The sequence below is a fragment of the Diceros bicornis genome, chromosome 5, assembly GCF_020826845.1.
Source record: "Diceros bicornis minor isolate mBicDic1 chromosome 5, mDicBic1.mat.cur, whole genome shotgun sequence".
In the NCBI taxonomy this organism is placed as follows: Eukaryota; Metazoa; Chordata; class Mammalia; order Perissodactyla; family Rhinocerotidae; genus Diceros; species Diceros bicornis.
Window position 1 is genome coordinate 27,717,681 of NC_080744.1, and position 72,089 is coordinate 27,789,769.

Here is a 72,089-nt window from a genome sequence, read left to right on the forward strand (position 1 = left end):
CAAAGAGGGGCAGCTTGCTTGGGTGGGCCACCTCTGGAAGGCTGTGCATCAGGGAAGTGGCATGAAAAAGGCAAGCTAGAGAAGAGAGGCTCCCCACAGATGCCCACCCAAGCTGGCCCAGGACACCGAGGAGAGGAAGAGGGAGGTCACTGAGACACTGAGGAAGAGAGAGGTCACTACTTAACACCCCAATTTTGCCAACCACTACAAAAATTCAGATTGGTGGTAGAGTGAAGTCTGGACCAGGAGTCAGGAGACCTGAGCTCTAGACCCAGGTACTATGCCACTTCTCTGTGAACTTGGGCCAGTTGCTTTACCTCTCTGTGTTTCATTCTCTCTACTTGTAAAATGAAAAAAACTAGATTAGGTAAATTCTCAGGTCCCTTTAAGGGCTAAGATCTTATGACTCTAAATAACATATATGTTTCTTATAAAAAATAGTAAGACTTTGGTCAAAGGTAGGCTAATTTAAAAGAAAATAAAACAACTACTTTTGTTTTACTTGTGGGCCAGTAAGTCAGATAACAGATCTGGACTTTAAAAAGAGCTGAGGACAATCTAGTCAAGAAAGTGATGCTATTAAACCTCGACCTTGACCTCCAGTTTAAGAATGAGCAAGTCTGCCCTCATCCGAGGGGTGGAGGAGAAGCAAACCTCCCTTCATGATCTCCAGATTTTCCAAGGCTTCCAGGGGTTTATGCTGCCTCCTCCAAAGAATTATTCAAAAAAAGACATTGCAGCCACATCACCAGTTGCCCAGCAGCTTGGTGAAAAGCCTCTGCCTTCTGAAAACTAGATTATTAAAATTACAGTCTCAGGGCATCTTGGCAGAGGTAATAGGGGAGCAAGTAGCTTGGGTTAGTGAAAAATGCAGTCAACAGGACAATAAAGAAAACTGTGTTCAGGGCCAGGATTTGTGTGATCTTGGACAAATTACTTATCTGGAGTAAGGAGAATCTCAACTTCCTGTCTTGTAAAAATCTATAACCTAAACCTGAGCAATGCTATCTTACTACAATAAGGGAGAAATACCTTGTTTGGTCCTCCCTATCCAAGGTTGTTTTTTATCTCTCAGTGAATCAAGACTCTCTATTCTACTATTCCAACAGCGTGTGTTTAGCACCTTCTATATGTTCAGCGTGATTTAAGAGGCTGAATGGGGATTTTAAAATAAGATATTTGACCATAAATTCTAGATGGAGACAAAAGTCACAGAAGAAATTAAGTGAGCAAATGATTGATACAGATACTGTTATTTTTTTTTCTAATTCTTGACAGGAGTGTCAAACAGAAAGAATGGAAGAGGCTGGCCTACTCAATCAAACTACTTTAGCGACATATTTTCGGCTTAGAGGTTTATCTGTAAATCAGAAGGTGCAGCTGGCTGCATTTGCCATGTTCCTCATTTTCTATGTCCTGACACTGATTGGGAACATCCTCATTGTCATAACTATTATCTATGACCACCGGCTCCATACCCCTATGTATTTCTTCCTCAGCAACCTGTCCTTTATCGACGTCTGCCACTCCACTGTCACTGTCCCCAAGATGCTGATAGACACCTGGTCAGAGGAGAAGCTCATCTCCTTTGATGTCTGCGTAACTCAGATGTTCTTCCTGCACCTCTTTGCCTGCACAGAGATCTTTCTCCTCACTGTCATGGCCTATGATCGGTATGTGGCCATTTGCAAACCCCTGCAGTATATTACAGTGATGAACTGGAAAGTATGTGTGCTGCTGGCTGTGGCCCTCTGGACAGGGGGGACCATCCACTCCATAGCCTTGACCTCCCTCACCATCAAGCTCCCCTACTGTGGTCATGATGAGATTGACAACTTCTTCTGTGATGTACCTCAGGTAATCAAACTGGCCTGCACTGATACCCACGTCATTGAGATCCTCATTGTCTCCAACAGTGGGCTGATCTCCGTGGTCTGTTTTGTGGTCCTCGTGGTGTCCTACACAGTCATCCTGGTGAGTCTGAGGCAGCAGATCTCCGAAGGCAGAAGGAAGGCCCTATCCACCTGTGCAGCCCACCTCACCGTAGTCACACTCTTCCTGGGACACTGCATCTTCATCTATTCCCGTCCATCCACCAGCATCCCGGAGGACAAGGTAGTGTCTGTATTTTTCACCACTGTCACCCCCCTGCTGAACCCCATCATCTATACCCTTAGGAATGAAGACGTGAAGAATGCTTTGAACAAGTTAATGGGGAGGATGGAGAGGAAAGAAAAACAATGAAAATGTCTAAGCCCTTAAGATGCTTGGTGCTCCAAATCAAAGAAATGCCTTGCAAAGAATAAGTTACATAACATATTTATCAGAATATATGACATAAAATTATCTTCTGGCCCAATATCTGACAATTGTAGCAATAGCTATGATTTTTAATATCTTCCATATGCTGTAATTTGTTCTAGGCATTTTGCATTTACTTGATCCTCACAACAACCTGTGAGGTAGGTATTATGCTTATTTACACAGACGAAACTAAAGCTCAAAGAGAGCAAATAGCATGCCCAAGGTCCCCTAGCTGGGAAATGATGAAGGCAGAGTGTTAAGCCAAGTGTATCAACACAAACTCATGCTATTTTCATTACACCACCTGCCTCTCCCTGCTTTTGTCTTAGGGTGATAACCAAGTTCTAAACAAACCTTCAGATTTCTGGGCAGCATTTGCCTACATCATTCACTCAGATGCTTGCCTAAATAGCTTAGCAGACAATGGTAAAATGGACAAAGTGAATTTGCATATGACTTCGGTGACTTAGAAAGAAGATGTCAAACCCCTGAAGTTATCGATATCCTCAAGTGTCCAGGAAAAATCTGCCATGAGAGCAATGAAATGGAGATGTCTTATTCATTGATTTGACAAATATTTACTGAGCATCTATTATGTGCTAAGTACTGGGTTTACAGGCATAAATAAAACATTCATATAGTCTCCTCTTCAAGTTGTTTAGGGTCTAGTAAAAATAGAAAACAAAAATATAAGAAAATAAATTTTAATTACAGATCATGACAAATGCTGTGAAAGAACACAGTGGGATACTATTAGGGAGTTGTAAAAGAGACTGTCTTTAGACTGGGTGGTCAATGACATTTAAGCTAAGATCAGAAAGATGAAAAGGAGCCAATCATGGGAAAAGAGAGGTGATGAACATTCTAGGCAGAGGAAATGGCAGGTGTAAAGATCTAAGTTGGAAGAGACCTTGTCTTTTTCTGAGAAGTGAAAGACCAATATGGTTACAGCTTAGACTGTGAGGCAGAGAATGGTGAGAGATGATAGTGGAGAGCTAAAAAGAATACTTTCCTGTCCTCTCAAGGAGTTTAGAATCTTTGTCAGTACAATGCGAAGCCACTAGAATGGTTTAAGCACAGAACTGGCACGATATGACTTGTGTTTTAATGAAATTATTCTACTTATTATGTAGAGAATTCACTCAACTAAGCATTCATTACTAAACACTTATAGTCATTCAATATTGTACTAATTGTTGGGAGAAAATACCAATTGAATAAAACGTGGTCTGTAATCCACCATCTTGAACCTAGTCGTGGTGGCACACATTGTAACGTTGTGATAAGTGCTCTAAGAGTGGTGTGTGCTGAATGGACTGGGAAAACAGGGGATATGAAGAGGATATTCCAGGCAACAGTGTCTCACATATCTATATACAAAATCATGGCATATTGGAACCCAACAGTTCACTCTGACTCCACCAGTGAGAAGGGCATGCTTAAATGCAGCTGGGTTCCCAGGCAATCAGGGAGATTGTGATCAATAAACCTGTGGGCCGCAAGACCCATCTCACATTTTTTATGGTATTTTTGCCAGGAAATGTGTTGGGAAGAAAATTCAAGCCATACATGCCATTTCAGTTATACAGAGGCATGGTTATGAAAGTATCCTGTAGGGTTTCTGGGTAGCAAAAGTCAATTTCCAACAGATAAATCTAATAGTTAATAGAGTAGTCTCTTTCTCAAAGATAACACTCTGCATAGTATAAAACTACAGTCATTGGCATTGGTTGGTGGAATAACTGAACTGAATTTAAGAATTATATAATTTGTATAAAATAAATGCTTTTATTATAGGCAATGACCCACAATAAGGAGATCTATCCTATCAAAGAGCCCAAATAGAACCATCTTGAGCAGGAATCAGCCACACAGAGGAACACATGCAATGTGACAGAGAAGACGATGTTTCATACAGTCCTTAAGGTGGTAGCTGGTAAAACTACAATGGAACAACAAAGTCATGTTTGTTTGTTTCATGCTTGCAAGCAAAATTTCTAATACTACCCAATTTACCCAATGTAAAATAAAACATTTGTTCTCTATTTCACAGAAAAAACTTTTCAGACTCAGGGATAAAATAAAATGTGTTTAGTTACTCACTGAATAAATAGAAAAGTAAAGAATAAAATGAAAATATTTTGACTCTTGGTTCTGTGGTTGACTTACTTTAAAGGGGAGAAAGGGATCATTATTTATCCGTATAGAAATTTGTTCAGCAACTTTGTATTCAACACTTGAATTCCTCAGGCTACAACCATCTTCTATGCAATAGAGTAACTAATACTACCATAGTACAAATAAACAAAAAAGGCATTAGGAATTTATTTCTGCATAAAAGGTACTAATAGGTATTAAAATCTGTGCATATAAAAGTCCAGAAAGTACAGGCATAATTAGACCATTTTTCTAAGTTTTTCAAGTGTGTATAGTAGTGATATCTGGGCCTCACTTCATCATAAGTATATAAAACTCTGATTTTGGCTTGGGTTTTACACAAAAATTGTAGGAGATTGATAATATGCTACATTCTTTCTCAATTTGCAAATAATTATGTTTAGATATTTTCATGAGCTTCTCCCAGCTCATCTAATAAACTGCTTCTGATTCTTTGTCCTTTTGAGTACTTTCTGTCATTTCCATTATTTCTTACCTTTTAGCCAGAGTCAGCGAGTCACTAACTCTGTATTGTGTATGTGGATGTCCATATCGTCTGGCACTCAATTCTCTAGAGTACCCGTAAGCATTATTTCCACAAGTTAATAGAACTTGGTAGCCCCAATCAATTCTAAATTCCTTTCAAAATAAGCAAAGAAAGATTAGATATATTTTTACTATTAAGTATACGCTGTTTCATTCCATTAGCTCCATTAAAATTGATATTATAACTATTTCATATGGCAGCTCTCTGACCATTTATAGGGTCCTCTAATCCTATTCCCTTTGGTCACAGTATATCATCATCCTCTTTACCTAAGGAATTTGTCATGGAGTCTTCTCGTTGTGGACTTGCCCATTCCACAATAAACTGATATATTTCAACCCAAAGAGTGATACTAGCTAATTCAGGAAATCAACAACTCTGAAATTATGTAAATCCAAGCACCTTCTTAACTCTTTTCACCTGTTTATTTCTTCAAATAAACTTTAGCATATTATTGGAAAATTTACCCAAAATCCTGTGGTATTTTTATGATAAGAACATTAAATTTATAAATCAATTTAAGAAGTTCCATTATATTAACAATTTTTTAATTCCTGTGCAGGAACATGTAGACATCTCCATCTCTTCAAGTTTTCTCAGCAGAGCTTTGTAGTATTTTTCATAGAGGCACATATGCTTCCTTTATTGGGCAAAAAAAAATTCCACATAAACAAATCTATACTAATTTTCTGTTGCTGCTGTAACAACTTACCACAAACTTAGAAGCTTAAAACAACATGAATTTAATCTTTAACGGCTCTGCAGGTTAGAAGTTCAACATGAATCTCACTGGGCTAAAATCAAGGTGTTAACAGAGTTGCATTCTTTCCTTGTTCTTTTTTCCCCAGCTTATTAAAGTATAATTGACAAAAATTGTATATATTTAAAGTGGACAATGTGATGACTTGATATATGTATATATTATGAAGTGATTACCATAATCAAACTAATTAAAACATCCTTCACCTCATATAGTTAACCTTTTATGTGTATGTGTGATGAAGACACTTAAGATCTACTCTCTTAGCAACTTTCAAGTATAAAATATAGTATTATTAACTATAGTTGCCATGCTGTACACTAGATCCCCAGAAATTATTCATCTTATAGCTGCGAGTTTGGCTGCATTGTTTTCTGAATGCTGTAGGCGAGAATCCACTTTCGTTCTTTTTCCAGCTTCTAGAGGCCACCAAGATTCCTGGGCTAGTGGCTCCCTTCCCCCGTCTTCAAAGCTGGCAATGTTGAATCTCTCTGCTCTCTTCCATAGTCATATATATCTCTCTCTGATTCCCTTCTTCTGCTTCCCTCTTTCACCTTTAAGGACCCTTGTGATTACATTGGGTCCACCTGGATACTCCAGGCTGCTGTCTCGAGGTCAGCTGATTTGCAAACTTGCTTTCACCTGAAACCTTAATTCCCCTTTGCCATGCAACCTAACGTATTGACAGGTTCCAGAGATCAGGATGTAGATATCTTTGGGGGACCATTACTCTACCTACCGCACCATCTGTAGCTCTTTCTTCTTTTCTTTGTCTTGAATTCCAAGAAGCTCAAACTAAATTTAGTTTTTAATTGTAATAACTCGCCCATCACTATCTCCTGGTACATGATTGTTCCAATTCTTATAAGTTCCAATTTCTCTTTTATCTAACACTACTATTTCTTACATTTTGACATTGTAAATTGCCACAAGTCACACTTTTGTAAAATAGAGAAGGAAGATAGAGTGTATTTTTACTCCCATTTGTTTCATTCATCATACTAATAGTAAAAAAACATCTAGAAATCTCAAGAGCATTATGTGCAAGTTTCAGGTTTGGGAGGATAAGAAGAGGCTAGATAGTTATTTTCTAGAGATTTGTACTCAAGCTGTGGTTTCTGGACCAGCAGCATCAGTATCATCTGGAAGCTTGTAATAAATGCAGAATCTCAGACCCGACCCAGACCGACTCAGTCAAAATATGCATTTTTAAAAACTCCCCAGGTGATTTGCATGCACGCTATGTTTGAGCAACACTGTTCTGGACCATTGTGCAATGTGGGATGAAAAGAAGCAATGTTAGAAGATACCGGTAGTAAGAGTGCCACGGGAATCTAGTTAGCCAGACTCAGGGGCTAGAAAGGAAAAAAATGGCCAGAGCCTGGGGTTAGCTGGGTCATTGGTGATTTATACTCTTAGGATATTTCAAGTACCCACAGTTCTTTCTTCTCTAACATGCTGGGGTCCCTATCACTATCTAAGGCACAAAGTTATGAGTCATATCTTATAACATTAATGGAGACATATCTATTTCAAAAAGAAGGTTTTCCCCAATGCTATAGGTACCATGTGTGAGAGAATGCACCCCATTACCTATTAAATGTCTAATTTTCTAATCCAGTCATTAAAAGCACTCCACAATTTTCATTCTCCCTCCCAGGCATGTATCTCTTATCATATCTCTATTCGTCCTATTCTCCAGGCATGATTAATCCATACCCTTTTTCTTTTATGTCTCCACGTCTTTGCTCTCTGAGTCCTTTGGTCTTTCTTGTGTTTCATGCCCAATTTTTACGCTTCTTTTAATTCACTCTTTTTTTTTAATTTAGTTCACTCTTAAAGCCATCTTCCTGAATCCTTCTCTGCTTTGCCCATCTGGAAGTAATTTATGCCACCAGTAGACTCTTTCGGAAATACATCTGTACCTTTCTCACTTTACTTACTTTCTGTCTATATTATAGTTATTTGAATGTATATAACTTTAAGATCTGGGACTAGCTCATATTTTCATTTCTTTAGACTAGAAAAGTCTTTCTTATAAAAGGAGTTCAGGGGCCAGCCCTGCAGTGTAGCAACTAAGTTCGCACACTCCGCTTCGGCGGCCCAGGGTTCACAGGTTCACATACCAGGTGCAGACCTATGCACCGCTTATTAAAGCCATGCTGTGGCAGTGTTCCATATAAAGTAGAGGAAGATGGGCACAGATGTTAGCCCAGGGACAATCTTCCTCAGCAAAAAGAGGAGGATTGGCAACAGATGTTAGCTCAGGGCTAATCTTCCTCACAAAGAAAAAGGAGTTCAATTTATCATTTTAAATGGATAAATTAATGGGTTAATCCACATGTCCATCACCCGTGGACTTGAATCCCATCTCCTATAGTATCTTATTGTTTTGTTTGCCTTTTACTTGATCTCCAATTAAAATTCTAACAGGAAATGAAAGTGATACAATCTTCGCAAAATTCTGACCAGGAACTATCTGGGCTTGTAGACCTATGGATTTCCAGTGATAGAATCTTTAAATAACATTCTCTTCTGTCAATGTAGCCTAAATCAAGAATAACAGTAAATGAATGGGGGTCCATATTCCCACCAGCAGGAAGTAAAAGCTAAAGTGAATTTAAGTTATACAGTCACTGATAATTCTATGTGTGAAAAAACAGAATCTGAGGAGTTATGAAAGAGTAAAAGATGCCTATATCATCCCCCCAAAAATGAATATTTGGCTATAATTGAGATAATCAGATCAATATAGACAGCTAATATAATATATAATACGTTAATTATCGATGACATAACAAACTACCACAAACATCAACATAAACAACACACACTTATTATCTCACAGGTTCTGTGGGTCAGGAATCTGGGCATGGTTTAGATGGGTCTTCTGCTTTGAGTGTCTCACAAGGTTGCAATCAAGTTGTTGGCCAAGCTCAAGTCTCATAGAAGACTCAACTGGTGAAGATTTTCTTTCAAGCTCAAGTGGTTTTTGGCAGAATTGTAGTTCCTCAAGGGCTACTGAACTGAGGGCTTCAGTTCTTATCTGGCCATTGACCAGAGACTATCCTTAGTCCTTGACACATGGGCCTTCTCAACATGGCAACTTGTTTCATCAAAGCAAACAGATAGAGGGTCAGCTAACAAGACAAATGTCACCATGATATGTAACTTAATCATAGAAGTGACATCCCATCATCTTTACCATATTCTATTGGTCAGAAGCAAGTCACAGGTGCTACTCAACCTCAAGCAAAGGGGATTACACGAGGGCATGAATACCAGGAGGTGAGATCATCAGGAACCATCTAAGAAGTTGCCTACCACATATAAATCCCAAATTTACTTTCATTCTTTTACCTTTAAAATGTTCTTAAAGATTTAACTAGTTAACCCATAGATTATTAAACATTTTTAATTGTTTAAAAGTTTAGCCATGATATGGTAAGTAGTACTGGACTAATCCTGCCACCATAAAAAATAGAAAACTGGATAAAATATACAAAACAATGATTTTCAGACACTGGACAACAAGCAACTCAGGACTGTGATTACCAAGGGGAAAGAAATAAGATAAGTCCTGACTTTCTGCCTGGAAGTATATTCCAACCTTGGTTCAGAGATTTACAACTCAAGAAGAGAATGGAAATCTTGCTGAGTTAAGGAGACAGTGATCTGGGAAGCTGAGATGGTTAAAATTTGCTGGGCGGAGTACAGAAAGAAATGAGCTATGGTGAGAAAATGATCCAGAAAACTGCAAAGGGGTTTCCTTGAGTCTTGGCTAAATAGTAAGCTGTGCACACATAGGACTTGAGAACAAATACCAGGGAGCTATAAACCAAAAAACTACCGGAGTTGGCACAGGGCCAGGACAACTTGCATTCCTACCAGCTAGAGTGAACAGATGTCATTGAACATGTAAAGAACTCACTAGAGACCCCAAAAGGCCACATTTTAGGAATGACACTAAAGTCACCCTAGAGTGAAAGAGACTCTACACCCACCCATCCTAATAAAGATTAAAAACAAGCCTCAGGCTGCCCCAGTAGCATAGTGGTTAAGTTCGTGTGCTCCACTTCGGTGGCCCAGGGTTCACAGGTTAGGATCCCAGGTGCAGACCTATGCACTGCTTATCAAGCCATGCAGTGGCAGGCTTCCCACATATAAAGTAGAGGAAGATGGGCATGGATGTTAGCCCAGGGCCAATCTTCCTCAGTAAAAAGAGAAGGATTGGCAACAGGTGTTAGCTCAGGGCTAATCTTCCTCACCAAAAAAAAACAAAAAAGAAACCTCAAATTTTTCCTCAGAAATGAACAGACATTTCTCCAAAGAAGATATACAAATGGCCAATAAGCATATGAAAAGATGTTCAACATCGCTAATCATCAGGGAAATGCAAATCAAAACAACACTAAGATATCACCTCACGCCCGTTAGAATGGCTATAACCACCAAGACAAAAAACAACGAATGTTGGAGAGGATGTGGAGAAACAGGAACCCTCATACACAGCTGGTGGGAATGCAAACTGGTGCAGCCTCTATGGAAAAGGGTATGGAGATTCCTCAAAAAATTAAAAATAGAAATACTCTATGATCCAGCTATCCCACTACAGGGAATCTATCCAACGAACCTGAAATCAACAATCCAAAGAGGCTTATGCACCCCTATGTTTATTACAGCATTATTCACTATAGCCAGGAAATGGAAGCAACCCAAGTGTCCCTCGACTGATGATTAGATCAAGAAAATGTGGTATATGTATACAATGGAATACTACTCAGCCACAAAAAAAGGCAAAATTGTCTCCTTTGCAACAACACAGATGGACCTGGAGGGCATTATGTTAAGTGAAATAAGCCAGAAAGAGAAAGACAGACACCACATGATTTCACTCATATGTGGAATATGAACCAACACACGGTCAGAGAGAACTGTATTGTGGTTGCCAGGGGCAAAGGGGGTGGAGGGTGGACACAAGGGGTGAAGGGAGACATGTATATGGTGATTGAAAAACAAAAATGTACAACTGAAATTTCACACTGTTATAAAATATTAAGACACCAATAAAAAAAAGTTTTGCTCAGGCTTCATTTCTTGGTCTTCTTCTTTATAGGTACTATTTCCCTAATGATCTCATCCAGTCCCATGACTTTAAATAGTCTCCATTATATACCACCCATCCCATAAGTTTATATCTCCAGACATGACCTCTGTCCCAAATTCCAGACTCATATGTCATCTCCACTTGGATATCTAGTAGGAGTCTCAAATGTAGCATGAACAAAACAGCTCTTTTAATTCTCAGCCTTTCCCATTTCAATTAATGGCACCACCATTTATACAACAAAAAAGTTAGTATTACAGACAAATTCCTTGATCAACATAAATTTCCATAACTGACACAAGAAGAAACAGAAAACGTAAATAATCTTGTATTTACTGAAGAAATTTAATTTATAATTTAAAACTTTCCTAGAAAGAAAATTTCAGGCCCAGATGTCTCTGTTCAGGTTACTATTGCTGTGTACTAAACTAACCTTAACTCAGTGGTGTAAAGAACAATTTTTTTATTATACTCAAGTATCAGTAAATCCAGAATTCATATAAGTCAATGAAACAGAATAACAAATCCAAAAATACATTTACGCTTAAAGGGTCAACTGACTTTCAACAAAGGTGCCAAGGAAACTCAATGGGGAAAAAACAATCTTCAAATGGTGCTGGATCAACTAGATAGATGGGGAAAAAAATCTCAACCTTTATCTCACACCATATATCAAAAGTAAACTCAAAATGGATCACAGACCTAAAATTTAAAGCTGAAGCTATAAAATATCTAGAAGAAAACAGGAGACGATCTTTGATATTTTGGGGTAGGCAAATATTTCTTAGGACACAAAAATCATCAAGTCTAAAAGTAAAAAATTGATAAGTTGGACTTAATAAAAATTTAAACTTCTGCTCTTCAAAATATATCATTCAGAAAATAAAACTGAAAACCAGAGGGTGAGAAAAATATTGACAGAACATATATCCACAAAAGCCTTGTATCCAGCATATACAAAGAACTCTTACAACACAGTGACAAGAAGACAAAAAAAATAACAAATGAGCAAAATATTTGAACAGACACATCACAAAGCAAGATATATGAAAGAACAATAATGAAAAAATGCTCAACATCATCAGTCATTAGGGAAATGAAGAATAAAATCACACACTTGCTAGAATGCCTAAAATTAAAGACTGACAATACCAATTGTTGGATGTTAAACTCTCATACTTCTGGTGAGAGTTTAAATCATACAACCACTTTGAAACAGTCTTGCAGTTTCTTACAAAGTTAAACATCCACTAACCACGTGATCCAATAACTCTACTCCTAAGTATTTACCCAAGAGAAATGAAAACACATGTCCAAAATAACCTGTAAATAAATGTGTATAGCTACTTTAGTCATAATTGTCAAAAACAAAACACCCAAATATCCATCAATACACGAATGCATAAACAGCCTTTGGGATACCCATATAACAAAATGTTACTCAACAATAAAAAAGAACTGCTGACACTCACAAAGACATGGATTAATCTCAGAAACAGCATGTGAAGCAAAAGAAGTCAGGCACAGAAGAGTATTATACTGTATGATTCAATTTTTATGACACCCTAGACAAGACAAATCTAATTTATAGTGACAAAAATCAGATCCTTGGATGCTTGGGTGGGGATAAAGGGATTAGCTGGGAAGGAGTTGAAGACACTTTTTGGGGTGATAGAAATGTTCTAAATCTTGATTCGAGAGGTAGTTACATTGGTGTATACATGCCTTTGTCAAAACTTGTCAAACTTTACGATTAAAATGGGTGTCTTTTATGTAACTAAATTTTACCTCAATAAAGTTTATTTTAAAATGTTCCTTACATATCTCCAAAAATTTTGTCAAAATACAAGTCTAGGAAAAGTACAAAATCGATCTAGAAATAATAAGAGAATCACTTTCAAAAGTAAGAAAATTTAATTCAATATAAATAAATTAAAGGTTTAAATAAACACCTTGAAAATATATTTGGAGCAAGACTGAAACCACTGTAATGTATAAAACACAGATGTGATGTATAGCTTCCTAGAGGCCATCACCCACAGAACAGTACAAATCAAGAAAGTAGATTCTCTCACAACTATACCATTCCTGAAAATGAGTTTGTGCCCCAAATTGTGTATTTACTGGGGAAACCAGAAGCCTTCTTTAAACTTTCCCATATTCTTTTTCCACTTACATGTCCACTATGATCTTTCCCTTTATTTAAGTAATAGTTAATAAGACCCTCTCTTTAATGCAAAAGTCTTCCTTGTTGCATACCATTTCATCTAATGATTTTGATGCTTTCCTTTTGCTCTCTCATTAAAGATACGACCATAATTATATCTGCAATCCTAAGCCCATCATGTACACGATTTCATGAAAAACGCTTGTCTCTGTCGGAGCTCCTTCATGGCACTTTTGACCTCCTCATTCCTCAGAGTGTAAATGAGGGGATTCAGCAAAGGCGTGACCACCGTGTAGAAGACAGAGACCACCTTGTCAATGGAGAAGCTGGTGTCTGGCCGAGTGTAGATGAAAATACAAGGTCCAAAGAAAAGGGCAACCACCATGAAGTGGGCTGAGCAGGTAGACAGGGCTTTCCGGCGCCCTTCAGCTGACTGTTTTCTAAGAGAAACCAGGATGACCGTGTAGGAGGTGACCAAAGCCAGGAAGCAGGTGTGGGAGATGGTTCCACTATTGGACACGATCAGCATTCCTGTGAGGTATGTATCTGTGCAGGCCAGTTTGATGACAGGGGGCACATCACAGAAGTAGCTATCAATAATGTTGGGGCCACAGTAAGGTAGACGAATGGTCAGGAAAGTCTGCACCAGTGAGTGAACAGTACCCCCTAACCAGAGAGCAAAAACAAGCTGTACACAGACCCCCATGTTCATCACATTAGGGTAGTGTAACGGGGTGCAGATGGCTACATAACGATCATAGGCCATAATGGTCAGCAGAAAGATCTCAGCACAGGCAAACAGATGTAGGGAGAAGAGCTGTGCAATGCAACTGTCAAAGGAAATGGTCTTTCTCTCTAAAAGGAAACCCTCCAGCATCTTGGGCACAGTGACAGATGAGTGGCAGATGTCAATAAAGGACAGATTGCTCAGGAAGAAATACATGGGGGTATGGAGACGTGGAGTAAAGACTATAGTAACCATGATGAGAAGGTTCCCCAAAAGGGTTAGCAAGTACATGACTGAGAATGCCATGAAAAATAGTATCTCCAGCACCCAGTTATCAGTAAGTCCCAAAAAGACAAATTCAGTTACTCTTGTTTGGTTTAGAGCGTCCATCCAATGAGCTTTCCAAAAGACCTTGGAGAGGAAAAATGAAAGCTACTTTAGCTTTAGAATGGAGCTAATTGAAGTGACTCTGCATTCCTGTCTGAATTGCTTATTTATTACTAGGGTATATAGAATATAAGACCAATTTAATAATAATTGTTACAATAAGCCTACTATGTATCGGGAGTCATGCCAGACACTTTATATACACCATTCTATTTAACCACAACCACACCATGGCATAGCCATTAGTTCCTGTCTTGCAGGTGAGATAAGTGAGGCTTTGCAAGAGTAAATAAGTCGCCCAAAACCCTTAGCCACTAGTTAACTGGCTCTTTTTATTTCAGTCTAATTTGCTGATAACATCAAATTAATATTCCAAAATACAACTCCCAGCTAAAATCGTTCAGTATTTCACTCAATCAAATTAAATATACCTTCAAAGCCTGCAAAAGTCTGCTGTACATTTATTTTTCCAAGATGGCATCCCCTTTTTTCCCTGTGTATTCTTCTCTCCAGCCATGCTACCTCTACCTACTTACTTTCCAAAATCTTTGTCTTTATTTATTCTATCCCCTCTGTTCAGAAAACGTACCTTCTAATCAAGTGTACTCTCTTCACCTCATTGCTGACTATTAAAATATTATGCATCCTCCAAGATTACCTCAAAGGGCAGCACCTTTAAGAACACTTTCCTGATGCAATCAAATCCTATCTTTTCCCTTTCATACTTTATCGTATTTAACTGTAAAAGAAAGTAAAATAAGATATTTGTTTTTGCTCCCCATTACACTGAAATTTTCTTAAAAAGCAATACCACATATGATTTATCCCTTGCAGCACTTAGAGTTGTTTCTTGCACAGAGTAAGCATGCAAAAAATATTTTTATTTGAAATGAACCTAACTTCTCAGGTAACCTGAAAAAGAATCCAACACTTCCTTCGCAACAGAGGTAATAAATGACTTAAGAATCTTAATTTTTTTAAATATGTAATACTATTTGTCCCCTAGGAGATATTACTGTATAAATACTAAAGTCATATTACCCCTAATTTTCTATACTGATTGGCTGGCCAAAAACTATAACAGAGTTTAGGAAATAATTACCACAAATTATAAAAAATATTTATATTCTTGATCTAGTTATTTCACTTGTAGGAATCTCCCATACATCCAAACTATGGAACAAGCCAAACATAAGAAAATATTAATTACAGCATTATTTAAAATAACAGTCATGGGATTTTTTTTTTTGAAGCTTAAATGAATATAGTGGAACTTGAATTGAACTGTATGTAGCAATTAGGAAGGATAGTAACAAAGGATTACCAACGTGAAAAAATATTGAAATATTATGACGAATTAAAAAATGAGATAAAATTTATTTATACATTTAAAATTTTAAATTTAAATTTAAAGTATATTTTAACAATTTAAAATATATGTAGTGCCATATAAATTATCAAAATACAAATAGTAGACTAGAAGAAAATATTGTAACACATATGACTAAAAAAGGATAATATTCCTATTATTTGAAGATCTCTTAAAATTTGACAAGAAAAGACAAATGACACAATCAAAAATGGGCAAAAAAATGAATAGGCAAGTCACAGAAAAAGAATGCAAATGACAAATAAGCATGAAAAAAAGATGCTCAACTTTAGTAGCAGGTGGAAAAAAAAACACTTTTTGTCTCTCCTCAGATTGGCAAAGGTGTAAGGAACTGGGTGCTCTTTGTAGACTGCTACTTAATGTAGGTATTAAGACCTTTTTGGAAAATAATCTGGCAGTACCTATCGAAATTTTAAATGCCCATACCCCAAACCCAGGAATGCCACTTCTAGAACTGTATTTCACAGAAACAAAGGAACCAATAACTTAGAATACATGTTTATTGAAGCATTTTTACCAAACAAGGTACTGAACATAAATTGAATGTTTATCAATAGAGGAATAGGTAAACAAATTTTAGTACAGCCACAATATGGAATATTATGAAGCGTTAATAAGAGTGAGTTGGATCTATGTATATTGACTTAAAGCAGTGGTTCTGAATGTGGCTGCACATTAGAACCATGTAGAGGGTTTTTATAAATTTTGCTGCCCAGGCCTCACCCCAGACAATTAATTCGGAATCTCTGGGGGTTGGACCCATCAGTACTTTTACAGCTCCTTGGTGATTCCAATGTACAGCCAAGATTGCAAACTGTTAACTTGAAGGAATGTTAATAGTATATTTTTAAGCGAAAAGAGCATATTACAAATATATTGTGAACCAAGAAGGAAGGAAGGATAGGAAGGAGAGAGGAAGGGAGAGAAGAAAGAAAGAAGGAACGAACAAACAAGGGAACAAAAGAAGGAAGTAATCAAAAGAGATTTGTATGTGTATATATATATGCATATATATGTATGTTTGAACATATGCATATTCAAACATACGTATACATACTCATGAATTGGGTTTATATGTATTTATCCCTAAAAGGATAGAAGACAGGTTGAAGAATACACACTTATTTTAACACTGGTTACCTGTGGAAGCATAGAATTGAAAGGAATAGTAGGATTTTATTAATTTTTACATTGTACTCTGTTTCAATTTGTGTAATAAGCATGGGTTACTTGTGTTTGAAAAACAAAGTACTATTAAAAACACGCATAGAGGAAAAAAACAGAAAGGAAATGAAAATGCTGACTTCATGGGATTATGAGTACATTTTTTCCCTCTCCGTGTCTAAGAGTTTATAATATGGTTGTATTTCTTATAAAGAAATATTCCTAAAATGGGGAAGATCTTTCCTATAAACTCTTGGTTAGCAATGCATCAGTAGCAGAGAACTAAGAGCTGTTTTGCTTTCAACTAGGAAGGAGAGGGCATAGGCTCTTCATAAGTGAATTCAAATAACTGTGACCTTTGGCCTTCACCTAAGCCTCAGTTTTCTGAGCCATAAAATAGGAACTAGAGGAATCTCTTTTACATGATTAGATGTAGCAGATGTCTAGGTCTCCTGTTAAAAAGATTAAGAAAGAAGCCACAGAATGGGAAGAATCTCTGGCTTTGTAAAGTGTTCCCTGACACAGAAGACCAGCATTAAATTGAAGCTCATAAGCACGTTTTACTTTGTAGAAAAATCTAATGGGAAACACTGAATCTTGGGATGGGCTGGAATTCACAAAGCCAGGATAATTATTTTAACGCCCTTAGGCTGTTTCCAGGGCAGCAGATGGTAGCTGCTGTATCTCCAGCACCAGAGAAATCTATATGGTGTTAGCGAAAAGAGGTTTTGTTCTGGTTTTAAAAAGAGGTGGGTTGAAATTTTGACTCTGAGATTGAGTGACTTGGAAAAATTACTTAACCTCTCTAAGTTTCAGTTTCCTCATCTGCACAAATGGAAATACTAAACCTACTTTACGGACCTGTTACAAAATGATTAACATATTGCCTGGCACTTGAAATGTACAAAAAGTCTGTTCTTTTCATTGATAACTAAGGGATCCCTGTGAAAAAAATGTCCCAAAAAGTCCCCAAGAGAGAAAATGTAGGTCATGTGTTTAGGCAGCCTAAAACCAAGACCATGAAAAAGCAGATGAACGAAAGTGAGGAGTCACTAATCAATCAAACAACATTCAGTGAGTGCCCAGCGGGATCTGTGCCCAAGGAACATTCTTCCCCCAGACCTTCCCACGGCTCCCTCTTTCTCATTTTTAAGGTCTCATCTCAAATACCACCTCCTCATGGAGGGCTTTCTGACCATTATATCTAAAAGAACACTCCCCAGTTACACAATTCATTTTCTTTGTAACACTTATAAACACCTGAGATTATCTGAGTTATTTCATCCATGTTGATTGTCTGCCTTTCCAGATATAAACTCCTTGAGGACAAAGACTACACCCTTGTTTACTGCTACACTCCCCAACACTTGTGCTCAGCAGTAAATGAGACTCCAACTCCCAGCCCACAATATGTTCAGCGGTGAATAAGACTTCCACACTCCAAAACTTACAGAAGCCACTAAAGAAATGTGAGGCAGTTTCTGCCCTACAGAGTCCTTAAAAACAAAAACATACCTGATTGAAACTGATAATAAGCATACAGTGCCTGTTGGAAGTAGGAGATTTAGCACTCTCCTAATTTTTTAAGATTTCATTCTCTTCTTCTGAAAAGACGCAGAGCACCTCCTTCCACCTTCCCATTACATCCTTCTCTACTTCTCTTCAGCCTTGCCCAATCCTTGCCCACCATCGTGCTGATCTATTTTGTCCTATATATTTGCTTCTTTCTTTCCTATCCCTTGAAAGTAAGAAAAAAATATCTAGAGGGTTTAGGAAGCATAATCAAAAATTTGGAGAAGTGAGGAATATTGGAATGGCCCAATAAACCTGTACAAACCAAGAAAAGTACACACAAGTATGTTACTGGTGATGACTGAACAGAGGTATCTTGCTGTAAACACATTGAATTTCGCTCATTCCTTGAGTCATCCAGTGAACTCACAGATAGACTGATCCATTAATAATTTGGCAGATGGAGACTTTCAAGTGTAGAAAAAAAGACTCAGAGCTTGCAAACTAAGGATGTTAAATAGAAAATACTAAATTCAAATCACTGAGGTGAAAAAAAATTAGTTCTAAAATGCCCTTTTTAATGACTTAGTAGTGGGGCTTTTAAAAAAGAAATTTCTTTGGAAAAAAATAGCTTCAATTTTAAACTCACAATCCAAGGTATCAAAATTTAAGCTTCGAATTAAACTTTTATTTGTAATTCAGAGCTTTAATCTTTTAACCTACCAATAGATCAAAAGACTAGTTTCTAAATAAGTGGAGTATTGAGAAAATAATCATAGAGATAACATGGGAGTACAATGCTCACATTCTACTATGAACACTGAAGAAAATTAGAAAAGAAGAATGCCCACTTCCTCTTACATAATAACAAGTTCTTCTTTTGGAAGTACTTGTAGCTCTTTAACAAGTAACTCAGTGGTAGAAATAATTTTTAAGACATCCATTCTGCCCAGGCCCTTCATCAAAACACCCTCACACCCAGGAAGTCATGGTTGTTGTTCTTCTTTGTTAATCCAACAATGATTTGTCATGGAGTCTTTCCTAGGATTGTGAAGGTTTGATAAAATATTAGACAGAGAAGTTGTGGAAACCCACAAAGAAACCAGGAAGACTTAATGCCAGAAAGAACAAAGAGTGAAAAGAACAAAAAAAACTACCAAGTGCCGCAATGCCTGCCAGATGCTGGTTCACACTCCTGCCAGCCACCATCATCACCACCACTTCACAGAGAGCTTGAGACTTGAAGAACTGAAAATCTCCAAGTACATATGTATTAGTAGCATACAAATGCTGATCTTCAAGTCCACCGTGATGCCTTCCTTTCTCAACTCTCCAAGCCTCCATCTCATTCACTTGCCTTTCTAGGTCTCCAATATCTTCCGACCCTGAATCACTGAACCTAGAATTTTGGTCTTTACTTCTCTTAGCTCAACCTATACCTTTGATAACACACTCATCTCGACATCATATTTTTACATATATTCTTATTAGGAAAGCAACATAACTACATAATGGAAAATGGAGTGGGAAGAATACCTGTAATCTCATAACCTAACTTAATTGCTATTATCATATTGCTGCTGTCTTTAATTTGTTCCAATTTTATTACAAATGTATAATTTTACATTCTATTTTTCTCTCAGTATTATAGACATATGACTGAATGACATTTCATCACATATATGTATCAAAATATATGTAAACATTTCACCTTTTGTGGCCATTCATGATGTTTCTAGTTTTGGACTACTAAAAATAATAGTACAGGGGCTGGCCTGGTGGCATAGTGGTTAAGTTCACATGTTCCGCCTGGGTTTCACAGGTTTGGATCCCAGGCATGGACCTACACACCACTCATCAAGCCATGCTTTGGTGGCATCCCACATACAAAATAGAGGAAGATTGGCACAGATGTTAGTTCAGGGCCAATCTTCCTCACAAAAATAAAAAAAAATAATAGTACAATCTATTCTCCACATAGCAATGAGAAATACTATTAAAATATAGGTCAGATCATGTCATCCCATCAATCAAAGACTTCCAATAGTTCCCCATCGCACACATTGTAAAAGTGAAGTCTTTACAGTGGCCTACAAGACTCTAAATGATACAGCTCTCTATTACCTCTCTAACCTTATCTCCTACCACTCTTCCCTTCATTCACTCAGCTCCAATCACATTGCCCTCCTTGCTATCCCTCAAATGATCAGAATGCATTCTCACTTTAAAGCCTTTGCACTGGCTGCTTCTTCTGCTTGGAACCTTTTCCCCCAGATCCTGTAGTCAATTCTCTCACCCCCTTAATGTCTTTGCTCAAATATCACCTTCTCAATGAGGCTTATGCTGATGAACCTGTAGAAAACCACAACTCACCTAGAATCCCCAGCACTCCTGATCCCCTTTACTCTGATTTACTATTTTATTTTTTGAAAGCACTGATCACTTTCTAACATATTATATAATTTACTTATTTAATTAGTCTGTTGCTTGTTATTGTCTGTTTCCTGCTGCTAGAATGTAAACCCCATGAGGGCAGGCATCTTTGTATGTTTTGTTCAACGAAGTATCCAAAGTATCTAGGAAAATATGTAGAACATAGTATTAGCTCAATAAATGTTTTTGAATGATTATAACATCTCCAATATTTTAAATTATTCCTTTAGGAATGGATTATTAGACATGATTTTACTAGCTCAAATGTTATGACTTAAAATACAATGTTGCTAAACTGCTTTCCAAAATGTTTGCAAGGTTAAGGCATTCAGTCATGGTCATTCAGTTAGCAATTGGTTGAAATGGGATTGGAACTTTCCAAAGCCTACACTCTCCACCGCTGTGCCATGCTGCTTAAAAGAGATTGACCAAAAAACAAAACGTGGTCTTTAAGGAGCAAAAAGGTGCAACTATGTACCCCTTGAAGGAAAGGAAATATCTCATTGATTTTTCTATCCATTTTTCTATCTATAGCAAAGTACCTGGCACAAAGGAGGAACTCACTAAATACTCGTTGAATTAATTGAAAAAATATTTCAAAAGTAACATGGCAAGTAAGGGATTTAAAAAGTCCCAAAATTTTGGAAGAAGTTCATCAGTGCATCAAAATAATTGCCCAGATATTTTAGGAAATCAGTAGAAATCTCATCTATAAAGGGACAATCGAACAAAAATGACAAGAAACTCCACTGGACATCAGTACAGCAGTCCCCCCTTATCCACAGGGAATATGTTCCAAGACCCCCAGTGGATGCCTGAGACCATGGATAGTATGGGACCCTATATATATACTGATTTTCCCTATACATATGTACCTATGATAAAGTTTAATTTACAAATTAGGCACAGTAAGAGATTAACAACAGTAACCAATAGTAAAATAGAACAATTATAACAATAGACTATAATGAAAGTTACCATAGATCTTAGCAACCTCAGCATATGGTTTCTTTGTCTTTCTTTATTAAGTGGAGAACTTCCACCTTTTTACTTAAACGAAGCGCTTTACAGCTTCTCTCTGGCATATCCGAATTGCCAACATCACTACTCTTGTGCATTGGAGCCATTTTTAAGTAAAATAAGGGTGACTTGAACACAAGCACCGCGATACTGCGACAGTCAATCTGATAACCGAGTTGGCTACTAAGTGACTAAGGTGAGTGGGTAGCGTACACAGCGTGGATACGCCGGACAAAGAGATGATTCATGTCCCAGGTGGGACGAAGCAGGACTGCATGAGATTTCATCATACTACTCAAGATGGTGCACAATTTAAAACTTACAAATTATTTATTTCTGGAATTTTCCATTTAATACTTTTGGACTGTGGTTGACCACGGGTAACAAACCTCCGAAAGCAGAAGCGCGGATAAGGGGAGACTACTGCATTGTGTATATTGGTATTCTTCACAAAGGACCGGAGGTCAATGAAAATCTGCCCCTTTCTGTCCTTTGCCTACCCTTTTACCTTTCTTCCAGGAGCTCTGCAACTCCCACAGCAGCTCCACAATACAGACAATAGCAACTTTCCCCTTTTTGAAATCACTCTTCAGAAGAGTATAGGGACTTGTCAGGGATGAAACATGGTGAGTGGCAGTCTCCTTTACCTCCTGACTCCCCAGTTTCAGCCTAGTCATCTTTGCTGTTTCCTCAGAGTTACCCCAAACCTTATCTTTCTGTGCCTCTTCCCCCTTTGTTTCCACCTGATCTCTATTTCAGCACTGTAGGCTCAAGCCTTGGCAAAGACACGCTTAGAGAAGGCTCCTTTTGCCCAAAGGAACCTGAGTTTCCATCCTAGTAGACCACAATCATTTTAGCTTCAAATGAATTTGTAAAATTCTGGGCTGCCAAGATCTTGCCTAGAGGGATCTAATCGGAGAGAACTGCCTGACTGTATCTATTGAATGCCAGGGGCTTAAACCCAAAAGAAGAGACAATGTAGAAGCTCACAGGAACACACTAAACTTTGACAGCTTTATTTCTCTAATAAAATGGAATACAGCTAAGGGTCAGTGATATCTCATGGCTTGCCCTGCTTTTGCAGGGCAGAATGGGAACTCTGTCTCAGTTATCCTGTCCTCCTCCCTACCCAGCAGTTGCCTCCAGAGAGCTGAGCTAGATTAACTCCTAAAACTCTTTTAGTATATTGTATTTAGTTTCTTTTTTAAAGATTTTATTCTTCACAGCATATTGTATTGTTTCTTTTTTTAAAGATTTTATTCTTCATAGTATATCATGAGATTATCTACCTGGTTGCCAACCAAAACGGGAAAAGAAACCTCTGAGAAAGAAAGCTGCTCTGAGGCTTTAAAGGTGAGGATTGTTTAAGGTAAGAACCAAATGGTGTCCTCTTCTCTGCATACAAAGAAAGCACTCAACAGCACTCCCCCATACAGTACAGGGATGTAATCATGGTGAGCTATGTCCCAGAGAGTGATAGTGGATAGGGAAGCCCAGGGGAGCGAAGCTATCATGCCTCAGCTATAGTCTTCCACATCTTCTCCAAAACAGCCCAGATCTAATCTGTAGGCTGACCTGAAAGGTCAGGCTTTCTCTGGTGGTAATAAGGACTTCCCTGCTTAAACAAGCAAGCAAAGACTGAATGACCATCTGCCAGTAGAGAGACTCATTCTTTCTTTGGAAGGTTGTATCATTGTCAACATTTATTCTATAAACATTTGTGAGTACCTAGCCAGGCGCTGTGCTAGGGATTCAAATATAAAGAGGCAGAGGGAAGTGATGGTCTTGATCCCTCCCAACCTCAAGCTTCCATAATCCTATGACTTTTTCAATAACTAAGAAAAAGAAACTGGTGCTGCAGCAAAATCTAAAAGGTGACAAGTCATAATCCTAAGCATGTTGAGGAATCCTGGATGGGGTGTGTATTTGGAGGGGGGATGGTGTTTGTGTAGATGCCTTTGTAGAAAGCAACACATTGAAAAAGCATACTGAGTCCTCAGAAGAGAGGTTAAAATAATTCTCATAGGTTAAAAGTCCTTCTATTAAACCTCTAAACACATACTTATGAACGATATCAGACAAGTGATGGAGATGGGGTCTTGCTCAGTACCATGTACACATGTGCATACCCACTAAAAGCATGGCAAGCATGTAATAAAGAGGTGGTAAAACTTACCAATTTTCTCCAGTTATGCAGGGGTGATTCAGCTAACTGTTATAATGTTATAATGTTCTTTCATCCACTTCTTTCATAATTTCTTCTAGAAATGAAACAGAGAGAAAGCAAAATTTTAAAAAACTCTCTCATTGGATATTAGTAACTGGTCTTCTGTTTAAACAGTTTCACCCTTTTAATGTTGATCCCTGGAATTTTTTAATCCTTTTCATTCTCTGCAGAGGTTGCATTTGTCCTTTTTAATACTTTTGCCTTCTTCTGGCCAAGTAAGGTTGAACTAAACCTACTTGCCATTTCCGTTTTAATCAGTAGCTACCAAAGGCACCGCTAGAACTATATTTGAACAGTTACCTATGCCTGTTTCTCAAAGGCCATTCATTCATTCAACAAACATTTATTATAGAAGGAAAGTACTTATTTCTAGTTAATATAAATAAATAGCATACTTAAGGAGGTATGACCTGATAATAACTTTAAGCTTAAAATTTTGTATACAGAGAATATAAAAGTATTTTCATTGTGGTAATCATTTCACAATGTATACATATATCAAAACATCATGTTGTACACCTTAAATATGTGCCATTTTTATTTGTCAGTTACACTTCAATAAAGCTGGGGAAAAAAAAGAAAGTATAAAAGTTTTTAAGGAGTTGTATCAAATTAAAGCCAGTTAGTCTTAGGTTCTTGTTCAGCTGTATTAATAAATATTATTGAGTGAAGACCTATTTTGTGAGTTATCTACCTAAAAATATGGATTCTGCTTCTTTTAACTCCTTTAACCAACTCATCCATCATATCTCTGGGTACACTTGGGCAAGTCACTTGACTTTATTTTTATTACCTGGAAAATAGGTAATAATTTTATCACTTTAATTATTGTGATAGTTAATTTTATATGTCAACTTGGCTAGGCCATGGTACCCAGTTGTGTGGTCAAATACCGACCTAGATGTCGTTGTGAAGGTATTTTTTAGACGTAATTGACATTTTAATTGGTAGACTTTAAGTAAAGCAGATTATCCGCCATAATGTGGGTAGGCCTTATACATTCAGTGGAAGGCCTTAAAAGAAAAGACTGAGATCCCCAGAAGAAGGACTTCTACCTCCAGACTGTCTTCAGACTCAAGACTGCAAGGTTCCTGCCAGAATTTCCAGCCTGCTGGCCTGCCCTGCAGACGTCAGATTTGCCAGCCCTCACAATCTTATAAGGCAATTCCTTAAAATAAATCACTCTTTCTCTGTCTCTCTGTCTCTCTCTCTCTCTCTCTCTCTGTCTCCCTCCATGTATAGGAGATTTATTTATCTCCATATATCTATAGAAATATAGATAGGCAAGTAGGTAGGTAGATAGGTAGATGGATGGATGGATGGATGGATGGATGGATGGATGGATGGATGGACGGACAGACAGACACACAGACAGATAAGGAGAGAGATCCCATCAATTATGTTTCTCTAGAGAACCCTGACTAATACAATTACCTTTCCTGCAATGGTCTTAAAGATGGGAAAGTGGTTTAGGTTTAGGAAAGTTTAGGTATATAGGAACCACTGTTCATTTATCACTCTCAGGAGATAAACTTCCCTTGAAGATCTTCTTATCTCCTCTCTCCTTCCCTCAACATGCACCTTAAATAAGTAACAATAATCATTATCACTTTATATAGGTGAGGCAGAAAGAGGATAGAAAAACTCGGTGTCATCAAATCAAATCTATCAATTCAGTAGCTCTATTAAACTCTGGCTCCCTTTTAAAGGCCAAGGCAATATTCTTCAATGTATAATCAGTAAAACTTGTTTATAGAAAAGAACTATTTATCTTGATTGTTTAAAATAGATTTTCCACTGACATCAAACACTTACCATCTACACTTGTACCTCCTCTACTGATTCAGTTCTCTTCTTATATCCTGTTACAGAAGACTAGGACATAGGATCATAGAGCACAAAATTTTGCACAGGATGGATTTCAGGCTTGGGATTTTTATCTGTCTGACATAGGATTTTGAAGTAATCATTTCATGACTATAATTCAACTTTCCATCAATGAATACTCAGAGGTATTATTAAAAGTTTTCCATTTCAATGAATTTCCTGCTATTAGTCTCATTCATTTAGCAATTTAATAAGTGGACAATAAAACTAGCAGCCTCCAAATATGGAAGAGTTCCAAACCTTTGACAATTAGCAAGACATCAATCTGTTTAGCCACTGTACTAACCACTGCAATACACACCAGGGATTCAAAGTCCACTGACAAGTGAAACCTCACCCATGAACACTAAGTAAATTGGTACCAATCCATGGGCTCCCAAAATGCCCAATAGGCAGCCTGGAACTAACTTAGTTTCAGCAATATCTGACTCAACACCTCCTCATTTGTCTTTTCTACTGCTGAGTAAAAGTTCAAAGCAAAAAATATATAATCAGCACTTTACAGACTGTCTAGGTGAGGTAAGCTTCTTAAATAAGGCAAAAATATTAAGATGTTTTGTAAACAGTTACCAGTTTTTAAATCTTCTTAAAAGAGTTTTGACTACCTAAAGCAAAAATAATAATAATGCACTGTGGAATTTATAACATGCAGGAGTAAAATTTATGAAAAATAATAACAAAAAGGCTGAGAAGAGGAAAACGGAAGCTTGAAAGATTCTTATATTATACAGGCAGTGGTATAATATTATTTGATGGTATACTGCATTAAAGATGTATACCATACATGCTAGAGAAACAGCTAAAATAAAGTGGTATAGCTAATAAGGTAATAATGGAGATGAAATAAAATATTTTTTAAAAACTCAATTAATCCACACAAAAAATAGAAAAATAACATAGAAAAAAATGAGGATAGAAAATGAATAGCAAAATGGTAGATTTAAACCAAACCTCATCAATAATTATATTAAATGTAAATGGTCAAACTTGTATCCAGCATATATATAAAGAACTCTTACAACCCAACAATAAAAAGACGAATAACCCAACTTAAAAATGGGCAAAGAATTTGAATAGATGTTTCCCCAAAGAAGATATACAAATTGCCAAAAAACCCACGAAAAATTTTTCAACATAATTAGCTTTCAGGGAAATGCAAATCAAAACCACAATGAGATACCACTTCACATCCACTAGGATGACTAATCAAAAAGACAGAAAATGACTAATGTCAGAAAGGATGTGGAGAAGTTGGAACCCTCATAGATCACTGGTAGGAATGTCAAATAGTGCAAGCAATTTGGAAAACAATTTGGCAGTTCCTCAAACACAGTTATCATAACCCAGCAAACCCACTCCTATACCCAAGAGAATTGAAAACACGGTTACACAAAAACTTGTACACAAATATTCATTGCAGCATTGTTCCTAATAGCCAAAAAATGGGAACATTGCAGCATTATTCATAATACCCAAAAATAAACAAAAAATGTCTATCAGCTGACAAATGGATAAACAAAATAAAGTATATCCATAAAATGGAATATTATTCGGTAATAAAAAGGCGTGAGATACTGATACATGATACAACATGTATCCACTTTTGCAGTGTAGGAGATGGAGAGACTATGGAATTTGATATTGTTGAGGAGAAAAGGGTATTGAGGCAGCAAATGTTACAGGTCCTGGTGGAGTTCCTGTGCAAAGCAATAAGTATGCAGTAGACCATAACCATTATAGATGCTACCTACATTGTAGAGGTCCTCCATACAATTTCCAGAATTATCAAAACAGTGAGAGTAGGGAAAATAACAAGGGATGGGAGCAAGTTTCCGAAGGCCAGGCCCAACAGTGCTGGCCCTACCTCAGGCCACAATTCTCACCTTACTACTTGCAGAGACCCTATGTGCTTCGATTGCAGTATTCCAACCCTCTGGTGCAGGAAGAAGTGATAGAGGTTGCTGACATCCAGGGTGCACGAGAGCAAGGTAGACCAGTGGGACAGAATATGTATCAGGGTTGTAGACCACAATTTCTCAGGGGCCCTCCTCACCAAGGAAAGCATAGAGAGAGGAGCAATGAATAGGAAGAGGAAAATCAAGGAGATGAAACCCAAGGTCAACAGCCACCTCAACATGGGTACCACTCAACTTCAATGACCTCTACAGATGTCCAGAAAACTCTAAATCACAACATGGCAAAGAGACAAAAGCAGCTGATCCACCAGCTGAAAATTCATCTGTTCTTGTGGCTGAGCAAGGCTGACCTAAGTAAAGGTCAGCTTACCACCTTTACTGTCATCCAGTCTAGTCATCCAACAAGAAGAAATGAACATGAAATTCCAGCAATAAGACATGAACAAAAGATTGGAGCTGAAGACCTTAAATGCTTGGTTTTTGCTCCATTGACCAGATAACTAGAACTATCTGGATTATCTATACAGCTTGGGGTTTTTAATATTTTTACCTCAAGACATCTTTTTTGGGTAATGACAAAAGTGGCTCTTTTTAAGCCTAGTTTTTCTCAATACAACTTTAAAGGTTTTTAAATTGTTTCACATCTGTTCAAGTTGATATTTTTAAGAACTTCATTTTTAACGTGTAATAAAAGTTTATAACTTGATTCTTTTTAAAAAGTTAACTGTGATATTGTGATTTATAAGAAATATATGTTTGGTCTTCATCTCCTTTTCTGGCTTATACTTCCTAAAATCCTTGGAATTTCCTAAGTGATGAGAGTGATAAAAGTGTCTCTTGTTATGTTAGTAAGTGACTCTTGGATAGCCCTAGGTAATCTAAGAATGGGGGCTGGTAACGAGAGAAGCCAATGGTGTGATTAGAGGGTTGGAACTTGCAGTCCCACCCTTCTTGCCTCTAGGGAGGGGAAAGGGCCTGGAGGTTGAATCAATTGCCAGTGGCCAGTGATTTAATCAATCATACCTATGTAATGAAGCCTCCATAAAAACTCAAAAGAATGAGGTTCAGACAGCTTTTGGGTTGGTGAACACATAAATATTTGGGGAGAGTGGCATGGAGGCCCACACCCTTTCCCCATGCCCTGCCCTATGCATCTCTTCCATCTGTCTGTTCTTGAGTTACATCCTTTTAAAATAAACCAATAATTTAGTGAGTAAACTGGTATCCTGAGTCCTGTGAGCTGCTTTAGCAAATTAATCAAGCCCAAGGAGGGGGTCATGGGAACCTCTGATTTGTAGCCAGTCAGCCAGAAGAACAGGTAACAACCTGGACTTGTGATTGGCATCTGAAGTGGAGGGCAGTGTTGTGGAACTGAGCCCTCAACTAGTGGAATTTGATGCTAAAACTGAGAATGAATGAGTTAAAATTTTCCCTGGGTTAGAAGAGAGACAAAAGGAACGAGAAACTGAGAAAAGCTTTGCTATCTGCAGCTGTACATACTCAGCTATAACTAACCAGATCTTTCTGTCTGCTCCCCCTCCCCTGCCTAAAACCCCAAATAGAAAAGTCCCTACCTTTTTCCCTTCCAGGAGGTGGATTTGAGTGTTTCACTCCCATCTCCTCGTCTGGCTGCCTTTTGGTAATAAACCTCTTTCTTTGCTACAAGCCTGCCTTTTTGGTTATTGGCTTTGCTGCATATTGAGTAAATGAACCTGTGTTTGTGTTCAGTTACAATGCTATATCCAGGTAGATAGTGTTGGAAGTGAGTTGAATTGTAGGACACTCAGCTGGTGTCCAAGAATTGCTTGGTGGTGTGGGAAAACCCACACACACATTGGAATTGGTATTGGAATTGTTATCAACAAACTGCAAGCACCTGTTTAAAAGGTCCTAAATAATTAAATTTTTTAAAATCTGATGTGGTTAATATCAGAAAACTAGATTTCAGAGCGAGGATATTACCAGGGATAGAGAGGATCATTTCACGAAGATGGAGTCAGTTCATCAAGAGAAATTATCATAAATGTATATTCACCTTATAAGAGAGATTCAAAGTACGAAGCAAAGACTGATAGAAACACAAGGGAAAAAGCAAATCAGAGTTATCATTGTTAATTTCACCACTGATCTCTTAGTAATTGGTAGAATAATTAAACAGAAAATCAGCAAGGATATAGTAACTTAAACACTGTCAACCAATTTGTTCTAATAGTCATGTATAGAATACTCCATCTAACAACAGTGAATTGCATATACATTGCTGATGGATATGTTAAATGGTACAATCACTGTGGAAGGTAGTTGGCAATTTCTTCTAAAATTAAACATACACTTACCATATGTCCAAACATTTCCACTCTAGGACCTTTACCCAAGAGAAATGAGAATATATGTTCACACAAGACTTGAACACAAATGTCCATTTCAACTTATTCAAAAATGGTCAAAAGCTGGAAGAAAGCCAAATATAATGACCAGATGAATGGATAAACAAACTGTGGTATATGCATACAATGCAATACTACTTAATAAAACTATCAGCCTACAAAACAACATGGATGAATATCAAAAACATTATGCTGAGTGAAAGGATCCAAATGTAGAGGGGTACATATTGTATAATTCCATTTATATGAAATTCTAGAATAGACAATACTATTAGCAAGTAGATCAGTGACTTCCAGGGGCTGAAACTGGGGGTAGAAGGAGTGAGGATGGGATATTAACTGAAAGAGGGACCAAGAAGAGCTTTTGGAGTGATGGAGATATTCTACATTTTTATTGTAGTGGTAGTAATCCAGGTATATTTATTTGCCTAAACACATAGGACTGTACAATTAAAATGATAAATTTCATTTTTAAAACAATACACTGTGTTCAAATTTAAAGGTAAACACCAAAACAAATCTCAACACAGATCCCACAAGCTAAGAGGACGACTATCCAGCTCTTCTAACACATAACTCCTGGAAGCCTGGGTATCCCCCATGTGCTTAAAATCCCTTTCCAGTACTGATCTGAGATTGAAATTTCCTATTTACAGTTTTTTTAAAGCTGGTTAATATTGCATAGAGTACCAGAAACTGCCTTGTTGGAAACAAAAACTCTTTCATTAAATAAAAAACCTGTTTGCAGGTGATCTGCCATGTTTATAAAATGGTACCATACATACTGTGACCAAAATAAAACATGAAAACTGCTCCTAGCACTTGGTATCACAGAGTAAGTGTTTGCTACATGAGAGTGAAGCAGAGGATGAAAAGGAGGAAACTAAAATGAGGAGAAAAACAGATTCTCTTTGTTCATTTCTGGTTTCAGAGCTGATTAGACAGTTAGTGCAGTTGGCAATAGACTGCATCTCCTTTAGCTAGCCTGGAGAAACCAGTTCCTGTGACACAGATAATGCAATCCTAGCTTATCTGTAATTTCGGCAACATTCATGGCATTGGGAAGATCCTGTTTGTTAGCAAACACTAATAAAACAGTATCCCTGAATTCAACTTCTGCTATCCTCATCAAAAGCTCTGTAGGAACTCATTCACACAATCCCTGTTGTCACTGTTGTAGGAGAGGAAGACTATCCTCTACCCACTCTGGGTCCTTTCTGGCTGGGCTACAAATTAAACTGACATAAGAACGAATAGCAGGAGGAAATCAAACAAACTTTACAACAGGTATACATGGGAGAGACCCGGAAAAACTGGGTAACTCGACAAAATGGTGGAGGTTCTCATCTTACATGCTGTCTTCAGCTAAAGACAAAGGAGGATGTTGGGGGTAAGGGGAGTCAGCTATGGGAGGTTATCAGAAAGGCATGATAAACAAGAGTAAGGCTAATATGCAGATTTAAGTCCTTGCCTTCCACACTGATAAAAGTTTCTAGAGATAAGGTCATCCCCTCTTCTTCCTGGTACAAAGAGGGTGATACCTTTACAAATGGAAATTTCCCTTATAAATGTAAATGTCTCTTACAAAGGGTAACTTCTACTTTTACTTGGTTTTCAGAGCTTTGATAAGAATGGGCTTATCAAGGACCCTCCCAGGCTATCCATATCCAGAGTTATCTATGGTGATGGCCTGTCCTGGGGACAGGATTTCTACCTTAAATTCTTTTAGGCAGTTAGTCAAGGGGAGGTCAAAGTTTCTTTCTGAGTCTTCTGAGCCTTTATTGTCTTCAGCTCAAAATAATCTGCATACCAGAGTGGCGCATCTTGGGGCAGCCTGCCCTGAACCCCATCACTGTCAACCACAAGGAGCAAACCATGCATGTTCTGGAAGTTTTAATGCCAGAGGTCAAATCCTGTCCTGGTCACCTGCTACCCACACAGTGATGCTGATATTTTTCTCCTCTACAATTTTCACATTGAAACCTACAGTGGAAGTAGTAGTTACTGCCTCAGCAAGTTTCAATTGTACAAGAGTTGTCTTTTCTCTAGGCCAACCATGAAAGTGTACATGTAGCGTTTGTTTAAAAGACTTTTAAAGAGGTCGGCAAATACATTTTCTATACTTGCAGACTGAGATACTCATCACTGGACAGAGAAACTCTTTAGCAGTAGCAGCTGCTATTCCTGATATTTCTGCTCTGAACCCAGGCATTGGTGTCTAGAATTGCCTCTTATAGTATCTGCTAAGGCACTAGCTTAGGAATGACCTGAGGGATTGGGCTGCTTTTCTTCATGATGGCCATTTTATGATGCTGTATCTTCCACAGGTTAACTATATAGGTCCAGGAATCTACAAGGAATGGAATTAGGAGTGTCTCCTCTCACCATGAATCCTAGTTCCCTAATTAGGTGATTCATTCTTCCTATTCCTGCAGCTTAAGACCTGTCTAAAGGTCCTGGTTTCTAGGAACAGGGGAGGAAAGCGTCTACCAAAGGACACAAAGTTCCTCTGAATCCAAAACTATGGCTGCCTCCTGATCATTTTGGGCTCTTCATGCCAGTAAACCAGCAGGCAAAAAGAAGTGAAACTATACCAAAAAAGGCTTCCTATTCTGCCAAGATTAAGTAGCCCCATTCTCCCTAAATTTTCCTTCTTATAACTAATAAACCCTGGACATAACACTCAAACAAGCATAGGAAGTGTCTGGAAGGTGAAAAGAAGGTGGGCTGCCTAGGGACCTCAGGATTTGGAGAATAACACTGCCAGTGCAATTCCTGGCTTTCCTTACATCCCACTAATCCCAGACAGAACATTTCAGAAGACTTCAACCCAGAGCTAACAACAGGCACAGACGTGAAAAGCTCCAAGCCTGTTCGTTTCAGCCTAAGGACAGGGAAAAGGATAGCGGCCTAACAACGGAAAATATTTGGGGCAGTACCTTCCCTACTCCAGCCAGATACCAATGGACAAACTGTACCCCTGAGTTTCAGCCAATGAGTGGGGAAGTTGATCTTCCACTTTACTTCCCTTCCCTACAAGCAGATGGTGAGCTCCAATTTCCCAACCTGGTAGTGTCAGCAGGCCAAGCAGGAAGCCGATCTTCCATACCCCACCAGCAGAAGCAGGTAGTGCTCTAGTTCTCCGGCAAGGTAGTGTCAGCATGGTCCAGCAATGAGCTGAGCCTCCACCTCCCCTGGCAACAATGAAGTGGAATGAGGTGATGTGAGGTGGATAGTCAACACTCAGCTTCCCCCTTACCCCCGTGTCAGCCGTGCCCAGCGAGGAGCTGAACCTTTGCACCCACCCAGCAGCAGTGTAACTGAACCTGGCAGTGGGAAGCAGGGCTAATCAGCACTCCAGTTCCTACCCTGGTGTCAGTGAGGCCCAACGAGGGGTAAAGCCTTCACTCCCACCCCGCATCAACCAGGTGGAAGCAGGTCTAGGTGGCCCTCTCCTTTTCCCCCTCCCTGTGGCTGCTGGCCTAGTGCATAGCTGATCACCACCACCCAGAGGCAATGAGGGAATGTGACTCAGTGCCCCACTTTTGCTGGTAGTGTTAGTGGGACCTACTGGGAAACTGAATATATCCATTAACTAGCCCTCACACTCAACAGGGGAACTGTCTGCTAAAAAGAAGATAACTAGGATCCCGAGTTTCATAACACAATATCCATAATGTCCAGGCTATAGTCAAAAATCACATTTTATTCAAAGAATTTGGAAAATCACAACAAGAATAAGAAAAGACAATCAACTGATGTCAACCCCAAGATGAATCAGTTGTTGCAATTATTGGGCAAGGATTTTAAAACAGCTATCATAAAAATGTTTCAACCAGCAATTATAAATTCTCTTGAAACAAATAAAAAAATAGAAAATCCCAGCAAAAAATAAATAAAATGATTTTAAAAAACAAGTGAAAATTATAGAACCTAAAATTCAAAAATTTAATAACTGAAATTAAAATCTCTCTAAATGGGTTCATTAGTCAAGTGGAGATGACAGAGGTAAGAATATCTGAACTTGAGAATAGGTAGATAGAATTCATCCAATCCAAACAACAGTGAGAAAATAGATTGGGGAAAAAAAATTAACAGTCTCAGAGACCTATGGGACAATAACAGAACATCAAACATTCATATCATTGGAATCCCAGCAGAAGAGGAGAGAGAGAAAGAAAGGCTGAAAAAAGTATTCAAAGAAATAATGGCTGAAAACTTCCCAAATTTGGCAAAACTATACTGGCAGAGATAATTGACTATTATCACAGAGAAATGCCATATGATCATAGGAGATAAAGTTGCTAGTATATAACGGTGGCAGAGAGAAGTATGAATGGAACTAGAGGATTCACTGGAACACAGCTTGGTATTTCCGTGCCCAGTGATAATAGTGACCAGGCCTGAAAAGGGCCTAGACTTCAGGCTTAGCTAAGGAACTAGACTCCTCAGGGAGGAAGATCTGAGTCACCCACTGAGCAAGAAACCCAGACCAGGAGGAATACTGAATGAGGGTGTGGGGAAATCTAGAATGTGTGATAGAACAGGGAGATATATAACAATTATGGTCTTGGGACCAACCTCAGCAGCAGGGACTGTATTTGTCTTACTAACTCTTCTGCTTTAGGTCTTTTAAAAAAATATATTGTAATCGGTCAACACCTTGAGGAATCAATGACAGGACAGAGTGAATGTCATGTTGGGCATGAGTGTATCAAAGCAGTTCAAGGGGTGACTGAAGCTGTCAATGTCCTCCCCACATAACCCTTTGGCATTTTTCATGTCTTGCCATACCGACCCGACTTCTAGCTGTCAGCACCTGCAGCTCTTTGCCTGAGGGGTCTTTCTGGCAACTGGAGCTTGCTTTGCCCGTGTGCTTAGTAACTCTGAGTACTAGAGAATTAATGGTGAAAACTCTCGAGCAATAACTGACAGGAGTTGGTAAACGGTAGCCAGTCAACAAGATGGCTCCAATGATCTCCACTATCTCTGGTATTCCATAATCTCTGTGATCTCTCGTATTCATGCCTTTGTGTAATCCCTTCTACACTGTATCATGGTGGGTCTGTGTAACCAATGGTATGCCACTTCTGAAGCTGGATCATAAAATACTATGTGTCCTCTCTCTCTTTCTCTTCCCTTTCCCTCTCTTCCCAGATTACTCTCTCTAGAGAAAGCCAGCTACCATGTCATAAAGACACTCTATGGAGAGATCCATGTGGTAAGGAACTGGGGCCTCTTGCCAACATCTATGTGAGTAAGCCATCTGGGAAATGCATCCTCCAGCCCTAGTCAAACCTTTAGATGACTTCATTTGACTAAAACTTCATGAAAGATCCTGAAACAACACTCCCCAGCTAAGCTGCTCCTGAATCCTGAGCCACAGAAACTATGAGATAATAAGTGTTTGTTGGCTAAATAAGTGTTTAGCCACTATGTTTGGGGTAATTTATTATGAAACAATAGACAACTAACATAGTAGATAAATACACCAATTTCCTCACTCTTCTAGCAGGATAACTCTAAACTTGTGTTCCAGTGGCTCCAGAGTTCTCTAGCAGAGTTAAGTTCTAGTTGTCTGCAGGATTAATTTCTTGATAATGTATACTTTAATGGTTTCCTCTCCCTCCCTGTCTCACTTCGTCATTCTCCTACTGGTGTTTCCTGGGATTGCTTCTGCAAATAACCGCTTACACTCAATCACATGCGTATGACAAGTCGTTGTCAATGGGCATTAAGAACAGTAAAAATCTGTAGTCAATTTTAATTTGTTTAATTTTGTGTATATATATATAAATTTATATATACATAAATTTTATATTTTTATACAATTATAAAATTATATATGTATATATACCTCTGTGTGTGTGTGTGTGTGTGTAGAGAGAGAGAGAAAGAGAGAAAATCTATACATAGTAAGACTTTGAGTAAGGGAAGTGCAATGGAGAGGAATTCTTGTGATTCTTTCTCATCTTTTTTCTGTGAATGGAGATTTTTACACAGCTATAATTATTCTGTATATTCAATTATGTACCTTGCTCTTCTTGATTCATTATTATATCATAAGCAGTTCAGAGTTTTTATACAGTCTTTATGAAAGTCTTTTAATGGCTATATGATAGGTAGAATTTCAATAAATGGCCCGAGGATTCCATGCCCTAATCCTCAGAACCTTTTTTTTTTTAATTTATTTATTTATTTTTATTGGTTTATAACATTGTAAAAATTTCAGGTGTACATCATTGTACTTCTATTTCTGCATGGACTACATCATGTTCACCACCAAAATACTAATTACAACCCATCACCACACACATGTACCAAATTATCCCTTTCACCCTCCTCCCTCCCCCCTTCCCCTCTGGTAACCACCAATCCAATCTCTGTCCCTATGTGTTTGTTTATTGTTGTTATTATCTACTACTTAATGAAGGAAATCATACGGTATTTGACCTTCTCCCTCTGACTTATTTCACTTTGTATTATACCCTCAATGTCCATCCATGTTGTCACAAATGCCTGGATTTCATCGTTTCTTATGGCTGAGTAGTATTCCATTGTGTATATATACCACATCTTCTTTATCCATTCGTCCCTTGATGGGCACTTAGGTTGCTCCAAGTCTTGGCTATTGTGAATAATGCTGCAATGAACACAGGGGTGCATGTACCTTTGCAAATTGGTGTTTTCAAGTTCTTTGGATAAATACCCAACAGTGGAATAGCTGGATCATATGGTAGTTCTATCCTTGATTTTTTGAGGAATCTCCATACTGTTTTCCATAGTGGCTGCACCAGTTTGCACTCCCACCAGCAGTGTATGAGAGTTCCCTTTTCTCCACATCCTCTCCAACACATACTGTTTCCTGTCTTGTTAATTATAGCCATTCTGACGGGCGTGAGGTGATATCTCATTGTAGTTTTAATTTGTATTTCACTGATAGTGATTTTGAACATCTTTTCATGTGTCTGTTGGCCATCTGTATATCTTCTTTGGAGAAATGTCTGTTCAGGTCTTTTGCCCATTTTTTAATTGGGTTGGTAGTTTTTTTGTTGTTGAGATGCATGAGTTCTTTATATATTTTGGAGATTAAGCCCTTATCAGATGTATGGTTTGCAAATATCTTCTCTCAATTGTTAGGTTGTCTTTTCGTTTTGTTGATGGTTTCCTTTGCTGTGCAGACGCTTTTTAGTTTGATGTAGTCCCATTTGTTTATTTTTTCTATTGTTTCTCTTGCCCGGTCAGATATGGTGTTTGAAAAGATGTTGCTAAGACCGATGTGGAAGAGCGTACTGCCTATGTTTTCTTCTAGAAGTTTCATAGTTTCAGGTCTTACATTCAAGTCTTTAATCCATTTGGAGTTAATTTTTGTGCATGGTGTAAGGTAAGGGTCTACTTTCATTTTTTTGCATGTGGCTATCCAGTTTTCCCAACACCATTTGTTGAAGAGACTTTCTTTTCCCCATTGTATGTTCTTGGCTCCTTTGTCAAAGATTAGCTGTCCATAGATGTGTGGGTTTATTTCTGGGCTTTTGATTCTATTCCATTGATCTGTGTGTCTGTTTTTGTGCCAGTACCATGCTGTTTTGGTTACTATAGCTTTGTAGTATATTTTGAAATCAGGGAGTGTGATACCTCCAGCTTTGTTCTTTTTTCTCAGGAATCCTTTAGCTATTTGGGGTCTTTTGTTGTTCCATATAAATTTTAGGATTCTTTGTTCTATTTCTGTGAAAAATGTTGTTGGAACTTTGATAGGGATTGCATTGAATCTATAGATGGCTTTAGGAAGTATGGACATCTTAACTATGTTAATTCTTCCAATCCAAGAGCACGGAATATCTTTCCATTTCTTTGTGTCTTCTTCAATTTCTTTCAGAAATGTTTTATAGTTTTCGGTGTACAGATCTTTCACCTCTTTGGTTAAGTTTATTCCTAGGTATTTTATTCTTTTTGTTGCAATTGTAAATGGGATGGTATTCTTAATTTCTCTTTCTGCTACTTCGTTGTTAGTGTACAGAAATGCAACTGATTTTTGTATGTTGATTTTGTATCCTGCAACTTTACCATATTCGTTTATTACTTCTAAAAGTTTTCTGGTGGATTCTTTAGGGTTTTCTATATATAAAATCGTGTCATCTGCAAATAGTGACAGTTTCACTTCTTCCTTTCCAATTTGGATCCCTTTTATTTCTTTCTCTTGCCTGATTGCTCTGGCTAGGACTTCCAATACTATGTTAAATAGGAGTGGTGACAGTGGGCATCCTTGTCTGGTTCCTGTTCGTAGAGGGATAGCTTTCAGTTTTTCACCATTGAGGATGATATTAGCTGTGGGTTTCTCATATATGGTCTTTATTATGTTGAGGTACTTTCCTTCTATACCCATTTTATTCAGAGTTTTTATCATAAATGGATGCTGCATCTTGTCAAATGCTTTCTCTGCATCTATTGAGATGATCATGTGATTTTTGTTCTTCATTTTATTAATGTGGTGTATTACGTTGATTGATTTGCGAATGTTAAACCATCCCTGCATACCTGGAATAAATCCCACTTGAACATGGTGTATCATCTTTTTAACGTATTGTTGTATGCGATTTGCTAGTATTTTGTTGAGGATTTTCGCATCGATGTTCATCAGTGATATTGGCCTGTAATTTTCTTTTTTTTGTGTTGTCCTTGTCTGGTTTTGGTATCAGGGTAATGTCAGCTTCGTAGAATGAGTTAGGGAGCTTCCCCCCCTCCTCAATTTTTTGGAAGAGTTTGAGAAGGATAGGTATTAAGTCTTCTTTGAACGTTTGGTAGAATTCACCAGGGAAGCCGTCTGGTCCTGGACTTTTATTTTTGGGGAGGTTTTTGATTACTGTTTCGATCTCCTTACTGGTGATTGGTTTATTCAAATTCTCTACTTCTTCTTGATCCAGTTTTGGAAGGTTGTATGATTCTAAGAATTTATCCATTTCTTCCAGATTGTCGAATTGGTTGGCATATAGCTTTTCATAGTATTCTCTTATAATCTTTTGTATTTCTGAGGTGTCTGTTGTAACCTCTCCTCTTTCATTTCTGATTTTACTTATTTGTGCCTTCTCTCTTTTTTTCTTGGTGAGTCTAGCTAAAGGTTTGTCTATTTTGTTGATCTTTTCAAAGAACCAGCTCTTGGTTTTATTAATTTTTTCTGTTGTTTTTTTAGTCTCTATTTCATTTATTTCTGCTCTGATTTTTATTATTTCCCTTCTTCTACTGATTTTGGGCTTTGTTTGTTCTTCTTTTTCCAGTTCCTTTAGGTGCATTGTTAGATTGTTTATTTGAGATTTTTCTTGTTTGTTGAGATAGGCCTGTATCGCTATAAACTTCCCTCTTAGAACCGCTTTTGCTGTATCCCATAAATTCTGGCATGTCGTATTTTCATTTTCATTTGTCTCCAGGTATTTTTTGATTTCTTCTTTGATTTCTTCGTTAACCCAGTTGTTGTTCAGTAGCATTTTGTTTCATCTCCATGTATTTGTGGCTTTTCTGATTTTCTTCCTATAGTTGATTTCTAGTTTCATACCGTTGTGGTCAGAAAAGATGGTTGGTATTATTTCAATCTTCTTAAATTTATGGAGACTTGTTTTGTGGCCTAATATGTGATCAATCCTGGAGAATGTCCCATGTGCATTTGAAAAGAACGTGTATTCTTCGGTTTTTGGATGGAATGCTCTGTATATATCTACTAGGTCCATCTGTTCTAGTGTGTCGTTTAAGGCCAATGTTTCCTTATTGATCTTCTGTTTGGATGATCTATCCGTTGGTGTAAGTGGAGTGTTAAAGTCCCCTACTATTATTGTGTTACTGTCTATTTCTGTTTTTATGTCTGTTAATAATTGCTTTATATATTTAGGTGCACCTACATTGGGTGCATAGATATTTACAAGTGTTATATCCTCTTGTTGGATTGTTCCCTTGATCATTATGTAATGCCCTTCTTTGTCTCTTTTTACAGTTTTTGTTTTAAAGTCTATTTTGTCTGATATGAGTACTGCTACCCCAGCTTTCTTTTCATTGCCATTTGCGTGGAGTATCTTTTTCCATCCCTTCACTTTCAGTTTGTGAGTGTCTTCAGGTCTGAAGTGTGTCTCTTGTATGCAGCATATATATGGGTCTTGTTTTTTTATCCAGTCAGCCACCCTATGCCTTTTAATTGGAGCATTTAGTCCATTGACGTTTAAAGTAGCTATTGATAAGTATGTACTTACTGCCATTTTTTAACTTTTTTTTTTTCTCAGTGTTTTAGTAATCCTTCTCTGTTCCTTACTTCTTCTATACAGAATTGATGGTCACTTTAGTTTGACCTCTGTCTGAAAGCTGTACTCTTTAACTCCCCTCCTCCCTCCTTTTATGTTTTTGATATCATATCTAACCTCTTTTTTGTACATTTGTATCCATTACGTTCTAATCATGGAAATAAATAATTTTTCCTAGTTATGGTCTTCTCTTTTCCCCTTAAATCAGTCCCTTTAACATTTCTTGTAGCACTGGTTTCTTGGTGACAAACTCCTTTAATTTTTGCTTATCTGGGAAAATTTTGATCTCTCCTTCCATTTTGAATGATAACCTTGCTGGGTAGAGTATTCTTGGCTGTAAGTTTTTTCCTTTTAGCGCTTTAAATATATCGTGCCATTCTCTTCTAGCCTGTAAGGTTTCTGCTGAGAAGTCAGCTGATAGCCTTATGGGGTTTCCTTTATATGTAACTTGACATTCTCTTGCGGCTTTTAGGATTCTGTCTTTATCTTTAATTCTGGACATTTTGATTATGATGTGTCTTGGTGTGGGCCTCTTTGGGTTTATCTTGTTTGGGGCTCTCTGTGCTTCCTGTACCTGGATGTCTGTTTCCTTCCTTAGGTTTGGGAAGTTTTCATCTATTATTTCTTGAAATAGATTCTCTGCCCCCTTGTCTCGCTCTTCTCCTTCCGGGACACCTATAACACGGATGTTAGTGCGCTTGATGTTGTCCCAGAGGTCCCTTAGACTGTCCTCACTCTTTTTAATTCTTTTCTCTTTTACCTGTTCACCTTGGGTAATTTCTTCTAGTCTTTCTTCTAGCTCACAGATCCGTTCTTCTGTATCCTCTACTCTGCTTTTGAGTCCCTCTAATGAATTTTTCATTTCCAGTATTGTATTCTTCATTTCTGATTGGTTCTTTTTTATATCTTCCATTTCTTTGTTGACATTCTCACTGAGTTCATCTATTCTTCTCCCCAGATCAGTGAGCATCCTTAACACTCTTAGTTTGAACTCTCTGTCAGGTAGGTTGCTCATTTCTGTTTCACTTAGTTCCTTTTCTGGGGTTTTGTCCTGTTCCCTTACTTGGAATGTATTCTTTTGCCTCCTCATTTTACCTCTTTCCCTGTGCTTGTTTCTACGTATTAGGTAGGTCAGCTACGTCTCCTGCTCTTGGATAGGTGACCTTATGTAAGTGATGCCTTAGGAGGCTTCCAGTGTGCTTCCCTCAGTTCTCAATGTTCCAGGGGTGGCCCCTATGTGGGCTACGTGTGTCCTTCTATTGTGGCCTGTTAGCTCTCCCTATAGGCACCCAGGGAGGCTGAGTTATGCTCCTGGCCAGCTGTTGTTATGCTCAGCTGCTTGTAGTTGTTGTGGGCCCTTCCGTCTCTTTATCAGGTGTGGGGAGCCCCAGCACGGTTGGCTGTAAGTTCTAATACCACATTTGTGTTGCAGTATTTCTTTTAACTGAGTAGGCCCCCAGCGTGGCAGGTTGTTAGGCTCAGGGCCTTACAATTGCTGTAAGCCTCTAGCCTATTAGGTCTCTTGTCAGCTCTCTGAGGATTGCAGCTGGGTGGGGCTGGCCTCAGGCACAGGAGCACCCAATTGTTTCAGGCTTTGGAAGGTGGGGCAAACCTCCTATGTGGGTCTTTGAGAAGCACAAGTCTTCTGCAGCTGACAAGCCCTGTTGCCCACAGGTCCACACCACTGCCAACACAGTCCTGCCCCATGTGAGCGCCCCGACCTCCCCAAGCAGACCCAGTCTCACCACGGCGGGAGCCCCACACACTCCGCCACCGCCCCACACTCTCCACCCGCTCCTTGTGCACACCCTGCCCGCTCAAGTCGGCTCAGTTGCCAGGCTGCAGAGAATCCAGTCACCAATCTATGCAGGCCCACAAGTTGCCTGAGGGCTTGTTGTTGGGTGGGGCCAGTCTCTAGGGTGGGCTGTCTGCCCTGGCTGAGCTGGATTAAATTGGTGCTTTAGTGGGTGGAGCAGACCCTGGGCTTGCAGGCCTCAGGGAGAACTCCAATGGCGTCTGTGTCAGCACGCTCACACCAGGCCACAACAATGGCCGCCGCCAATGTCCCAGTCCCTGGAGAGGTCTCACCCCTCACCGAGATGCACTCAGGGCCTATTAGGTGAGTCTCTTGTCACCAAAGCACTGTGCACCTTTCTTTCTGGTGATTTTAGGATGCTTTCTGGAACGGGTGAGTTTGTGCGTGGGCCCTTTAAGAGCCAGTTTTAGTTTCTTTGTGAACCGGGTTTTCTGGGGGTGCTCCCCAATGCTTTAGTAGCAGGCAAAGTCAGATATTATGCCGCTGGTCTCGATTTTGCTGGGTCCACAAAATGCCCACAGCGAGGGCGCTCCCCGGCTCAGGACCCCGCGCCTCCAGGGAGGCTGCGTACCTGTGCGCTGCTCCCGGCGGCCGTGAAGCTGGCGGCTTGTGAAGGCGGCGTTTTTCCTCTCTACAAGGGAGTCTCTGCCTCTTCCACCTCAGTTAGGATTGTCCGTTGTTGCAGGAGTTCCTCTCATCCAGTTTTCAGTTCAGTCTCAGGGGTAATTTTTCCACGAGTAGTTGTAAATTGGCTGTGTCCACGGGAGGAGGTGAGTTCAGAGTCTGCCTACGCCGCCATCTTGACTCCGCCTCCTCAGAACCTTGAATGCGATAAAATATCACTCTGATGATTGTGTTGAGTTACATGGCATAGCTGACCTTAAAAAAGGGAGATATTGGGGCTGGCCCTGTGGCGTAGTGGTTAAGTTCAGCGCATTCCAATTCGGCAGCCCAGGTTTGTGGATTCTGATCCTGGACACAGACCTACAACACTTGTTAGCCATGCTGTGGCAGCAACCCACATATAAAAAGTAGAGGAGGATTGGCACAGATGTTAGCTCAGGGCTAATCTTCCTCAGCGAAAAAAAGAAAAAAAAAAGGAGATATCTAGGTAGGCCTAACCTAATCACATGAGACCTTAAAAACATGTGAACTTTGTCTGTCTGGTGGCAGAAGATGAAGCCAGAAGATTCCAAGCATGAGAGGGACTTGAAGTGCTGTTGCTCATTTGAAGATGGAGGGGATGGTGTGAGCAGGGATGCAGGTGACCTTAAGGAACCGAAGATGCCCCTAGCCCACAAACAGCAAAGAAATAGGGACCTCAGTCCTATAAGTACAAGGAACAGAACTCTGACCATAATAGAAATTAACTTGGAAGAAGACCCTGAGCTCCAGATGAGACGTCAGCCAGCCAACACCTTGACTTGTGATATCCTAAGCATAGAACCAGCTGAAACTGCCGGGACTTCTGACCTACAGGACTATAAGCAAATACATGGGCATTGTGGTCATTTGTTATACAACAGCAGAAACTAGTACAGCTTTAAAAGATTCCATTGATCATAACTTACTGAAGATTGTTGCCCATATTTTCTCCTAACGAATAGCGCTGCTATATAAACACTCCACACTTCCAAGGTCCAAAGCCCCTAAACCTCATTTCTAGCCTGCCTATCTTTAAGTGAGAGCTCAAAAATTGAATTTCAGGTAAAAGTAATACAAACATTTTAATGGGCTTGAATCATAATGTAAGATTGCTTTCCAACATGATTATGTCCATCCAAATTCCATCCCAAAAGTTCATTCTATAAATTGGAATGAAAACACACTCTTACTTCACCCAAAGAGAGTTCTGTTTAATCTTTGATTCCAAACAACTCATGTAACATATCATTTGACTATACCTTATTTAAACTTGGGGCTGCCCTCATTTTGATATCCAAATAACCTACAATTTGGGCTTCCAAGCTTTGGTCAGCTTTATCTCATGTAGGAACAAAGTCACAACAACAATTACTTATTCTCTAAACCTAGCTGACAGTAGGCAGTAAGGTTTAACAAACTTCATTGAAGATTTGAAGACAATATAAGGGAAGTACAATGGAAAAGAAAGGAAAATCTTAAAATCGACTACAGGGGCCGGCCCAGTGGTGTAGTGGTTAAGTTCACGTGCTCTGCTTTGACGGTCCGGGGTTCGCGGGTTTGGATCCCAGGTGTGGACCTACACCACTCATCAAGCCATGCTGTGGCAACGTCCCACATACAAAATAGAAGATTGCCACAGATGTTAGCTGAGGGAGCATCTTCCTCAAGCAAAAAGAGGAAGATTGGCAACAGATGTTAGTTCAGGGCCAATCTTCCTCACCAAAAAAAAAAAAAAATCAACTACAGACTTTTACTCTTCTTCATGCCCACAGACAATTCCTTGTCATAGGAACCCCCTACTGGCCCTCCTTCCTCACCCTGAATTGCACCGTGTTGCTTATATTACTCTCCCTCCCCAGCTTCTATAGATTCCCTTGATTATGTCCATGCTCCCCAAGTTCAAAGTCCTAAACCTGATTTCTTATAAACTCACAAAATATGTTAAGATCGTATCTCAGGGATGCATATAGTGAAGATAGCCCTACATAATTAATCAGAATACTTAACATCATATTCTAAAGTATTTGCATTTGGATTTGCAAAGTTCAGGGTCTTCCCAAAGAGAATGAGCATCACCACAGTGCTCTCTCCAGAGCAAAGACCCTACCCCACATACAACCTCCAGCTTGCCACCTTAGATCCACAAGATACAAATAGTATCAGCTTTTCACTTTCCGCAAAGCAAGGGTAGAGAAATACTGAGATCCAATCCTAGAACCTCTGCCATGTAACACTTGGCAAAAGTTCAAGATTAGAAGTGAGATAGCTAACACTTATGTAGTGTTTACTATTGCCAACACTGTTCCAAGTTATATATTTTACACATGTATATATGTATATAAACATACTTACAACTCACAACAACTCCGCGAGGCAAGTACTGTTATTATTCTCATTTTATAGATGAGGAAACTGAATCAAACCAAGATAAAGTGACTTGCTCCAGACCAACCAGCTAGAAAGTGGCAAACGCAAATCCAGGCAGTCTGGTTCCAAAGTCCCCAATCTTGACTCACAGCAGACATACACTCAGGAAATATAGCTTCTCGCTGTCGTGATCACCTTTTGAATTTTGGTGCAGCTGAAGAGGCCTCATAGTCATAGTGTCAATCACAGCACAGATGTAAGAGGCAGAGTCTTTCATCTGGAGCTCCTTCAGAAGGAAGTAACTGTATGTATCAGAGCGACGAAGGAATGAAGAAAAACGACCTCTCCTCTCCCAACCATCCAGAACGTTGTAAGAGAGAAACATGGGTGCTCCACCACCAGGTTGCTGGTACCAGGACAGCCCGTTGAACCCAGATGTCTGGTACATGCAGTTGACCTGGACAGAGGCTCCTTCCACAGCTGTCAACTCAGTGGGCTGATGAACGCCTTGTCCCGCAGTGCCTGCGAGAAGACACATGACCGTTACCAGGGCAGCACTCCTGGAAGCCAAAATATTATTTAAATGGATAGTTTCCATGTGGTCACAAAAAACTGCCACTAATGGACGGGTTCCTTAGATAGAAATAAATGGTGGTAGAAGTAGCAGTAACTGTACTTGTAGTAATAGGAGGGCAATTAGCACCACATGAGGAAAATATGTATCAAGAAAGTCTCTTTCATTACAAATGTCAGAAGTTGCAATCATTTAGCTGGAAGAAAATTATTTTGAAAACACCCCACAGGGTTTGCTATTAACTTGAGATTCACCTCCCATTGTCAGGGAAATGTAAAGAAGGAATAATCCCCACATCTGCTGCAGGACACCACGAGCCAGGCACTGCGTCCCCAGTTCCTGAGCCGCTGCAGCCAGCAGAAGGGTGACTCCCTCCCTGTGGGTGAGGGAGGACAGCTCCATCTGGATGCAAAACCCAGAAGAAACACACAGGGAGGAGCTCCCTTCTTGAAGGAGTGACTCTAGGCTTCCACAGGAGCAGTGATGGGTTCCCTTATAGGGGCGTCTTCACAGGAGCATTTTCTACTGGTACGTGCAAGGTTTTGAATCCACAGGTTTTAGTCCGAGTGATTCTGTGAGCATTGAACAACAGAATTGTGTGTAAAGAACAGAGATGATAAACGGGAAGAATAATGTAAGGCAAAGGCAGAAGTGGTCAATTTCTCCATACTAAGAGTTTCTCTTTCTCAAAGAGAAAATGGAAACCAGGGTGCCATTAGAGGTGAGTTATGCACATATTGTTTGTGAGTGAGTGTGTGTGTGTGTGTGTGTGTGCGGTGGTGTTTGTGACAGTACAGAAGAGATGGAAGAGGTTTTCTACCATTTAAATTTATCTCCCAAGAGGCAATCAGATATTTTTTAAAAGATCTAAAGAAATACAATATATCCATCTGTACATATGTATGAATATAGAGAAAGAAATGGAAAAACAAAGGAAACTACAATCTTTAGCTGCTTCAGAAGGTTGGGATTAAAAAGAAGTGGCGAGAATATTAACCTTTTTATACATCTCTGTTTTGTTTGACTTGTAATCTTTTTTGTAATAAAGTGAGAACTTGAAAGAGAGAAATGGAAGAGAAGAAAGAAGGAAGAGAATAAGATGAGGAGGAAAGGGAGGGAGGGAGGAAGGAAGGAAGGAAGGAAGGAAGGAAGGACCTATATTTCAAACTATTTCCTAGTTGTCACAAAAGGAAATTATCTCTTTTGACACATAGTTTTCCCAAGTTATGGACCCCACCCCCATACAGTATCTTTACTAAAGGAATTTATATCCCTCATGAGTCCTCAGGATTTATTACGTCTTTTTACTTCACGTAGCAGACAGTACTTGGTTTTAATAAAGATAATACTGTCATCTTGTGGCCAGATGTAGCATTGCAACTTTACACGCACACACACAACCATTTTCTTCCTTAGTAATTTAGAATTAAAAGGAATCTTAGAAATCATCCAGTCTTTGTCCAGCTCCATAATTTTACAGTGGAGGCTCCTGAAGCTTATATCACCCTCCAGGCTTCATTTCTTCACTTCTAGCCAGTTCCCCAGTATGACTCAGATTCACATTAACCTTGGTAAAATAAATACGGGAATACCCAACGTTATTTGCACTGGCTTATGCTGCCTAGACCTGCATGTGCGTGTAAGAATCAATTTGATATCAAATCAACTCCTGGTAACTTTAAATCTGAGGTTCATATTCAAAAGCACATCTTTTTTTTCTGGCCACAGCATCTAACATGTGTGGTAGTTTCTCCTATTCATCTATTCAGAAGTATTTATTGAGAACCCACTCTGTACCGGGCACTGTTCTGGAGATTCCACAGTGAGCAAAACTCTCTCCTCTCGTGGAGCCTACATTCTAGTGAAGGAAGACAAACAGTAAACAATTAAGCCAGTAAAGGGGCCAGCCCGGTGGCGCAAGTAGTTAAGTGCACACGCTCCCCTGCAGCGGCCCCGGGTTCACCAGTTCGGATCCCGGGCGCGTACAGACGCACCGCTTGTCAAGCCATGCTGTGGCGGCGTCCCATATAAAATAGGGGAAGATAGGCATGGATGTTAGCCCAGGGCCAGTCTTCCTCAGCAAAAAAAGAGGAGGATTGGCAGATGTTAGCTCAGGGCCCATCCTCCTCACAAAAAACATAATAAGCGAGTAAATACAGTTTGTCAGATGGTGTTAAGTGCTGCTAAGAAAAATACAACAGGGAAGGGGAAGGGGGAGGGTCAAGAGAGACTCACTGACTAGGTGACGTCTGAACAGAAACCAGAAAGGATAGGAGAAGATCCCTGATGGATATTTGGGGAGAGAAGGTGATCAGTTGAGACTTCATAACACTTGTAAGAAATTGGAGGTCGTCCAAAACTATACTGATGAGGTTACTCCCCACAGCCCCCTTTCCAGAGACCTACTAGAAACCTTTCCTGCTTTCTCTCAAAACAAAATAATGAGGATTTGGGGAGGGAAGCTTCCATTAGGGAAATACTTTAGAATAGCATTTCCCTTGAGGTTAGAATTTTTCTTCAAATCTCTTGTCAGTGTTTTAGTTTTCTTTTACTCAGAGAGATACAGGCAACAGCTGATGAAACCAATATAAAATATGACTCAAGAGATATAGAACTCACACTCATCAAAGAGCCTTGAAAGGCAGGGGTTCTCAGAGACTCTGAATACTTCTTCACAAGGCAAAACTCCTGAAAGAATTCTAAAGCCTTTCCAAAACAGATGTGGGAGCCCTTTACAGTAGGCGTGACTGAATCTCTGAGGACATCTCTCCATCTGTGGGACCGTTCCACCCCAGGACAGCCAGCCTCTTCCACCATTTTGCAGCTCTGTACATGTGAGTCTAAGAGGATGGAGAAGAAATCCTGAAACCAGCTCCATTCGAAATACGGCCACAAACTAATATTGGAACTTGAAGATATTCTGTCATTTTGACCAAATATTAATCAGTCTCTTTTCTCCATCTTCTTCCTCAACTGTTTCCCAAACTTCTAAAATTAAATTCCTTCTTTCCAAACTTAGGGAATTTCTCTTTGTGTTGAGAAAATGATTCAAAAGAATCTTAACATTATGTTTTTTTCATTTTGTCTTTTTTTTTTTTTAGGGCAATTATAAAGGCCAGAGTTGGGCAGTGATAAAGCCATAGAGGCCATGAAGAAGATTTTTTGGTACTGGTGCAAACATAGGCAGGCCAGATTAGTAACCTTTCCTTTCTCCAGTGTCCAGGGGACACTAAGTACCTTTCCTTAAGCAAGCTCATTTCTTTTAACCTTTGGTAGAAGGACAAGAATCTCCTCTTGTGGGAAGAGATAAAATATATCTAGGCCACTCAAACTCTATCCATTTTCCCTACCCTGCCATAGCTCTACCAGGACGTCTAACTGTGAATGAATGATGAAGGAAGGGGAATCTTCTTTCCAGAAACAGATTTGGGTTGGGTCTTGTCCCAAGGGTGAATAGAAGTCCTTTGATCCTGGTATGTCTAACATGACACTGAACCAGTCTTCATTCTTCATCTGCAATATTTCATAATTGATCCCTAATGGCCCAGATCCCAAAGTTCCCTGTAGAAATCCAAAGTTTCAAATAACTGGAGAGAGGCCTGCCCTCCTATGAGTCTCTCTAAATGGAAAGGCACTGCAAGAGATGTGCTCATACCAAACCAGCCTGATGTGGACCTGGGGGCAGGCGGCGGGGGTGGTGTAGTACAGAAAGCAGCCCCTCTCGTGACCCTATTGTTCCACAGAGTTCTCTCAAAGGCATTCTTGTTCCCCCCACCCACCCACATGTTTATCTTCTCAATGCCACTCTTTTCACCCCATACCCACAGCCTTTCCCTGGAGTTTTCCAGATAATTGTTTCTTAAACGTGTATTGTTTATTCTGTAATGTCACTGGGCCCTTATGTTCAGATGCTTTTTATTTTGAATTTTAACCTTTTGCTATTTTTATGTGCTTTTATATTTAAATTCCAACCATTTTACAACATGATTTTAGCAGCATCAAATAGTCTACAACTTGGGAAATTTAAAAATACTTTGGTTATCTAATTAGCCAGGGTAGATATACTAAAATTGTTTTTAATTTTTTGAAATTCTTTAAGTCTACTCATTCCTTTACTTTAAATATCCTAATTTTCCACAGCTGAAAAACAAGAGGAGACCTAAAACAAAACGACACATAAAGCTACCAGAAGGGGGAATGGCGGTGGGGGAGGGGGGTTGTAGACTGTTCTCTCTTTTCAAGAGATCTAATCCTTCTGCAAACACGTTCCCTGTTTCATCAAAAATCCACCTTCTGGAAATCTACTCTGCCCACCTCTCTGCACCACAGATTGCCCTCCTCTGCAACCCCTGAACGCCATGCCTCAAGTCAAAACCACCATTCTCTGCCGAGTTGGCCTGGAAAAGTAACCTGTCCTCAAACCCACCAGTTGTGACCCACCTTGGTTTCCTGGTCCTACCAGGCAGGGCATCCAGAACCTAGAAGGTAAAAGGAGATTTCTTCCAACAGGGCACCAGGGAGAAGTGGAACCAGATTTATGCACAACAAATGGGAAAAATCAAACTGGCAGAGCAGATAAATTAGGGAGAATTTTTTTGCTATACATAAATATGCACTGTGTAAATCCTCCAGATAATGCCCCCAATGGTACAGTTGTATCTGATTTGATACACAACTGATATTCATAAAACATTTCAGGAACATATCATTTGCCTAAGTGGAAGCACACTAATTTTATATGTCTATATTGACAAAAAAATTACTTTGATTCATTATTAGTATTTTATGCATAATCTTAATCCCAACTCTTTCTATCTTTTCTCTATATTCTAGCCAAAGAAATAGGAACCAGTCTTCCTATCCATTTTCAAATAAATCAAGGTGTCCTTCTGAAACTCAGACAATAAAAATCTGGTATTTTTTCATTCTTTGCAGTCAAAGGGTATGCCTAATATTTTCTATGGACCCTGAAGAGCCAGATATATTAAGTATTATTATTACTATTAATAGCTCTTAAATGTTAGTGTATGAATTATTTTAGAAAATAACCAAGATAAAATCTCTTGGGGGAATTTTTTGATGGAGATTAAATAGTTAAACCTATTAATACTCACATGTTATTTATAATTAATCTGTTACCATTTTAATTGCTTACTGAAAATATTCATTTAACTTACAAAGATACTTTATGGTTAAATGATAGATGAATGCATCTCAAACCCTAGTGTGGGGAGAAACATCTTTATCAAACAGCCTATTCAACAAAAGGAGTGAAACAAACACATTTCCTCCCTCTATCTTTTCTTATCATCTGGATTAGGTACTTCAAATTCTTTCAAGGTGTTTAGAGAGAGTTTCTGTATGGTAGATTTCAATATATAAATAAAACATAAAATAAAGATCAAGTCCTGCATTAATCAATGCTTTTATAATAAACCATAAAAATCCCTCTGTAACCCCATACAAGAAAAATCCAATCCCAAACCAATGGACCACGTAAATCAACTAATAAATCTAATGATATCCTGGAGCAATAAAAAACATGAATGGTCCTTGGAGTTTGTTATAATACAACTAGACCCATATTGCATAAGAATGAGATGGTCCCTTGCCAGTCAGGTGGGCTCAAGGGTCGGACAAACAAAATCAAGCAGAGAAAGAAGCACTGTGTTAGATCAGTGGCATTTGGCAGCATCCATTCAATCAACCATTCAGTCACTCAGAAAATAGTTATTCACTCTTACTGTGCTAGAAGGGATGAAGAATGGAGGAGACAAATAAGAAATTAGACAATAGCAATATAAGATGATACATGCTCCGAAACGTCCTTCAGAATGGGCCTTCGGAATCAGGAAAGCCTTGAAGGTCACGACTTCCAAACTCAGTCCTGAAGGACAAGTGGGCATTACCTAAGCAAAGGGAGCAGAGAAGGCAGCGTATGCATAGGTTCCAAGCTGCAGCATGGCACTGTGAGAGCCCTGAGGAGTTCCCTGCACCTGAACACTAAGGAGGAATTGCAAGGGGCATGATGGAGTGGTACATAAGGGCCAGATAATGAATATTTTTGCATGCTATGGTGAGATGGGATTTTAGCTGAGGGCAAAGAGGAGGCATTGCTATGATGGTAAGTGGAGGAAGAAGTAGACGTGGTAATCGTGGGGTGCATGTTCCACACTGTCTCAATCTTAGCCCCTCTTCGGTGAACCCTGTTTTTGGTTGGAGTTGCTGGTCCTTCCCTATCATTCACACGTGCCCCTGTTTCTTGATCTGCCAGATTCTGCATCTCAGTATCTTCTAATAGATAAGAGTTTCCATCCATCTAGGAAACTAACCAGCATCTGGATAGTTTCTCTTACTAAGTAACCCAAAATAACTAATGACACCACCACTTCTTTAAAAAGAAAAAAAGTTTTAATAGTATTCTGTTTATCTCATAACTCTTAGGCGTTAATTATCAGACAAAAGCATTCTCTCCCCACCTCCCTGTGTTGTATTTCCCTTGTCTGACTTCACCATTCTTCTTAGCAGAGTACAGAAAGACATGAGACAGACCAAAAACACATCTCTGGACACAGTGGTGACAGATTTCATTCTCCTGGGCTTGTCTCACCCCCGGAATCTGAGGACCCTACTCTTCCTGGTCTTCTTCTGCATTTACATCCTGACTCAGCTTGGGAACCTGCTCATTCTGCTCACCGTGTGGGCTGACCCAAAGCTCCATGCTCACCCCATGTACATTCTCCTGGGTGTGCTCTCATTCCTGGACATGTGGCTCTCCTCAGTCATCGTTCCTCTGCTAATACTGGATTTTACTCCTGCCAGCAAGGCAATACCATTTGGTGGTTGTGTGGCTCAATTGTATTTCTTTCACTTTCTGGGCAGCACCCAGTGCTTCCTCTACACCTTGATGGCCTATGACAGGTATCTGGCAATATGCCAGCCCCTGCGCTACCCTGTGCTCATGAATGGGAGGTTATGCACCACACTGGTGGCTGGAGCTTGGGTGGCCGGCTCCATCCATGGGTCTATCCAGGCCACCCTCACCTTTCGCCTGCCCTACTGTGGGCCCAACCAGGTGGATTACTTTGTCTGCGACATTCCCGCGGTATTGAGACTGGCCTGTGCTGACACGACCATCAATGAGCTTGTGACCTTTGTGGACATTGGGGTAGTGGCTGCCAGTTGCTTCATGTTAATTCTGCTCTCTTATGCCAACATAGTCTATGCTGTCCTGAAGATCCGCACTGCTGATGGGCGGCGCCGGGCCTTCTCCACCTGTGGCTCCCACCTAACTGTAGTCACAGTCTACTACGTCCCCTGCATTTTCATCTACCTCAGGCCAGGCTCCAAGAGTCCCCTGGATGGGGCAGTGGCTGTGTTTTACACTGTTGTCACTCCATTACTGAACCCCCTCATCTACACACTGAGGAACCAGGAAGTGAAGTCTGCTCTGAAGAGAATAACAGCAGGTCGAAGGGCTGCGAGTGAAAATAAGTAACTATAGGCTCAGGGACTACCTATATCACTGTCACTACCATTCTTTTCAGCTACTGCTGCGTGTGGTAAATGTTCAATAACCTGTTAATGATTAACACTCAGTAACACTCCAACTAAACTGAACTGAATTTAATTCTATTTAGAAGAAACTTCTGAATTCTTCGGATTCATAATCTTTTCATCTCATTAAATTGGTTCAAGTTGTTTTACATTATGTGTTTAGAAATAAATAGATACATTACTTCTACCACCTTCTGACTACCTTGTGAGATAAGAAAATGTCTTATCAAAAGTCGAATAGGATGAGAATGTGTCAACCTCTTCAGAAGTATATTATGCCAGAAAATGTGAAAGAGAAAAAGCATGACATAATGCTAGACTAGCCCCCTTTTCCTTCTCTATGCCTGTAAACCCTAGACTTCTATAAATTCTGTGTTTCTTTGCTTGTGCATGGCATTAACATTCCCAAGCACTTGAACTTGTAAATACTGGATCATTTATGTTTCCTTTGTGTTCCTCACTCTCCCCATGTGCTGAGACATCAAATTCTGTCCCCTCCACCTTTATAAAGGCTCTCTTGATTCCTGACTAGTCTTTTGTCCTCTCCCTCCTCATCCGTACCACAGTCAAAATTACACTTCTGAAACATAGAATCTATAGGACTCTCCAATGAGTGTAAAATAAAGCCAGGCTCCTTAATCGGGAATTCAAAGTCAAAAAAATCTGGACCCAACATACCTGATCTCCCAAGATACCTCTACCCTCCTTTCCCTCTCCCATCCTCACTGACTTACTGCCATTCCTTGAGCATGCCCGATACTTGACTGCCACTCTTTTGCTCAAGCCCTCCCCTCCCTCTGGAATACACTTCTCCTCAAAATTCATATTGTCTAATATCTCACGGACTTTTCTTAGAAGAGTGTCAAACTATGTCCTCCAAATTTTAAAACTCTTCTTAATGAGGATCTTGGCCTTTATGGTTCTTCCAAAGACCTCCTTCACTGCCCTGTACCCCTGAGTACACGTGCAAATAATTATGAAGGCATATAGATGGTACTGATTTCCCAAAAGGAAATAGATGGCCCACCCAGAACAGGATAATTTGAGGAGGATTTCTTTGCATAGGAACTATTTACAAAGATATGGGAGTAGGGGGACCACAAGGAAAAGTTGAGTAACCTGGGGTTTAGTGACACTCAAACTGTTTACCACCCCCAGGCCAGAAGGGACAGTGAGGGCACAATTAGGAGGGCCAGGAGGAAAAGAGTCACATAACTCTCCCATGCCCTCTCCTCCAAAGTAATGACACATCTATACACAGCCCTATAGACATCTAGGCTTTCCTGAGCTACACATGTAACAGTGAAAAATTCACCCCTGAGATGGGGTATATTCTTGTTGATGGGAACATCTTCCGCCACCATTCTTTTGGTTAATTTTCCTTAGGAACTAGAACAAAAAAGAGGTTAATTTCCACATGAGAATATACTCCACACATCTGAGCATCAATGTGCCTCTGGAAACTCCACAGACACCACAAAGACGAGAAAATAACTGGACAATAGGACGTTCTATCTTTCTCACACTGAGGTGTATAGAGAGCCCCAAAGGTCTCAAGGCAAAGGATACTGAAGCTGCATTCATCCCCAAGTACTCAAGGGAACAAGGCTGCAAGATGCTCAAAAATCAGAACTCAGGAAGCATCACTCTGAACATCATAGAAGATAATCAGACTAGATGCACTCCAAATTCCTCCCCATCATGAGAACCGTGTTTTTTTTTTCTTTTGTGAGGAAGATTAGCCTTGAGCTAATATCCATTCCCAATCCTCCTCTTTTTGCTGAGGAAGATTGGCCCTGGGCTAACATCTGTGCCCATCTTCCTCTACTTTATGTGGGACACCGCCACAGCATGGCTTGACGAGTGGTGCATCGGTCCGCACCTGGGATCCTAACCTGCGAACCCCGAGCCACTGATGCGGAGCACATGAACTTAACTGCCTCCACAGGAGCAGCGATGGGCTCCCTTATAGGGGTGTCTTCATGGGAACATTTTCTACTGATGAATCCACAGGGTTTAGTCCAAGTGATTCTGTGAACACTGAACAACAGAATTGTGTGTAAAGAATAGAGATGACAAATGAGAAGAATAACATAAAGTAAAGGCAGAAGTGATTAATTTGACAATACTAACAGTTTTCCTTTTTCGTGACACAACAAAATGGAAAAAAGAAATCAATTAGAGGTGGAGTGTGTGTGTGCATATATTGAATATTGTGTGTTTGTGTGTTGTGTGTGTTTTGAAAGTTAAATAGAGAAGTGAATTTACCTATGTTTTAAGTATACTTTCAACAGCTAATATAAAGATAATCTTGCAAAAATTCAAAAGCAAGTTGCAGAGCGATGGGTATTAAATGATCTTGTTTTCGTTAATATATTTATAATTGTATAACCTTTAAAAAGTATAGGACCACACAGAGTTAACTACTAACATTGGTTACTTTCGAGGTCACAACAGGAGAGTGTAGTGAGGAGATTTTTTCTTGTTCATGTCTATACTGCTCAACGTTAAAATGAGCAAGTTTTGTTATCTAATTTAAAAGAAACTGAAAGCAAATGAGAACTGAAAGGAGAGAGATACAAGAGGAAGAAAGAGATGGAAAAAAAGGAAGGAGGAAGAAAAGGAGAACAGAAGAAACAAAGAGAATTAAAAAGGAAAACCTCAACCATATCTTAAACTATTTATCAAGCTGTCCCAGAAAGAAATTTCCTGTGTTGCCTGATAAATATGTCTCAACACCTATTGGCCTCTCATTACTACCATTTACTACCAAAGGCAGCTACAATAAAAAAGACAGACAATAACAAGTGTTGGAGAAGATGTGGGGAAATTGGAACCCCCATACATTGCTAAGTGGAATGTAAAATGGTACAGCCACATAAAAAACAGTTTGGCAGTTCTTCAAAATTTTAAACATAGAATTACCATATGACTCAGAAATTCTACTCCTAGGTATGTTCCAAAAGAAATGAAACCGTATGTCCACACAAAAATGTGTATATGAATGCTCATAGCAGCATTATTCAAACAGCCAAAAGTATAAGCAACCAAAATGTCCATCAACTGATAAACGGATAAACAAAATATGGGGTATCCATAAAATGAAATAGCATTCAGCCATAAGAATGAATGAAGTTCTGATGCATTCTACAACATGGATGAACCTTGAAAACATTATGCTAAGTAAAAGAAACCAGACACAAAAGGCCACATATCACATGATTCCATTTATATGAAATGCCCAGAATAAGCAAATCCATAGAGACAGAAAGTAGATTAGTGATCTTTCCCCAACCAGGAGTTGGGGTGGGGGAGGAGTAAGGGGCGAGGATGAAGAGTGACTGCTAATAAGTACTAGAATTCTTTTCGAAGTGATGAAAACTTTCAGGAATTACATAGTGGTGATCAATGCACGACTTTGTAAATACACCAAGAACCACTGAATTGTACACTTTGAAAGAGTGAACTATATGGTATGTGAATTAACCTCAATAAAGCTATTATTTTTAAAATCTTAAATCAATGTTGATAGATATTCGAGAATTTCACTATACTTTAAATCAATGTATTATGCAAAAAAAAAAGCTATTTATTGAGTCCTGCTATGAACACAGTTCAGTTTTTGGAACCTGCCGACTGACTGGAATTCTGAATCTTTTCTGCTCATTTTTGTCACACAGAGACAAAATCATCCTCCCTCATGAAAGGCCTGTGGAATCAAAAATATTGAAGCTATTGCTGGGTCCAGAGGAAAGTGAGGCTTTCCTGGACTTTCGTGAGTATATATTTAAAGACTCCTTGTGTATGCTGAATTCAGTCTCTTGTACAACAGCAGACTTTTGTGCAACAGTAGATGGATAACAAATGTGTAGGAGTTGCTGCCTGCCTCCTCACCTTACTCAACTTTGTCTATATAGCATGTTTGTGTATTTTCCCATATTTTATAAAATTAGTAAAAAATGGGAAACTTAAATTAGTGTCAGTGATGAGAAAATTGAAATAAACTCATGTAAATGGGATAGAGATGAAAATAACCAAACTGGAAGAAAAAAAAAGTTAAAGACAATTTATATCCCTTGTGAATGCTCTGGAATAATTATATCCTACTTACTACATATAAGTAGAATATAGCACCGGATTATAATAGATATGATATTGTCATCTTGTGATACCATATAGCATTGCCATTTACACACACACTCATTCTCACATATACCCCCAAATGATTAATATCATCTTTCCCTATCAAAACTATAGAAATATGAAATCAAAGGAAAGCTTAAGAAGCATCTAGTCCTTCTCGACTGTCTCATTTTATAACTGACATTATGTAAAACTAAGCTAGTCAGCAAAATTCCTTGTGAGGCTCTGTCCCTATATCTGAAACTAGGTTTCTTCCCAAACATTGCTCAAAACATGATTAACCTTTGTTAAATAAATAAAGCCCTGTTACTATTCATCTAGGCCTATGCTGAATTGAGTGGTCCAGATGAGAAGCAGCTTGATTACAAATATACCCTTGCAATTTGGAGCATCTTTCATGGTGGGTCCCAATGTGGGGTTCATATTTGAATCTCCGTATGCTTTCTCTGTCCACAGACATCCAAGGCATCTCTCTCCTCACTGGCACTGACCAGGGCCTCACACTGGGACACAGGCACTTCTGGCTTGCTGCCTCTGCAGGCAAAAAGGTTCCTCCCACCACCATCCCAAGATGAATTAACAGGTGCTAAGCATTGGAGGCACATCCAAGGGAGGGGGCTCACAGAAACAGTGGTAAAAGATATGAAGGAATCTGGGCAGAGTATCAGTGTTGTCCACCATGGTCTATCTCTCTTCCAATCTATTCCTTAAACGGATGCCAGAATGATCATCCTACAATTTCAACCTGCCCATGACACTCTCCTACTTAAAGCCTTCAATGGCTCCCCAGCCGCTACAAAGTAAGGACAGATTATTTATTCCATCTATAAGATCCCAACTATATCTCACTTTAATTCCTTCACAACCTATGCTACGGATGTTCTGAGTTGCTTGCCGTTGCCCACTCATGCCAGGCTGCTTCAGGTCTCCATCCTTTCGCTCAAATGTTTTCCTCTGCTGAAGTGCCCCTCCATGTCTACTCATCTTTCAAAGAGCAGCACAAGGGTTACCTACCCTGTGAAATTTTCCTAGCCCCACTTAAACCATCCAGCAAACTTCACTCTTCTTTGTGGTCCCCCTCTAACCTGTAGTTGATATAGTCCTCCCACCATAGTATAAACTTGAGGATGGAGTATGCCTAAACAATTTTTTCCCTAAATAAATATCTACATCTATATAGTCATTGATCTTGAAACCCAAGATTTTATGGAAGTGGAGGACAAGCATATATCCTAATGCACTAAATTTAAGAGGTAAAGTCAAGACAGTGAATGTTGAGCAATCTTTAAAGGATCTTGGTATAGAAAAGATGTGGAAATAGAAAGGATGTAGATCAAATTCATAAAATATATTATATATAATATACAATACGTTTTTTATGTGGTGGGGCTTTGTTCTCCGGAAAGATATGTCAGTCATGCTAGAATGGGAAACGAAAATAAACCTTGAAGGAGAGAGAGGGGAAAGACTATCACCATGTTCTGGGCATGGATTCAGAGCGGAGAGAAAGCAAGCTTCCAAGAACAATGTGGGGCTGAGAGTGGAGACCCTCCAAACTCAGTCCTGTTGGAAGAGGGTTGCTACACTTGCAGGAGTTGACCAGAAGAGTGTGCTGCTGAGGAGCTGTGGCAATGGCAGCCCAGGCTGTGGTGGCTGTGGAAAAACAGTCTGGCAATGGTAGCGAGAGGAGAAAGACTGCCTGTCCTACACCTGCACACCAAGAGGTGTTGCCTAAGTGGAGGGAACCTGCTGGTGGCACTGAGGCAGAGATGGCAAAAAATCCTCTAGACACCAGCAACACCATGTGGCCAAAGAACACAAGACTTCTCTACTGAAAGAACAAGTTTCCAGATTTTCTCTTCTAGAGAGTGTTGAAACTGTACTGACCTCTGAAATAGATAAGCCCTTGGGCGCTTGGACTTACCCGAGGAGGGGGATAGTGGTAGAAATAGGAACATTTTCACAAGAGCTGCATGGAGACTCCTGAAATTTAATTCAGATATTGAAGCTGCCACCTCATTTTATATCACAAAGTGAGGCGAGACATATCAGTTCCTTATATTCCCTCCAGCCATTGGAGGAACACTGCTTTACATCCCTCTCCTTCTTTCACCTCTGAAAAGAGGTAATAATTTTACACATCTTGAAGTGCTCTTCTATTTGAATGTCTATGAACAGGACCTTATCTCTAGTCACTTAAAGCATCAATATGGCAGGAGTTTGCGGGGGGGGGGGGGTGCATCTCAAGGAAGAAAGATTAGGATAGTAATGTCACAGTAGAAATAAACAAGAAAGAAAAAAATTACTATTCAGCTCCTGGTGGCCAAAATAGGTTTTCATGTCTGCAGCAAGACAACTGGCTTAAAAGTCAGGACTTGTCAAGAGAGAAAAAGATTTTCTAAATTACTGTATCTACCACTGTAATACATCAAGCCAAGCTTGGTAGACTTAAGCACAGAATTTATAGAGTGAAGTTTCCATACAGAATTAAGTGAGAGCAGGAAAACCTCATCCCTGCAAATTTGGGAGGATTGTGAAGAAAATAAAGGAAACAGAGGTAGACTGTGGAGGTTAGATGCCAAGGTTCATGTTTATTCCAACTAGAGAACAAATCTCAGGGCAAGTGGGAGCTTTATGGAGAGTAGAAAACCAAAGGTCACTAGAGATAGTGGCCTGTTTCTATGGGAACGGCATGGAGAGGCTACAGATCCTGAGGATAACGCTGGCCATCAGTTTACCTCACAAGGGGAACATAAATATATGAACCTGGTTTTCCAGGACCTGAATTTTGTGAATAAGGAAATCAGAGGTGCCTGTATGTTTTGCCAGGGAAGAGAGAGAAGTATTGGGAATGACAGTGCAGCAGCTTAAGGCTGGAGTCAAAGAGAAGTCACCACACCGTGCAGGGACTTTCAGACCAGAGGCCAAGAACAGGAACTGTGGATTCCAGCTAGTGGTATGCTGGTAAATGTTTAAAAACTGGCTCCCCCCAAGACCCCCACACCCCTAAAAAAGCCCTGATTTGTATTGCTTGCCTATTTCCATGGTTTAAATACTCTCAGCACGGTCAATTTCAAACTCCAACACGACATCATTGCATATGGAGTTGATAATGGCTGCACACCATTATATAGTATTTCCACTATAAAGATATGATAGATGTAATAACCTCATAGATACTAGTAAAACAGAATAAAATAATTAAAAAGTGATGAGTTTTGAGTATTATTACATTTTTAATATAATTTATTTAATTGAAAATGTGTAGTTAATTGCAAGTTTATATTTCAATTTAATTGCAAGTTTAACAAAGAGCTCACACAATTTCTGAAAATTTGACAGTAAGATATTGTGAGCCAGTACAAACAAACTCCAGCACACAACTGATTCCAAATCAGTTTGGGGGGAGCAAGTCATTCCATGATTCCAGATGGGCCCATCCTCACCTGTATGGTTCAAGTTATCTACCAGACCTGCTACACCCCAACAAAGAAGAGCAAGAATCCAAGGAACACCACAACAATTTGAAACCATCTTCTTTCTCCACTGCCATAAGAACAATAGAGTCATCCAAGACTTAAAACTGGAGGTAAGCAAATTTACTCAACTGACCTAAATTTAGGGGAGTTTTTTTCTCTCAGTATCCAGAGAGGTGGGAACATGTAAGAAAGATTAGCTCAATTAGTAAAAATTAAATACGTTTTCAGTGCATTTCCGAGGATAACGTAGGTAAATGTGTGATCCCACAACACTTCAAAGAAAAGAATCACAGAAACCAGCGGTTACCCAAACAGATCATGTTGTTCTTCACAGCTGACTATCTAGATATGTACAAATGATTCCTGCTTGCTGTCGAAACAAGAAATAATGAGGATCTGGGGAATATAGTTCTCATGGGGGAAATGTTTCAGAGTAGAACTCCCAAGAGGTAAATAGTTTTCTACAAATCTCTTGACGCTGTTGCAAAAAAAGGAAACTCGATCAAAGGAGATCTAGCTAATAACATAACCAATGTAAAATTTAAGACCCTTACGTAGAGATGTCACAATCTATAAACGGCCTCCAAGGGCAGGAGGTCTCATAGATTATAAAATCATCAATGTGTCAATCCCCTGGAAGATTTTAATTCCATTCCAAAGCAGAGATCCAGTAACCCATCACCACAAGCCCAGGGGGTGCTCTGAAGGACGCTTTCCTCACCTGCTGGGCCATTCTACCTGAGAAAGGCCAGCCTCCTCTCAGATTTTGCTGCTGTGTTCAAGTGAGTCCAAGAAGGGAAGAGTTTCTAAAACCAGGTAAGTTCACAATAGGAGCCAAGACTTAATTTCCAGACTTTAAAAGTTTCATTAACTTTGTCAAAAACCATATTTAGTCTGTCTCTTTCCCTCATCTTCCTGACCTCACCCTCAACTCACAGAGTTAATACGTTAGGCATATTAATTTTGAATTAAATTGGCCTTTCTCCAGATTTGGGAACTTTCTTCTTTGAATTGAGAAAAAAATTAACATTTATCTTTTCTTTTCTCTATTTTGGGGGAGGTAATAAAGTAATATAAATGACACATCAGATTCAGCGTTACTGTGCCAACACAGAGACAGGTTCCTTAACCCTTCTTTTCCCAGTGTTGAGCACACTTAGTCAACTTACTTAAAGGTTGGAAGGCCTTCCATTTCAAGACCCTTTTCTGGGGAAGGTCCTTTTTCTTTTGACTTACAGTGCAAGGACATTGATGAATCATCAAAGCAATAAAATATGGATTCTGCCACCTCCCTGTACCCAAACTCTGTTCATTTCCCTTGCTCTGCCTCTCTGCTCAGGCTATCTAATGGCCTAAAAGGGCTATGGTCTGAGTCTGGTCCAAAAGGCAAACAAGAGTGAACAACTCAATGCTGTCATTCCTCATCCCTCAGGCTCAGCGATTCATGTCTGCTCTGAGCGGGGATGGCCCCAAGCCAAAGGTGCCCTATACAAAACCCCAGGTCAGTGTAGACATGTCAAAAAGAGGCCAAATCAGGGATAACCTGATTTTTCACAAGGTGAAGGAGGCTTTGCCTGCAAAGGGTTCTGAGTGAGTTGGCCTCCTAGTGAAGGGGAGCCAAGCAAACAGTCCATCCTGTGACTTCCTGTCTGACCCTGTAAACAGGGTCTCGTCCCTCGCTTATCTTGCTCTCTCAATGCCACCCTCTTTCGTTTCGTCCCTAGGAGCCCTTCTCTTGAGTTGCCAGGCCAAAGGTCCTGCACCTAATCGTTTGCCGTGTTAAATATTGATCCTATCAATGCTATCACTAGCTTCTTATTTTCTTTAATTATATACTTTTGATATTAAATTACAACTATTTTATAAGGTGGCCTTAACAATACTAAATGCTACTTAAAAGAAGAAATTTTGGAATATATATCCAATTAGCCAAGGTGTGGATTTTTAAAATCATTTTTTAATTGATGAATCTAAGTTTGCTTCACTCCTTAACTTAAAAAGCCTGAGACTCCACAGCTTCAAAGGATGAGCAGGCCTATAATAAAAGTCACAGGTAAGTTAAGGGGGAATCATTCAATTAGTTTTCTTCTTTTGGTTTTTTCCAGACTGGCCCTTTTTTCTCCAGAAAAGAGAAAGGATTGTTCTCTTTTTTAAAACCTCTTTCTCTTTTAAATTGGTTTGATCTTTCTGCAGACATGCTCCCTGCCACTACAGAGATTCCATCTTCTGGAATTAGCCTCCACCCACAATCTGCCTTCCCTGCAGCCCTTGTACAACACCTCATATCAAAACCACCATCTTCTGCTGCCTCTGCCTGGAAAAGGAGCCTCTGCCTCAGACCAGCCCACTGCAGCCACCCTATTCCTATTCTGCCAGCCAGAATGCCCAGGGCCAGACAGGACATACACAAAAGGAGCCTCCTCCCAGCAGGGCCCTAGTGAAAGTGCGCCCAGATGTGTGCACCACAGCCAGGAGAAAACTCAGATTGGCCAAGAAAGACAAACTGGGGAGCATTTTTTACTATCCACAAGGATTCATTATGGATGTTCTCCAAATAATTGTCTTTTTAGTATAATCCTAGTATGAATTGATTTGTGAAAATTTGATTTTCATTAAAAATTTTAGAAACAGATCATGTGTCTAAGCTAGAAACACATTGTAGTATATATCTCCTCTTACCAAAAGAAAATAAGTCTCCATAACTGGCATTATATACACGCTTTCAAATTTTGCCAACTCTTTCTCTTCTAGCTAAAGAAAGTACCATCTATCCATCCTAAAAGAAATTAAGGTTTTCCTCTTTCTGAAAATCAGGCAATAGAAATCTAATATATTTTTCTCTTTGAGAACAGTCTGTAATTAACCTTTCTATGGATCCTATAGAGCAGTTTACATTCAGTATTAATAATTACTGAATATTATTATATCCATTTAATTCTTTTTAAATAACAATGAAGATAAAATGTGTTTGAGATCGGTGTTTATAAAAGGGTATTTTTTAACGGTATTTCAGTGGCTAGATCTGTCAATGTTCACGTCTCTGTATAATCAACCTCTTATTAGTTTCGTCTTTTGTTGTTTCTTAAGAATTATAAGACGTTTTCATTTAAACATGTAAAAATACCTAAAACACTATTATGAGAAAAAATTCTTGTAGAACAAATCATTCATCAAATGGAGTTTTTAAATAACACCTGACTTGGATGTTTAGTACCTTTAAAGTGTTTTTGAGAGTCTCATTTGTTGGAAGGCAAATAAGATCTTAAAATAACAACATACTAAAGGTCAAATCCTGATATAATCAATGCTATTACACTCCAAACCATCAAAACCAATAAACTATTTAGGTCAATCAATAAATTTAAATAACATTTTAGAGCAAACAGAAAGCATGGATGATGCCTTGGACTTAGTTTACACTGGGTCTAGACCCGCATTGCTGAAGTGTGAGGCTAATCGCTTATCCTACAGTCCGGACTGTGACAGAAAGCACGAGATGTGATCTTCCAGGGAAATAGGATGCAGGATTAACGGTAGGTGGCAACATCCATTCAGCCAGCCAATCAGCCAACAAATATTTATTAATTAACTTACCGTTGCCAAGCACCGGGGCAGATGCTACAGAAACATAAGAGGAACAAAATAGACTTGATCTTTGCTCTGAAGGATCTTATAACCTAGCAAATAGCCCTTACCCCACTGTACTGCAATCGCCTTTCATAATATAAACTCATCTCGCAGAAGATTGTCTTCTAAAGGAGAACTCTTCCCAAAGGAGGTGACAGCTAAAGTGAATCCCGAGGAAAAGGCTATGTTTATGATGAATCAGTGTATTCCAGAAGGAGTAGGTCCAGGAGGATGGAAGGTATGCTGCTCTGAGAGAACCGAAGGAAAAAAAGACTGTAGAAATATGCAAGGGGCAGATCTCAGAGGGTCTTGTAGATCATAGGAGGAGATATTTTGAGGATATTAAGTCAGAGACCAACAATAGGGAGCGTAATTGTGGAGTAATTGTTCCACACCCTTCCATGCCACCAGAAGCCATTTCTCTCTGGTCCCCATTTGAGGAATAGAGCCACCATATAACCATCATGGATCCAGCACTTATGTTATTATTCAGACACAACCCCATGCCTTGGCTTCCGACATTTGTATGTAGAGTCTCCCATTGAAGGAGTATTTCGGGACACCTAGAAACTAACCAGCCCCTGAGGGCTTATCTTGCCAAGCAAACCCAGATGATTGATGGCAAATGCTTTCTGCTTAAAATATAGAAGTCTTCTGTTTACCTCCTACACTCTGGTCATCAGACAAAAGCGTTCTCTCATCACCTCCCTGTATTGTATTTCCCTTGTCTGACTTCGCCATTCATCTTAGCAGAGTGCAGAAGGACATGAGACAGACCAAAAACACCTCCCTGGACACCGTGGTGACGGATTTCATTCTCCTGGGCTTGTCTCACCCCCAGAATCTGAGGACCCTACTCTTCCTGGTCTTCTTCTGCATTTACATCCTGACTCAGCTGGGGAACCTGCTCATTGTGCTCACTGTGTGGGCTGACCAGAAGCTCCATGCTCGCCCCATGTACTTTCTTCTGGGTGTGCTCTCATTCCTGGACATGTGGCTCTCTTCAGTCATCGTTCCTCGCATTATTCTAAACTTCACTTCCACAAGCAAGGCAATCTCATTTGGTGGCTGTGTGGCTCAGCTATATGCCTTTCACTTCCTGGGCAGCACCCAGTGCTTCCTCTACACCTTGATGGCCTATGACAGGTATCTGGCAATATGCCAGCCCCTGCGCTACCCTGTGCTCATGAATGGGAGGTTATGCACCATACTGGTGGCTGGAGCTTGGGTGGCCGGCTCCATCCATGGGTCTATCCAGGCCACCCTCACCTTTCGCCTGCCCTACTGTGGGCCCAACCAGGTGGATTATTTTTTCTGTGACATTCCCGCGGTATTGAGACTGGCCTGTGCTGACACGACCATCAATGAGCTTGTGACCTTTGTGGACATTGGGGTAGTGGCTGCCAGTTGCTTCATGTTAATTCTGCTCTCTTATGCCAACATAGTCTATGCTGTCCTGAAGATCCGCACTGCTGATGGGCGGCGCCGGGCCTTCTCCACCTGTGGCTCCCACCTAACTGTAGTCACAGTCTACTACGTCCCCTGCATTTTCATCTACCTCAGGCCAGGCTCCAAGAGTCCCCTGGATGGGGCAGTGGCTGTGTTTTACACTGTTGTCACTCCATTACTGAACCCCCTCATCTATACACTGAGGAACCAGGAAGTGAAGTCTGCTCTGAAGAGAATAACAGCAGGTCGAATGGCTGCGAGTGAAAATAGGTAACTGTAGGCTCAAGGTATACCCATATCACCGCTGCTACCACTCTTTTCAGCTACTGCTGCATGTGGTAAATGCTCAATAAATAGATGTTGGTTTGAGCTGAAATTGAATGTAATTCTACTAGGAAGAAGCTTCTGCTGCTAAAAATAAATTGACCAGAGCTGTTTTACACTTTTCTGACCCCCCTCTCAGGAGAAAGCACATTCCACACAAATGTTGAATATGAGGAATAAAGGTTCTATCCAGGAGGAGGGGGGATTATTCCTGGCAAATTTGGGAAAAACCTGCATAATACTGCCCCATCACTCTCCACCTGTTTGCTTCACTGCTAATTTCCAAAGCCTCCAGGCATTCAGGATTGCTTTGCTCATGTAAGGCAAATCCATCCTCCCAAGCACTTGGTGTGAATCTCTGCGTAGATTGTCTGTGCTTCCTTCCAGCCTTTCAATATCCCCCAGGCAGTAATTCACCAAATTCTGTTTGCTCTGCCTTGGGAATGTCTCTCTGGCTTCGTAAGTGGCTTCCTTGCCATCCCCATCCCCATCCACACTGCTACCAGAGTTTTCTTTCTGACACAGAGAACTAAATATGTCATTCCTCTCCTTATGAATATTCACTGGCTCTCCACTGTATATAGGTAAACCCAGACCTCTTAGGTTGGAATTCAAAGTCCCCCACAGTTTGATCACAACATACCTGATCTCCCAAGACATGTCTATCTCCCTCTTCTTTCCTAATCCCATTCATTTACCTGCTATTCCTTAAACATTCTCTATACTTTCCTACCTCTGAGCCTTTACTTAAGATATGCCTGCATTAGAAATACACTTCTTCCTTCTCCGTATTGGTAAACTGATGTTTTATGCTTCCTTCAAGGCCCAAGAAAAATCTGTATTCCTACAAGAAGTTTTCTCTGATTCTCCCAGTCAGAACTTATATCCTCCTCCTTGTATTACTACAGGCCTTTGAATTTTAAAATTGCACTTATCATAGACTAGCCTGTGTTGTAGTTTGGATCAGAGACCCTGGAGAACAGAAAGAATGTTTTATTGGTGTTGGTGTCACAGCCCCCTTTTCCCTAATATCTACTATCCACTGTGGTGGAGATGGCTAACTGCCCACCAAAATCCATTGTCTCCTTCCTCCCAGTCAGAAAGCATAGCTGGAACACGGCCGCCCCACTAGGGACATTTCCCACTCCCTCTTGCAGCGAATGTGGTCATTTATCTAAGTTCTCTCAAACTGAATACAAGAAGAATTTATGTGTATGTGTGATACTTCCAGGCCCGGCCCTCAAAACTGGTACAGGAAATTTTCTATGTTATTTTCCTACTCTGAGCTGGAACTGGCATATGATGGAGACACAGCTCCATCAGCATAGCTTGTGACCAAGTGGAGACGAGCCACCTGCCAACCTGGAACTCTCACCTCAGAATTTTAAATGAAAGGAAAATAAACCTCTAACTTCTTTAATCCACTGATTAGTTATTGGGTTATTTTGTTACAGCAGTTTCACTTTATCCTTATTAATACTTCACTCAATTAATAATTTTCTAAAATTAAAACAGCACCAGGAAAGTCTTTTGAACTGCATCTAAATTGTCCAAAACATCTAGAAAATCTTTTGGTCAATTATCATAATACCAAATAGCCAAAGATTTGGAAGCCCCCTGGTCAGTCATTTAGTGGGCCAACCAGTTAATCACACAATGTCCTTCTGACCAGGCCAGGGTGCTATAAATGACCTTAACTTATCCCCTATGACCTATCCTGGTCTTAACTAGAGGAACAAGAAAACATTTAAAAGAAGTTGGAGAAAGAACTCAAGAACAGGACAGTATAAGAGCAAATGTCAATAGCTCCCTCCAGAAGATGAGAGACCAGATGAATGTGTTCTTTCATTTACCGACAGTTTTAGTACTCATTTAGATGTGTGAAGTCATACTAACCCAGGTTTTTTGTTGTTGTTGTTGCAGATTTTTTTATTGTGGTGAAATACACATAACAATTACCATCTTAACCATTTTTAAGTGTGCTATTCAGTGGTATTAAATACATTTGTTGTGCAATCATCACCACTATCCATCCCCATAACTCCTTTCATCTTGTAAAACTGAAACTCTGTGCCCATTAAACAATAACTCCCTATTCTCCCCTTCCCCTAGCCCTCAGAAATCACCTTTATACTTTCTGTCTATAAGATTTTGACCACTCTAAGCACCTCATATATAAGTGGAATCATACAGTATTTTTCCTTTTGCGGTTGGCTTATTTCACTTAGCATAATGTCCTCATGTTTAATCCATGTTGTAACATATTGCAGAATTTTCTTCCTTTTTAAGGCTAGTATTCTATTGTATGTATATACCACATTTTGTTTATCCAGTCATCCATAGGACACTGGGGTTGCTTTCATGTTTTAGCTATTGTAAATAATACTTCTATTAATATGGGTGTTCAAATATCTCTTTGAGACTCTGCTTTCAGATCTTTCAGTTTTATATCCAGAAGAGGAATTTCTGGGTCACGTGGTAATTCTATTTTTAATTTTCTTTTTTGTGTGTGTGTGTGAGGAGGACCAGCCCTGAGCTAACATCCAATGCCAATCCTCCTCTTTTTTGCTGAGGAAGACTGGCCCTGGGCTAACATCCGTGCCCATCTTCCTCTACTTTATATGGGACGCCGCCACAGCATGGCTTAACGAGGGGTGTGTCAGTGTGCTCCCGGGATCCACACCGGCGAACCCCGGGCCGCCGCAGCAGAGCGGGCGCACTTAACAGCTTGCATCACCAGGCCGGCCCACTATTTTTGATTTTCTGAAGAACCACCATACTGTTTTCCACAACAGCTGTCCCATTTCACATTCCCACCAACAGTGCACAAAGTTTCCAATTTCTCCATCTCCTTGCCAACACTTGTTGTTTTTTGTTTTTTTTATAGTAGCCATCCCAATCGGTGTGAGGTGGTATCCCATTGTAGTTTTGGTTTGCATTTCCCTGATGATTAATGTTGAGCATCTTTTCATGTGCTTGTTGGCCATTTGTATATCTTCTTTAGAGAAGTGTCCATTCAAGTCCTTTGCCCATTTTTGAATAGAGTTTGGTTGTTCATTTTTTTGCTTTTGAGTTTTAGGAATTCTGGACGTTAATCTCTTATCAGATATATAATTTGCAAATATTTTCTCCAGTTCTGTGGGTTTCTTTTTTACTCTGTTAATAGTTTCTTTTGATGGACATTTTTAATTTTCATGAAGTCCAATTTGTCTATTTTTTCTTTTGTTACCTGTTCCATTGATGTCATATCTAAGAAATCATTGCCAAATCCAATATTGTGAAGACTTTGCCCTATGTTTTTTTCTAAGAGTTTTATTGGTTTAGGCCTTACATTTAGGTCCATGATCCATTTTGAGTTAATTTTTGTATATGGCATTAGGTAAGGGTCCAACTTCATTCTTTTGCATGCGGATATTCAGCTTTCCCAGCACCATCAGTTAAAAACACTGTCTTTTTTCCATTGAATGGTCTTGCACCCTTGTGAAAAAAATTTGACCAGAGCCAGCCCTGATGGGCTAGAGGTTAAAATTCAGCACACTCTGCTTCAGTGGCCTGGGGTTAAGTTCTCGGGAACAGACCCATACCACTTGTCTGTCAGTAGCCATGCTGTGGTGGCAGCTCACATAGAAGGACAACTAAAATATACAGCTATGTACTGGGGCTTTGGGGAGGGAAAAAAGAGAGAGAAAGGAAGATTGGCAGCAGATGTTAGCACAGAGTGAATCTTTCCCAGCAAAAAAACAAAATAGAACAAAACAAAAAAACCTCTAATGGATGTACAAGTGTATGTACTTGCCTGAAATGATCAAAATATTTTTTTTTAAAAATCACGTGTGGGGCCAGTCCAGTGACACAGTGGTTAAGTTCGTGTACTCTGCTTAGGTGGCCCAGGATTCGCAGGTTCGGATCCTGGGCGCAGACGTATGCACCATTTATCAAGCTGTGCTGTGGCAGGCGTCCCACATATAATGTAGAGGAAGATGGGCACAGATGTTTTCCCAGGGCCAATCTTCCTCAGCAAAAAGAGGAAGATTGGCAACAGATTTTAGCTCAGGGTTAATCTTCCTCACAAAAAAAAAAAAAAAAAATCACGTGGCCATATCTGCAAGGGTTTATTTCTGGACTCTCTATTCTATTCCATAGGTCTGTATGTCCATCTTTACGCCAATACCACACTGTTTTGATTACTAACTTTGTAGTAAGTTTTGAAATCAGGAAATGTGAGTCTTCCAGTTTCGTTTTTCTTTATCAAGATTGTTTTGGTTATTCAGGGTTCTTTGAGGTTTCATATGAATTTTGGGATGAGTTATTCTATTTCTGCAAAAAAAGTCATTGGGATTTTGACAGGGATTGCATTGAATCTGTAGATTGCTTTGAGTATTATTGACATTTTAACAATGTGAAGTCTTCCAATCCATGAACATGAGATGTGTTTCTGTTTATTTATGTCTTCTTTAATTTCTTTAGGCAATATTTTGTAGTTTTCATTGTAAAAATCTTTCACCTCCTTGGTTAATTCCTAAGTATTTTATTCTTTTCAATGCTATTGTAAATAGAATTGTTTTTATAATTTGGTTTTCAGATTGTTCATTGTTCATGTATAGAAATAATTTTTGTATGTTGACTTTGTATCCTGCTCCTTTTCTGAATTCATTTTTATTCATTCTAACAGTTTTTTTGAGGAATTTTTAGGGTTTTCACATATAAAATCGTATCATCTGCAAACAGAGATAATTTTACTTCTTGCTTTCCAATTTTGATGCCTTTTACTTCTTTTTCTTGCCTAACTACCCTGGCTAGAACTACCAGTACTGAAATAGAAGTAGTGAAAGCAGGCATTCTTGCCTTGTTCCTGATCTTAGAGGAAGCACTTTCAGCTTTTCACCATTGAATTTGATGTTTACTGTGGGTTTTTCATATGTGGCTTTTATTATGATGAGGTAGTTTCCTTCTATTCCTAGTTTTTGGGTATTTTTAATCATGAAAGAGTGATGAATTTTGTCAAAGTCTTTTCTGCATCTATTGAGATAATCATGTGGGTTTTTCCCTTCATTCTCTTGATGTGGCATGTCATGTTAATCAATTTTCATATGTTGAACCACCCTTGTGTTCCAGAATAAATCTCACTTGCTCATGGCGTACAATCCTTTTTAAATGCTGCTAGGGCTGGCCAGGTGGCGCAAGCAGTTAAGTGCGCGCGCTCCGCTGAGGCAGCCCAGGGTTCGCCGGTTCGGATCCCCGGGCGTGCACGACGCACTGCTTGGCAAGCCATGCTGTGGCGGCATCCCATATAAAGTAGAGGAAGATGGGCCTTGGCAAGCCATGCTGTGGCGGCATCCCATATAAAGTAGAGGAAGATGGGCACGGATGTTAGCCCAGGGCCAGTCTTCCTCAGCAAAAAAAGAGGAGGATTGGCAGATGTTAGCACAGGGCTGATCTCCTCACTAAATAAATAAATAAATAAAATGCTGCTAAATTCTGTTTGCTAGTATTTTGTTAAGGATTTTTGCATCAATGTTAATAAAGGATATTGGTGTGTAGTATTATTTTCTTGTAGTGTCTTTTTCTGGCTTTAGTATGCTGGCCTCAGAGATTGAGTTAGATAATGTTCCCTCCTCTTCAATTTTGGAAAAGTTTGAGAAAGCTTGGTATTAGTTCTTCTTTAAATGTTTGGTAGAACTCACCAGTGAAGCCATCAGGTCCAGGGCTTTTCTTTGTGGGGAGGTTTTTTATTAC

The 72,089-nt window shown here is 39.5% G+C and overlaps 4 protein-coding genes and 1 pseudogene across 4 annotated transcripts; 4 read left to right on the plus strand and 1 right to left on the minus strand.

The window, feature by feature from the left end:
* The first annotated feature begins 1,296 nt into the window (after nt 1-1,296).
* LOC131405810 (olfactory receptor 4E1) lies at nt 1,297-2,244 on the plus strand. Its single transcript, XM_058541001.1, has one exon. It carries the CDS (start codon nt 1,297-1,299, stop codon nt 2,242-2,244), a length of 948 nt encoding a protein of 315 aa, XP_058396984.1.
* Nucleotides 2,245-13,217: 10,973 nt separating this feature from the next.
* Nucleotides 13,218-14,159, minus strand: LOC131405811 (olfactory receptor 4E2). Its single transcript, XM_058541002.1, has one exon. The coding sequence runs from the start codon at nt 14,157-14,159 to the stop codon at nt 13,218-13,220; it is 942 nt and encodes a 313-aa protein (XP_058396985.1).
* A 13,168-nt stretch (nt 14,160-27,327) lies between these two features.
* On the plus strand, nt 27,328-28,054 carry LOC131405518 (Y-box-binding protein 1-like; annotated as a pseudogene).
* A 24,255-nt stretch (nt 28,055-52,309) lies between these two features.
* LOC131405320 (olfactory receptor 10G2) lies at nt 52,310-53,272 on the plus strand. Its single transcript, XM_058540378.1, has one exon. It carries the CDS (start codon nt 52,316-52,318, stop codon nt 53,270-53,272), a length of 957 nt encoding a protein of 318 aa, XP_058396361.1. The 5' UTR covers nt 52,310-52,315.
* Nucleotides 53,273-65,340: 12,068 nt separating this feature from the next.
* On the plus strand, nt 65,341-66,303 carry LOC131405321 (olfactory receptor 10G2-like). Its single transcript, XM_058540379.1, has one exon. The coding sequence runs from the start codon at nt 65,347-65,349 to the stop codon at nt 66,301-66,303; it is 957 nt and encodes a 318-aa protein (XP_058396362.1). The 5' UTR covers nt 65,341-65,346.
* Nucleotides 66,304-72,089: the final 5,786 nt, after the last annotated feature.

What these genes read in the sequence shown, in the direction of transcription:
- LOC131405321 (XM_058540379.1), top strand. Translation starts at nt 65,347, where the DNA reads ATGAGACAGACCAAAAACACCTCCCTGGACACCGTGGTGACGGATTTC.
- LOC131405320 (XM_058540378.1), top strand. Translation starts at nt 52,316, where the DNA reads ATGAGACAGACCAAAAACACATCTCTGGACACAGTGGTGACAGATTTC.
- LOC131405810 (XM_058541001.1), top strand. Translation starts at nt 1,297, where the DNA reads ATGGAAGAGGCTGGCCTACTCAATCAAACTACTTTAGCGACATATTTT.
- LOC131405811 (XM_058541002.1), bottom strand. Translation starts at nt 14,159, where the DNA reads ATGGACGCTCTAAACCAAACAAGAGTAACTGAATTTGTCTTTTTGGGA.